The sequence below is a fragment of the Triticum aestivum genome, chromosome 1B (assembly GCF_018294505.1).
Source record: "Triticum aestivum cultivar Chinese Spring chromosome 1B, IWGSC CS RefSeq v2.1, whole genome shotgun sequence".
Classification (NCBI taxonomy): domain Eukaryota; kingdom Viridiplantae; phylum Streptophyta; class Magnoliopsida; order Poales; family Poaceae; genus Triticum; species Triticum aestivum.
In genome coordinates this window covers 184,479,799-184,551,887 of record NC_057795.1, presented here as the reverse complement: position 1 = coordinate 184,551,887, position 72,089 = coordinate 184,479,799, and the positions used below count along the sequence as shown (strand labels likewise).

Genomic DNA, 72,089 nt, shown 5'->3' with positions numbered 1-72,089 from the left:
ATATTGCCCAGAAGATGATACCATACAACTAAGAAATTTAATTATGTACAACAATATTTTCTAAAAGGTTCAAAGAAACGTTTAATTAGTAGATTGATCTGTTATCTTATTTGCTAGAATAGTTAGCTGCCATGTCGTGATCCATAAGAGGTACTAGCAGTAGGGAGAGTGTATGTTGGTGTACCTTTGAAACCGATCCCTAGACCATGCACAAATGCTTTGATTGACTTAATAACGAGGCTCCATATCTGAATCAACAGATTGACTAACACCATCGAAGCAACATGTGTCCACATAGTGATCTGAGTAGTTTGCTAGCTGCCGGCGGCGGGCTGGGGCAGTGCTCTGCGGTTGGAAGCGAGGCGGCTGGAGCAGCAAGCCACGAGCGGCGGCACGAACCCTAGATGACAACCGATGGTCCTCCCAAATTACTGAAAGAGCAAACGTGCATGTAGGCTTCCAGCCTTTCACAACCAATGGTCAAAGTGGGCTGGGCTTCGGTTTGTGTACTACACGGATTAGTATCAATTATGGGCTGACTTAATAATTAAGTTACCATTAGCTCTGGCCAATTAGCAGATGTATTAGCATAATACTACTAGTATGCCGCGTGGAACATTGAGGGGGGCCGATCGTTGGGGGGGGATCTAGCCCCTGCGCGCCCCTGTCTCCGCCCCTGTATAAGTTTATGAAAGCTCAAAAAGAAACTAAGTGGGTGTGCATCCAACTTGCTTGCTCATGAAGACCTAGGGCAATTTGAGGAAGCCCATCATTGGAATATACAAGCCAAGTTCTATAATGAAAAATTCCCACTAGTATATGACATCATAGGAGAATATCTATCATGAAGATCATGGTGCTACTTTGAAGCACAAGTGTGGAAAAAGGATAGTAACATTGCCCCATCTCTCTTTTCTCTCATTATTTTTTGTTTGGCTTCTTTGGCCTCTTTTATTTTTCCTCACATGGGTCAATGCTTTAATAATGAAGATCATCATACTTTTATTTACTTACAACTCAAGAAATACAACTCGATACTTAGAACAAAATATGACTCTATATGAATGCCTCCGACGGTGTACCGGGATGTGAATGACTCAAGAGTGCATGTATAAAAACTACGAGTGGTGGCTTTGCCACAAATACTATGTCAACCACATGATCATGCAAGGCAATATGACAATGATGAAGCGTGTCATAGTAAAATGGAATAGTGAAAGTTGCATGGCAATATATCTCGGAATGGCTATGGAAATGCCATAATAGGTAGGTATGGTGGCTGTTTTGAGGAAGGTATATGGTGGGTGTGTGGTACCGGCAAAAGTTGTGCGACACTAGAGAGACTAGCAATGGTGGAAGGGGGAGAGTGCGTATAATCCATGGACTCAACATTAGTCATAAAGAACTCACATACTTATTGCAAAAGTCTATTAGCTATCAAAACAAAGTACTACGCGCATGCTCCTAGGGGGATAGATTGTTAGGAAAAGACCATCGCTCGTCCCTGACCGCCATTCATAAGGAAGACAATCATTAAATAAATCATGCTCCAACTTCATTACATAAGGGTTCATCATATGTGCAGGCTATGGGAATCACAAACCTCAACACAAGTATTTCTACAATCCACAATTACTCACTAGCATGAATCTAATATCACCATCCTCATATCTCAAAACAATCATAAGGAATCAAATTTCTCATAGTATTCAATGCACTTTATATGAAAGATTTTATTATATCCCTCTTGGATGCCCATCATATTATGACTAAATTCATAACCTAAGCAAATTACCGTGTTGTTTAGAGAGACTCTCAAAATAATATAAGTGAAGCATGAGAGTTCATCAATTTCTTCAAAATAAAACCCACCGCCGTGCTCTCAAAAGATATAAGTGAAGCACTCACTAGAGCAAATGACAAACTACTCCAAAAGATATATGTGAAGATCAATGAGTAGTCGAATAATTATGTAACTATGTCAACACTCTCTAACATTTAAGAATTTCAGACCTTGGGATATTATTCAAACAACAAGCAAAACAAAATAAAATAAAATGATACTCCAAGCAAAACACATATCATGTGGTGAATAAAAATATAGCTCCAAGTAAGGTTACCGATGAACAAAGACGAAAGAGGGGATGCCATCCGGGGCATCCCCATGCTTAGATGCTTGGTTGTCCTTTAATGTTACCTTGCCTTGGGCATCCCCAAGCTTAGGCTCTTGCCACTCCTTATTCCGTAGTCCATCGAAACTTCATCCAAAACTTGAAAACTGCACAACACAAAACTCAACAGAAAACTCGTAAGCTCCGTTAGTATAACAAAGCAAAACACAAATTAGATACTATTGTGAACTCATTCTAAATTAATATTGGTGTTGTATCTACTGTATTTCAACTTATTCATGGTTCATACTCTCCAACACTACTTATAGATTCATCAAAATAAGCAAACAACACAATGAAAACAGAATCTGTCAAAAACAGAACAATTTGTAGTAATCTGGAAACTTCGTATACTTATGTAACTCCAAAAATTCTGAAAAATTAGGAAAACATAGGAAATTTGTATATCAATCATGTGTCAAAAATTCAAATCAAAATCACGTTCTAGTGAATTTTAAATATTCTTGGACTAAGAGCAAAAGTTTCTGTTTTTGCACAGAATCAAGTCAACTATCATCCGCACTATCCCAAAGGCTTTACTAGGCACTTTATTGAAAATAAGCTATAAAACATGATTACTACAGTAACTTAAACATGTGAACACACAAAAACAGTAGGTATAAGTGTTGGGTTGTCTCCCAACAAGTGCTTTTCTTTAATGCCCTTTTAGCTAGGCATGATGATTTCAATGATGCTCACATAAAAGATAAGAATTGAAACACAATGGGAGCATCATGAAGCATATGAATAACACATTTAAGTCTAACCCACTTCTTATGCATAAGGATTTTGTGAGCAAACAATTTATGGGAACAAGATTCAACTAGCATAGGAAGGTAAAACAACAAAACTTTAAGATTTTCAACACATCGAGAGGAAACTTGATATAATCGCAATATGTAAAATCATATGCTCACCTCTCATAGTATTTTTCAGTAGCATCATGAATGAATTCAACAATATAACTATCATATAAAGCATTCTTTTCATGAGCCACAAGCATAGAAATTTTACTACTCTCCACATAAGCAAAATTCTTCTCATTCGGAATAGTGGGAATATCATAAGAAACTTGAATACTATAAATTGTTTCCACATTAAATCAGTAATGTTCAGAAAAAGGGTAATCATTATTATGACAAGTTTTATAAATATAATAATCACTACTTTTTATAACATAAGTGTCATCACAATAATCATCATAAGTATCAACTTTGTTCTCATCAAAATTAATTGAAACCTCTTCCAAGATAGTGGAATCATTACTAAATAAAGTCATGACCTCTCCAAATCCACTTTCATAATTATTGCAATCATCATAAATAGGAGGCATGCTGACGGTGTCCTGGACTAGGGGGTACTCATCACGTCATCTCCCAATCTGTTAGATTGGGCCGAGGACCCCCATGACCGTATACTCATGGGCCAGTCTGGACAGCTGCCGCATACAAGGAAGAATCCACAAGACTTGGCGATCAAGACAAGGACTCCTCCCCCACCGGCGTATTCGGCTAGGACTCATGTTATCCTAGGCCTCTGGTGCATTATATAAACCAGGGCCAGGCTAGTCGATAGAGATATACAACAACAATCATACCATAGGCTAGCTTCTAGGGTTTAGCCTCCTTGATCTCGTGGTAGATCTACTCTTGTAATACCCATATCATCAATATTAATCAAGCAGGAGTAGGGTTTTACCTCCATCGAGAGGGCCCGAACCTGGGTAAACATTGTGTCCCTTGCCTCCTGTTACCATTGATCCTAAGACGCACTGCTTGGGACCCCCTACCCGAGATCCGCCGGTTTTGACACCGACATTGGTGCTTTCATTGAGAGTTCCGCGGTGTGATCGGCGAAAGGATCAATGGCTCGACTGCAGGTCAACTGCGACGTCGACTTCTTCGTCACCAGCTCGACTGGTCACTTTGGCTTGACCGAGGAATGCGCCTTACCTCCGATCGTCATGTTCGGATGAAGGCCTTCATCAACACCAACTCCGATCTCTATCAAGATCATGGAGAAGTCATCCACGGAGCTCGGGGGCTCAACGTCAACATTGCCCTCAGGCGACCGTGCCGTTTTTTTGGACAACAAACTTGTATCCGCCGCCACCGCCTCCTCGAGTGTGGCTTAAACGATTAGTTTGGTGGAATTATGCGGAATTAAGTCTACAACAACCCTGCAAAAATTTCATCGAGTTCCAATGGAGGAATCTCCGGCAATCTCCGATATACGGGAGCCCTGTTGAATCTGGACGAGAATCCGGACGAGTTTAGGGCATGGTATCCAGCATCTAGCTCGGATGTCCTTTGGAGGATCCAACCGTTGATTTGCCGCGGAATTCCCATATCTACCACCTGCCAAAAATTCGGCTCGATCCGACCGTCCAAACTCCGGGAAACTTCCGATTAGTGCATCACTTTTTGGATCTGTTTTCTGCGCGAGAACGAATCCGACCCGAATTCATCTTCTTTATGAACGGGATCTCGGACATCCTTTTTGAAGGAAGTTTTCGTATGGGGTGTTGTGTTTTATTCTCAAAAAGATCCTAGTAGTATTAAAAGTATTCTTGCAATACGAACTTCACCGTCGCGCCGGTGTCAAACCAGCCCGACAACATCACTCCACGGCGACCGACCTGCGTTAGACACGTCGTCGCTTTGTTGAGCCAAGCTCAATTTCTTTGGATCATCATCTCGGACGGCTGAACAATAGTTCGGCATCGCGAAGGATAAATCACATCACCACACGGTCACTTCATCAAGCCGGCATCGACCACGTCACGACCTGCATTGCTGGACCGGGGGCTTCATCATCTCTTCATCAACCTACTCCGGAGACTTCGGCGTCGCTAGCCGACCAGCTCCGTCACGTTAGCTGGACCGAGGGCTTTGCCTCGGTGAGCCAACCTTTGCCAGCATCGTCATGCTGTTGCTTTATCGCCCATCAGACGATAGGTGTGCGGATCGAGTCCCAATTTTGGGAATCACCTTTCTTCGGATTGCTATTACAAATAAGCCAGGTGCTATTAATCCTAGTATTTTTTGCTTGTTAAGGTTCATTTTTCCCAATGAATTATTACTCTGGTTTGTCCTTCATATGTACGCAGGTCTATCAAATGGTGACCGCATTAACGATGGTCGCATGGTGGTTCGGTCAGTTTCCGTACATAGTCTGGCGAACGCCGCATCCGGAACTCGAACCGACCTGTGAATTCAGGCCTTGCCATGCCTTTACCGCATCACGCCGCCGCCCTGCATCGACATTGACTTCTGCGCCAGGCCATATTTCTTTTATTACTCACTTTGCATAAATTATTTGTTATGCAATGAATTTTTATTTTTTTATTTTTATTACTATTATCTCCGGTTTGCACTATTTTTTGTGCACAGGAAAATGATCCAGCCGGACTATATCCTTTGGCGTCACCTCGGCTGGATGGGGGGTTTCGTCAACACTTCATTACCCCATGCTGGGGACTTCGGCATCACCCTGCCGTCCTGCATTGACCGTGCTATGTCACCACTTTGGAGTGCCGAGCTCTTTGCTCCGCCACCTCGGGACCGGCTCGGGGATGGAACCTTGTCCCGCATCAAGCTCGGACCGCGTCATCAATACCGAACACATTAACCAGCTAAGTTGTCTTCATGCTCAAAGTTTTAAATTTTTAACTTGTGTTCGGCTCAGCCAAGCATTATACTTTTTTAGTTGCTTGTAAAAATTTCCTTGTCCAAACTTTGTTTGTCACGCGCAAATTCAAATACCCCGTTTACTTGGGGGCTTCCTTCATGAAGCTTTTTCCTCTTGCATATGGTTATACTTGTACGGCTTCGTTCCTTGTTCATGTATTACGCCACAATATGCACCATATTGACTTAAGCGATTTGCAAGCTGGGTTGCCTGGCTCCTGTGCTTACCCCTACGTTCCCGATTGTTCGGCTAGGGAGTAAAGGGAGCACCTCTGCGATTGTCACGATCGGGTCACCCGAGCCGGACCTCAGACTGGGTGAAGCCGAAAGCTAGCGCTCTTATTGTTTTCAATCATGGTCGGCACACAACGGAACTCATGAGTACAAAAAATCCATTGCACAAGTCTCATATTAACAATGAGCATCGAAGAAAGGTATCGGTGGGGGCACTATTTTCTTCGAAGATGCTTCTTACACTTTATCAGTAATATAGCATAAGTTCCCTGAGCGCGCTTTGTCTGTTACAGCCTTATGACCTGATTGCCTGGTTATTGGAAACATCGTCGATATTCTCGACAGATGGAGTACATAACACTTTTCGGTCCTTGACCGAAGAGGGAGAAGCCGACGGTCGGTTAAGACGCGTTTAAAGTTCGGTTGAACATAGATATGATATAAGTACTTCAGTACATACAATCATTCTTTTACCCAAGTCACTTGGGGGCTCTTATGTTTATTTGAGCCGTTTTATAATAAGTGTTTTTCTTCTTAGTCGTTCCAGAGTTTTTATTATTATTTATCACTCCTTTTCTCGACACGAGTGTGCGCTCACTAGCCGGGGAGCCTAATTTCTCTCTCAAAACCGCTAGAGTTTAGTTTTCTAAACTGGCCTAATGAGAAGTACTTCACCTTCGGGATGGGAGACTGAAGCCGTAGGCTGACCCGCTTGAAGTCTTGAGATAGGGTGTGTCATGTTAAAACACGGCAGAAGCACTTTTTTTTTCTAAAGTCCAATTTTCAGATTGGCACCAAACACTTGATCTTGTTCGGACGTCATGTTTTTACTGACGTTTTTGGTTTTCCAAGCTTTTGGCACTTTTAAACTATTTGTGTGTTTTCAGCACAAGTCTCGCAGTGCAACGCCGGACACCTTTAGAGATTCGGCAAAAACATTCTCGGATATTGCTATATATGCATCGGTTTTGAATTGTGTCTTCGGTCAATAGTTGGGTTGCCCGGCTCCTGCGCTTGCCTCCTATGTTCCGCTTTGTTCGGCTAGGTGTGCAAAGGGAGAACCACTGCGATTGTGCTTCCAACTCACATGGTTAAGCACCTCAGTGGAGAAAGCCAAAAACTGACTGTCACAATAAGCGTAAACTGGTCGGTGATCCGATGACGGTGTTAAACGACGGGCCATTTATAACAATGGCTGAAGTGTTTACGGCTTGACCTCGACTGTCGCCGAACACTACCGGGGGCTATTAACTGGCCTCCCAAACTAAATCCTCGATATTTTGCTCTTACATTGGAGCTGAGGTTTCATGATCATGCTTAGCATGACAACCCAAAGAAAGGAACCGATAGCGGGACTATTTTCTTTGGAAGACATTTCTTCTGATAGACAGTAATATAACATGTCTCTCCGCATACCTTTGTTTATAAAACCGTATGGTCAGATTGCCTTGTTTGTTGTAAATCTTTGCCCTCATAAAGGCTTTATAAAGTAGGACAAACACTCCTTGGCTATTGGCCGAGGAGGTGGAAGCCGATGGTCGGTCAACAAAGTTTTGTACAATGCGGATCCGAGCATTAATGACGTAAAGTACTTGGATACATAGAGTCATTACACATAATTTGTGATTTTACTATGGATATCGATCCTTAATTCAGCCTCCCGTGCCCGCATTAAGGCTCGGAGGCTACTGGGCTTCGGGCTTATTATTTACAAATATTAAAGGGGCACATCGATCCCCTGATCTAGTGTTGCCACCCGACCAGTGTCTCGGGCGCTACTGCATTGCCTGTTCTATGCAGAAAATTTTAAGTGCAATACAGTGTCCGAGGAGATTTTGATCCTTAGGTTGGTCGGCCGCACCCAACCTGAGTCTCGAGGACTGAGCACGCCGCTTTTTGTGTCCCGAAGTATTCTGCTGAGCTAGGACTTGATCCTTAGACCGATTTTGCAAATCAACCTGAGTCTTAGTAGCTACGAGGATCAGCGGTCTTATGTCATCCTTCATGGGCATCTCGGGTTTTAGACCAGTACCCACCTTGAGGGCTACTGGCTATGTATCTCGGCAGAGAATAAATTGCACCAGTCAAAAAATATTGACAAAAATCGGCCCACATTCGGGGCGGTGCACCACCTCGGAAGCAGTCCGGCATAAAGCTTGGGCGCTAGTGGCTGGCTCCATAGAGGGCATTTCTGGCATTAAGCTCAGCTAAACTCCTTCAAACTTCTTTGAACCAAGGTGATTTATGACACCTCGGATACAGTCCGGCGTTGGAGCTCAGATACATAGTCCGGCGTTGGAGCTCGGATACAGTCCGGCGTTGGAGCTCGGATAAATAGTCCGGCGTTGGAGCTCGGATACATTCCGGCGTTAGAGCTAGGAAGCGGTCCAGCATTGGTGCTTGGCTGCAAAAGATACCTCGAATGCAGTCCGGCGTTGGAGCTCGGACGCAAGAGGATGTTGCCGCCCGGGAACAACTTCAAACCCGAGGTGTGGCATAAAAATAACAAGGCATTGATAAAGGTCGGAAACTTAAAGGGGCTCCTCGGATACCCGACGTGTAAAATCGTCGAATGTATTTCGGCGATGCTCAAGATAGAAGATGAGAAGATTTGTTGAACCGGTTTTCAAGATCGGCAACTGAAGATGAAGAACAGTTCGGAAGAATCGAGGAGCGTCCCTAACTTGAAGACCGGTTCAGGGGGCTACTGACGGTGTCCTGGACTAGGGGGTACTCATCACGTCATCTCCTGATCTGTTAGATTGGGCCGAGGACCCCCATGGCCGTATACTCATGGGCCAGTCCGGACAGCTGCCGCATACAAGGAAGAATCCACAAGACTTGGCGATCAAGACAAGGACTCCTCCCCCACCGGCATATTCGGCTAGGACTCATGTTATCCTAGGCCTCTGGTGCATTATATAAACCAGGGCCAGGCTAGTCAATAGAGATATACAACAACAATCATACCATAGGCTAGCTTCTAGGGTTTAGCCTCCTTGATCTCGTGGTAGATCTACTCTTGTAATACCCATATCATCAATATTAATCAAGCAGGAGTAGGGTTTTACCTCCATCGAGAGGGCCCGAACCTGGGTAAACATTGTGTCCCTTGCCTCCTGTTACCATTGATCCTAAGACGCACTACTTGGGACCCCCTACCCGAGATTCGCCAGTTTTGACACCGACACATGCTATTATCATAATAAATTTGCACATCAAAATTTGGGGGACTAAAAATATCATCTTCATTAAACATAGCATCCCCAAGCTTGGGACAAACATTAGTTGCGGCAAATAAATTCTCAAGCATGTCATTTTCATCAAACATAGCATCCACGAGCTTGTGCCTTTGCATATCATAAGCATAATCACTTTCATCATTAATAGTATGAATAGCACCAATAGTATAGCAATTATTATCATCACAACTTTCTAAGTTGGTGCCAAAAAGATTTTAAGGATTATAAAAAGTATTATTACTTTCCCAATCATAATCATTGCAATGAGTAATAGGCATAACAAAATCATCCTCAAGTGTATCATCTTCCACATTTATTTTTGATTCATTCTCATGAGGCATAACAATAATAGGAGCAACATCATTTGTGAGGGATGCTGTAGGACCTTGAGAAGAGGTGTCTAGAGCGGGGGGTGATTAGACACTAAGTGCCAAAGTTGCAGTTTTTAAGATTCCTTAAGTTTAAGTGGAGTTTAGGCACAAGTTTAACATTCACAATACATATCAAGCAAGCATGCAAAGAGTATATGAGCAGCGGAAAGTAAAGCATGCAACTTGCAAGAAAGTAAAAGGAAGGGTTTGGAGGATTCAAACACAATTGGAGACACGGATGTTTTTGGCGTGGTTCTGATAGGTGGTGCTATCGTACATCCACGTTGATGGAGACTTCAACCCACGAAGGGTAACGGTTAGGGCTAGAAAAAAAGCCTCGAAGCTCGTGAGCTAAACGAGTAGCTCGTGACTCGACTCGAATCGACTCGAACTCGAAGAATAACGAGTCGAGCCAAGCTTTAGTTTAAGATCGTTTATAGACCAAGTTAAACGAGCCAATCTCACGAGTACTCGTGTAACTCGTTAGGCTCGGTACAAAAGATCAGCCACTCCCAATACAAAAAAAGATCAGCCACTCAACACCCTATGTCCTAGGCGCACAACACAAGGCCTAGCAGTTGAAGGCCCAACCGCCTAGGAGACTCATGCGTTACAAGGAAATTACTATTGTTAGTGATATATATGTTTAATATATACATAATTATTTTTATAATATTTGAGGGTTTTATGTTCATATCTTTAACAAGCTAAACGAGCCAGCTCGCAAGTTATACGAGTCGAGCCCATCTTGGCTTTGAGCTCGTTATAATAACGAGTCAAGTCGAGCTAGCTCGTTAACGAAATGAGCTCTAGCGAGTCAAGCCGAGCTGGCTTGACTCGGCTCGAATTCCATCCCTAGTAACGGTTGCGCGAGTCCACGGAGGGCTCCACCCATGAAGGGTCCACGAAGAAGCAACCTTGTCTATCCCACCATGGCCGTCGCCCACGAAGGACTTGCCTCACTAGCGGTAGATCTTCACGAAGTAGGCGATCTCCTTGCCCTTACAAACTCCTTGGTTCAACTCCACAATCTTGTCGGAGGCTCCCAAGTGACACCTAGCCAATCTAGGAGACACCACTCTCCAAGAAGTAACAAATGGTGCGTCGATGATGAACTCCTTGCTCTTGTGCTTCAAATGATAGTCTCCCCAACACTCAACTCTCTCACATAGGTTTTGGATCTGGTGGAAAGAAGATTTGAGTGGAAAGCAACTTGGGAAGGCTAGAGATCAAGATTCATATGGTAGGAATGGAATATCTTGGCCTCAACACATTAGTAGGTAGTTCTCTCTTAGAAATGGTAAGTTGGAAGTGTAGGTTCGTTCTGATGGCTCTCTCCACAAATGAAGAGGAGGTGGAGGGGTATATATAGCCTCCACACAAAATCTAACCATTACACACAATCTACCAAACTCGGTGGGACCGAATCGTTAAACTCGGTCAGACCGATTTAGCAAACAATGTGACCGTTAGGGTTTTCGGTGGGACTGAAATGCATCTCGGTGAGACCGATTCGGTTAGGGTTAGGGCATAACGTAATCTCGGTAAGACCGATTACACAAACTCGGTGAGACCGATTTGGTAATAAGCTTTCCAGAGAGTTGGTCAGGCAAACTAGGTGGGACCGATTACTCAAACTCGGTGGGACCGATTTTGGTAATAAGTTATCCAGAGAGTTTGCATTGTAATCTCGGTAGTACCGATTGCTCAAACTCGGTGTGACCGATTTTGATAATGGACATACACAGAGAGATTACAATCCCATCTCGGTGAGACCGAGATCCCTATCGGTAAGACCGATTTGCTTAGGGTTTGTGGCAGTGGCTATGACTTTTGGAATCGGTGGCGCCGGATAGAAAGAATCGGTGTGACTGATTTTGGCTTTGTGTTTAGGTCATTTGTGGATGTGGGAAAGTAGTTGAGGGTTTTGGAGCATATCACAAAGCACATGAAGCAAGAGGCTCATTAAGCAACACCTCATCCCTCCTTGACAGTATTGGCTTTTCCTATAGACTCAATGTGATCTTGGATCACTAAAATATAAAATGAAGAGTCTTGAGCTTGAAGCTTGAGCCAATCCTTTGTCCTTAGCATCTTGAAGGAGTTCCCACATACTTTAGTCCATGCCACTCCATTGTTCAACTTATCTGAAACATACTGGATAAAAGTGTTAGTCCAACAAGAGATATGTTGACATTAATTACCAAAACCACCTAGGGAGCACTTGGGCTTTCAATCTCCCCCTTTTTGGTAATTGATGATAACATACATCAAAGCTTTAGATAAGGATATAAAGAATAGCACGTAAAGCTTTGGCAAGACATGTAACAAACATAGGCTCCCCCTACATGTATGCAATCATGTGAATATGGAATATAGAAGCATGTGAGAGCATAACCATGATAGAGTAGACAATGTGTTACATGTATCTTGGCCATATGCATCAGAGCAGAGAATATTAAAGAAAATACCTTCATGCCCATGAGTCCTTCTTGCAAACAGTATGTACATCAGCAAGAATTCCTCATGCACATGATTGTGATGCATATACTTACCTTGTAGTCTTGAGTTGGCTTGGGATGAAATGAACCTGCGCAAACAAGGTTAGATAACACAGATGCACCTAATAGCTAGAGCAAACAAAAGAAACCACAAGAATACCAAGATTGGGATGACATGTAGAAAGTGAGTACTAAGTACCACATTGGATTAGACATGTCCCCAAGAGTAAAGATACGCAATGAATTCAAATGATTTCTTTCCCTTAGATGTCTTGCTCCCCCTGAATCTAGCATGGGATACTGGGAGAAGATAGGGAATAGAAAATCAGAGCTAAAAGATATGAAAGATGATCAGAGCTAATGTATGCTAATGCAAATAAGCACAACAGATCATATGAACATGTCTCTCCCCTCAAGAAGACATGGTGGAATCTCTCCTCTTGAACACCAAGCATTTGGGATCCTTGAGAAATACTTCTCTACTTAAGTACTCTCTCCCCCTGAAGATCTCTCTTAAGTACTCTCTCTCTTCAAATGATAAGCTTTGATGTTCTCTCTCTCCCCCTTTGACATCAATTTCCAAGAAGGGTCTTCTGGAATCTGCCAAATGAGTTTGGTCCTTGAGACACAGAACAAAGCAATGATAAAATGTGATGCTTGTAAAGGACAAGATTCATTGAGTGGAGCTGGATCAGAAGAAACACAGAATTATGTGGCAAACTGTTTTTCCTGTTATAAAATTGGTGGCACCGAGTGGTATGCTTCGGTTGGACCGAGAGGATTCGGTTGGGCCAAAAATAACAAATCGGTGAAACCGAGTTCATCGCAGTGAAAACACTTGTCACCTCAACTCACTAGACTAGTAAGATCTCACAAAGATTTGCAAGGAATTTACTGAAAGATGTGCAATGAATTGGAATGCAGAAAATGCATAGCAAACAAAAAGAAATCTAGATGAAGTTTTTTTGAAAGGGGAAACAATTATGCACATGACAAATGCAAAAGCACAGAAAAGAACACAAGAGAACTTCATCTAGAGATGGTCAGCGACAGAGTCACCTATGTTAGAGTATATTGACTTAGGAGTCAAGTGAGATCACTTGATCATAGGTCATACTCATCGTTTAAGCTCAAAATGGGGTTGCCACTTTTCGGTTAAGCATCTTGATGTATTCTCATCTTGTCGAGTTGCTTTAGCTCATGACTTGGAGTAAAGCTTCTCTAAGATGGAATGACATACCTTGGTTGGTGGTGTAGTCCATGTAGTTGAACTTGTGTGGGTTGCTCAAGGTTGATATAGTTCATCAAGAATTGGAGCACCACTTGGAATTTGAGTCCATCTACCTACATGGGTTAGTTCTTGCAAGGAAAAGCACTTGTGTATCCAAAAATGACAATCATGAAGCTTAACATAGAATTTTGTCAAAGGATATGTTTGAGTGGTTTCGTCCTTCCTTGTATTCAACCACCATAGTGTAGAGTCTTGGTGATGTAGAGATTGCTCAAGATATGAGTAGAGTACAATCTCATGGAATGTTATTCCACCAAGTACCTACATGGTTTAGATAACATGCAAGATACAAATATATCCAAGACATAAGATTATCATCATCAGAAAAACATCAGGGATTAGTCGTATGCTCATGTCTTGCATGTATCCAATGAAGTTTCTATTCCAAGTTTGAAGCATCAATGATGTTCAATTCTCCTCTTAATCTGCAAAACACTTTCTCATCAAGAGGTTTAGTAAAGATATCCGCTAATTGCTTTTCGGTGCGAACATGCTTAAGATCAATGTCACCCTTAGCAACATGATCTCGAATGAAATGATGACGAACTTCAATATGCTTAGTTCGAGAATGTTGCACAGGATTATGACCAATTTTGATAGCACTTTCATTGTCACAAAGCAATGGAACATGTCTCACATATATCCCATAATCTTTAAGAGTTTGGGTCATCCAAAGTAATTGAGCACAACATGAACCAGCGGCAATATATTCAGCTTCGGCGGTGGATAAGGATACCGAGTTTTGTTTCTTGGAGGACCAAGATACAAGAGATCTACCAAGAAATTGACAAGTTCCCGAAGTGGACTTTCTATCAACCTTGTCTCCGGCATAGTCTGAGTCGGAATAGCCAACAAGATCGAAAGAGGCCCTCTTAGGATACCAAATGCCAAAATTTGGTGTATGGATTAAATATCTCACTATCCTTTTCACGGCCTTAAGATGACATCCCTTAGGAGCAGCTTGATATCATGCACATATGCATACACTTAGCATGATATCGGGACGTGAAGCACATAGATATAGCAATGAACTGATCATAGAGCGATAAACCTTTTGATCAACTGGTTCACTATCTTTGGTCAAGTCAAGATGTACACTAGTAGGCATGGGTGTAGACATACCTTTGCATTCTTGCATATTGAACTTCTTGAATAAGTCCTTGGTGTACTTTGTTTGAGAAACAAAGGTACCTTCCTTAGTTTGCTTGATTTGCAACCCAAGAAAGAATTTGAGTTCACTCATCATAGACATCTCAAACTTCTCCGACATTAGCTTCCCAAACTTTTCACTAAAATGAGGGTTAGTTGAACCAAATATAATATCGTCAACATAGATTTGGCACACAAATAGTTCTCCATTAACCCTTTTAGTAAAAAGAGTAGAATCAATTTTCCCAATTTCAAAGCCTTTTTCAATAAGGAACTTGGTCAAGCATTTATACCATGCTCTAGGAGCTTGTTTAAGACCATAAAGAGCTTTGTGAAGTTTGTAAACATGATTGGGTTTCTTAGGATTGACAAAGCCGGGAGGTTGCTTAACATAAACTTCCTCCTCTATTTCACCATTTAGAAAAGCACTTTTAATGTCCATTTGGTACAAGGTGATATCATGATGATTAGCATAGGCAAGTAAGATGCGAATGGACTCAAGTCTAGCAACAGGGGCGTAAGTCTCACCATAGTCCATACCTTCGACTTGTGTGTAGCCTTGGGCGACGAGACGTGCTTTGTTGCGAACTACTTGTCCATCTTCATCTCGCTTGTTGTGAAACACCCATTTGGTACCGATGACGTTGTGGTTATTGTCGGGCTTCTCAACCAATGTCCAAACTTGGTTCCTCTCAAAGTTGTGTAGCTCTTCATGCATAGCATTTATCCAATCCGGATCTTCCAATGCTTTTTCGACCTTCATAGGTTCAATGCTAGAGATGAAAGAATAGTTTTCACAAAAGTTAGCTAAGCGAGTTTTAGAGCAAGTGATTCTCCCGGTTTGAATGTCATTGTAGATTTGCTCGACGGGATGATCTTTAGCAATTCTTGCTCGAACTTGTGAGAGCTTTTGCTTGGGTCTTCGTTGAACATCTTCTTCATCTTGTTCTTCTTCTTCTTGGCCTTCTTCATTGTTGGCATTGTCGTTCTCTTGTCGTGGTGGAGAAGGAGGCTGTTGACGTTCATCTTGATGCACTTCCTTGTTTTCTTCATCTTGGTGTGTCCCGCTTGTGGATGCTTCCGTATCAACTCTTGGTCCACCTTGTTGTGAAGTTGAAGCTTCCACTTGGACGGACGAGGTACTCTCCTTCACCTCCGTTGGACGAACCTTGCCAATAGACAAGTCTTGGATTGCTTCCGTTGGATCTTTGTCACCTACATCATTTGGCAATTGCTCTACTTGTGAGCCGTTAGATTCATCAAACTTCACATCTACCGTCTCTTCAACCTCCTGGGTGAAATTGTTGTAGACACGGTAAGTGTGAGAGTTTGAGCCATAACCTAGTAGGAAACCTTCATGAGATTTAGGAGCAAATTAGAGCGACGATGCTTATCAAGAATGTAGCACTTTGAGCCGAATACTCGAAAGTATCCAACTTGGGGTTTGTTACCGGTGAGGAGCTCGTATGCCGTCTTGCCGAGTAGCTTGTGAAGATACAAGCGATTTTTTGCATGACAAGCTGTCTCAACCGCTTCTGCCCAAAAATGCTTCGGCATCTTGTACTCATCAAGCATCGTTCTCGCCATTTCGATGAGCGTCCGGTTCTTTCTCTCAACAACTCCGTTTTGTTGAGGTGTGTACGTAGCCGAGAACTCGTGTGAAATCCCTTCTTCGTCAAGAAAGGTGTCCACATTTGCGTTCTTGAACTCCGTTCCGTTGTCGCTGCGAACCTTCTTGATCTTCACTTCAAATTGATTTTGAGCCTTCCTTGCGAAGTTTTTGCAGATCTTTTGGACCTGCGATTTATCATCGAGAAAGAACACCCACGAAAATCTTGAAAAATCATCAACTATAACTAGACCAAAAGAATTTCCACCGAGACTCTTGTAAGAGTTGGGACCAAAGAGATCCATGTGAAGTAGCTCGAGTGGCCTCCTTGTGGTCATGATGTTCTTCATGGGATGCCTTCCTCCAACCTGTTTACCTGCCTGACAAGCGCTGCAAAGTCTATCCTTATCAAATATGACATCATTAACTCCAAGGATATGATTTCCTTTAATAAGCTTGTCAAGGTTTTGCATACCAACATGACCTAATCGTCTATGCCATAACCAGCCTTTTGAGGATCTAGCAATGAAGCAAGTTTTCGGTTGAGCCTTTTTAGTGAAATCAACAATGTATCGATCACCTCTACGCACACCGGTAAAGACCATTTTATGATTATCTCGACGAAACACTTGGCAGTCTACTTCAGTGAATAGAACATTGAAACCGAAATCAGCAAGTCTAGATACTGAAAGTAAGTTGTAACCAAGAGATTCAATGATCATGACATTTTGTATAGAGCTATCATGTGATATGGCCACCTTACCGAGGCTAACCACCTTACCCTTTGAGTTGTCACCGAAAGTGACATACTTTCCAGGACTATCATTATCAGCAAGCTCACGAAACATGTCTTTATCTCCGGTCATGTGATCGGTACATCCACTATCAAGAACCCATTCCTTTCCTCCTGACATAAATCCTTGAAGATTTGCCATAAGACCAAAATGTCTCATTGCATCATCAAGATCGAAGTCACTATCATCATCCTCGTCATAGTATCCATGTTCAACATCATCATGTGGTGGATCAAGTCCTAGAGAGGGTGATTCATTAGAGTGAGTTTGACAATGATCTTGCTTATGAATTTTTATAGCTTCGGAAATAATATCACTAATAATAACAACATTTCCTTTGGCACGCATAAGGTTTGTAAGCTCAAATAGACGATCACCAAACATAGGATCACTAGTATTCATCTTACTCAAGGCAATAGACTTATGGAGAATTTCATCAAGATTTTTCAAGGAATAATCTGGAAATCATTCCTCAAGAAATTTCCATATAGTGTAGGCACACTTGAAAGTAGGCAAGCATCCAATCAAGTTTCTAGGCAATCCTCTAAGGATAAGCTCGACAGTTCTAAGATTCCTAATCATGTCAATTGACTCATCATGGGTAGGATGCATAGGATCAACATAACGTGCACAAGGGCTAGCAATGTACTTGTTCAAATGATATTGATTGAAAATACCAAGCATCTCATTTTTCCACTCATGAAAATACTCTCCATCAAGAATAGGCACTCTATGTCTAAGACTCCCAATAGTAGACTCATCCATCTTCCTCCAATGGTGACTAAACCAAAGCAATGGAGATCAATGCTCTGATACCTCTTGTAGGACCTTGAGAAGAGGTGTCTAGAGGGGGGTGATTAGACACTAAGTGCCAAAGTTGCAGTTTTTAAGATTCCTTAAGTTTAAGTGGAGTTTAGGCACAAGTTTAACATTCACAATACATATCAAGCAAGCATGCAAAGAGTATATGAGCAGCGGAAAGTAAAGCATGCAACTTGCAAGAAAGTAAAAGGAAGGGTTTGGAGGATTCAAACGCAATTGGAGACATGGATGTTTTTGGCGTGGTTCTGATAGGTAGTGCTATCGTACATCCACGTTGATGGAGACTTCAACCCACGAAGGGTAACGGTTGCGCGAGTCCACGGAGGGCTCCACCCACGAAGGGTCCACGAAGAAGCAACCTTGTTTATCTCACCATGGCCGTCGCCCATGAAGGACTTGCCTCACTAGCGGTAGATCTTCACGAAGTAGGCGATCTCCTTGCCCTTACAAACTCCTTGGTTCAACTCCACAATCTTGTCGGAGGCTCCCAAGTGACACCTAGCCAATCTAGGAGACACCACTCTCCAAGAAGTAACAAATGGTGCGTCGATGATGAACTCCTTGCTCTTTTGCTTCAAATGATAGTCTCCCCAACACTCAACTCTCTCTCATAGGTTTTGGATCTGGTGGAAAGAAGATTTGAGTGGAAAGCAACTTGGGAAGGCTAGAGATCAAGATTCATATGGTAGGAATGGAATATCTTGGCCTCAACACATGAGTAGGTAGTTCTCTCTCAGAAATGGTAAGTTGGAAGTGTAGATTCATTCTGATGGCTCTCTCCACGAATGAAGAGGAGGTGGAGGGGTATATATAGCCTCCACACAAAATCTAACCGTTACACACAATCTACCAAACTCGGTGGGACCGAATCGTTAAACTCGGTCAGACCGATTTAGCAAATAATGTGACCGTTAGGGTTTTCGGTGGGACCGAAATGCATCTCGGTGAGACCGATTCGGTTAGGGTTAGGGCATAACGTAATCTCGGTAAGACCGATTACACAAACTCGGTGAGACCGATTTGGTAATAAGCTTTCCAGAGAGTTGGTCAGGCAAACTCGGTGGGACCGATTTTGGTAATAGGTTATCCAGAGAGTTTGCATTGTAATCTCAGTAGTACCGATTGCTCAAACTCGGTGTGACCGATTTTGATAATGGACATACACAGAGAGATTACAATCCCATCTCGGTGAGACCGAGATCCCTATCGATAAGACCGATTTGCTTAGGGTTTGTGGCAGTGGTTATGACTTTTGGAATCGGTGGCGCCGGATAGAAAGAATCGGTGTGACCGATTTTGGATTTGGGTTTAGGTCATTTGTGGATGTGGGAAAGTAGTTGAGGGTTTTGGAGCATATCACAAAGCACATGAAGCAAGAGGCTCATTAAGCAACACCTCATCCCTCCTTGATAGTATTGGCTTTTCCTATAGACTCAATGTGATCTTGGATCACTAAAATATAAAATGAAGAGTCTTGATCTTGAAGCTTGAGCCAATCCTTTGTCCTTAGCATCTTGAAGGAGTTCCCACATACTTTAGTCCATGCCACTCCATTGTTGAACTTATCTGAAACATACTGGATAAAAGTGTTAGTCCAACAAGAGATATGTTGACATTAATTACCAAAACCACCTAGGGAGCACTTGTGCTTTCAGATGCCTTTTTACCTTTGCTTCTCCGTCTTTTCTTTTTATTCTCCACATCATGTGTAGGTGTAATCACCTTTTTGGAGCTCCTTATTGATGAGATTGGTTGAATAAAAATCTCCTCCTCGTTACTTGATTCATCATAAGAAATAATAGGAGGATATTGGGAAACCTCTTCCCCTTCATTAGTATTCTCTTTATCTTATACTTGTTTTCTTGTCTTTAAGTAATTGGCAATATAAGGATTCTCAATGCAATTTACGACACAATACATATAAATTTCCTCTATATAAAAATCAAGAAATCTCTTAAGGTTATATTCTAGAATATCCTTAGTTATACGTTTCATTTATTCATAACCCAGAAGCAAGCTAAGTTCATTATGATGCGCAAGGGAAATCAAGTCATCAAAATTTTTGGACACGATTCGATCATGAAACAATTTGCATTGGAGATTTAAATGACCATGTTCATTGCAAAGTTCACGAGGACGACGAGAAAATTTAAATCTTTCAGCACAAACATATAGCCTCTCTTGCAACCATTTAGTTTCTAAATACTTATGCATCTTGCAAAATCTATCTTCCCTTTTTGGTATGTAATTGCAAACTCTATGCACTCCACAAAAATTGACATGCTTATAAGAAACATTTTTATCATGACTAGTGCAATCATCATTAGTACTATGGATATTCAAAGAATTCACTCTAACAACATTGCAATCGTGCTCATCATTCAAGGATTTAGGGATAAACATTTTATTGACTTCTTCTTCTAACACTTGAGCACAATTTTCCTTTCCATCGTTTTCACGAAAGACATTAAAAAGATGAAGCAAATGAGGCAACCTAAATTCCATTTTTTGTAATTTTCTTTTATAGGCTAAACTAGTGATAAAACAATAAACTAAAAGATTCAATTGCAAGATCTAAAGATATACCTTCAAGCACTAACCTCCCCCGCAATGGCGCCAGAAAAGAGCTTGATTTCTACTACGCAACCTTCTTCTTGTAGACTCATGTTGGGCCTCCAAGCGCAGAGTTTTGCAGGACGGTAGCAAATTTCTCTCAAGTGGATGACCTAAGGTTTATCAATCCGTGGGAGGTGTAGGATGAAGAAGGTCTCTCTCAAACAACCCTGCAACCAAATAACAAAGAGTCTCTTGTGTCCCCAACACACCCAATACAATGGTAAAATATATAGGTGCACTAGTTCGACAAAGATATGGTGATACAAGTGTAATATGGATAGTAGATATAGGTTTTTGTAATATGAAAATATAAAAACAGAAAGGTAACTAGTAACAAAAGTGAGCAAAAACGGTATTGCAATGCTTGGAAACAAGACCTAGGGTTCATACTTTCACTAGTGCAATTTCTCTCAACAATGATAATTGGATCATATAACAATCCCTCAATGTGCAACGAAGAATCACTCCAAAGTTCCTATCGCGGAGAACATAAGATGAAATTGCTTGTAGGGTACGAAACCACCTCAAAGTTATTCTTTCCTATCAATCCATTGAGCTATTCCTATAAGTGTCACAAACAACCCTAGAGTTCGTAGTAAAATAACACCATATGACACACATCAATCAACCCTAATGTCACCTAGATACTCCAATGTCACCACAAGTATCCGTGGGTCAATTATACGATATGCATCACACAATCTTAGATTCATAATATTCAATCCAACACAAAGAACTTGAAGAGTATCCCAAGATTTCTATCGGAGAAAGGAATATGAAAATGCGTACCAACCCCTATGCACAGATTACCTCAATGTCACCACGGGAATCCGCAAGTTGATAACCAAGACACACATCAAGTGGATCAACAGAACATCCCATTGTCACCACAGATATCCCATTGCAAGACATACATCAAGTGCTCTCACATCCAAAGATTCAATCCGACATAACAAACCTCAAAGGAAAAGACTCAATTCACCACAAGGTAGAGAGGGGAGAAACACCATATGATTCAACTATAGTAACAAAGCTCACGGTACATCAAGATCGTGCCAAATCAAGAACACGAGAGAGAGATCAAACACATAGCTACCGGTACATACCCTCAGCCCCGAGGGTGAACTACTCCCTCCTCGTCATGGAGAGCGTCGGATGATGAAGATGGCCACCGATGATGGTTTCCCCCTCCGGCAAGTTGCCGGAACGGGCTCCCGATTGGTTTTTCATGGCTACAGAGGCTTGCGGCGGTGGAACTCCTGATCCAGGTTTCTTTCTGGGGTTTTCTCTATTTACAAGAATTTTTGGCGTCGAGGACAAGTCAGGGGGGTCCACGAGGTGATGACAAGGCAGGGGGCAGGGGTGCCCTCCACCCTTGTGGATGCCTCGTGGCTCCTCTGGTCCATCTCCAATACTCTATGGGCTTCTTCTGGTCCATAAAAAATCGTCGTAAAGTTTCAGCTCGTTTGGACTTCATCTGATATTCCTTTTCCGTAAAACACAAAAACAAGGAAAAAACAAAAAATGGGGCACTGGGCTCTGGGTTAATAGGTTAGTCCCAAAAATAATATAAAATAGCACATGAATGCATATGAAACATCCAAAATATATAATATAATAGCATGGAACAATAAAAAATTATAGATACGTTGGAGACGTATCACAGCCAAACCCTGCCACGTCGTTGCTGCTTTCCTTCTAAGCTGCCACCCGCAAACCCTACCATGTTATCGCCGTCACCACCGCTTCTGCCCCAAGCTGCCGCCGTCCCCATCCATCATCATGGCTGGATCCTCCCCATCCTTCTCCAATGTAAGCTCCACCACTATCCTCGCCTTCACCTCCAAACGCCTCAACAATCTTCCCATCAAGGATCATGTCCCCATTGTTCTCGAGCTCGAGTCCCCTTCCTACAACGCATTGCACACCTACTTCGAGTTGCTCTTTCGCTCCTACAGCCTCATCGATCATGTTGATGGGAGCATCGACATCTTTGACATGAAAGATGACAACAAGTGGTTGGTCGTCAACACAACCATCGTCAAGTGGTTGTTCCTCATGATCACGCGAGGGCTCTTCGACATGGTGAACCTCCGCGACCCCTCCGTGCATGTAATATGGATGCGGCCATGCGACCTCTTCCTCGACAACCAGCTCCGATGCCCTGTGTTTCTCCAAGGCGAGTTCTTCACACTGCAGCAAAACGATATCACGATCGATGAGTACTACACGAAGCTGAAGGTGCTATCTAATGAGCTTCGTAGCGTCAGCATGGTGACCGATGACTCTGTCCTCCTCACCAACCTCCTCCGCGGCCTCGTCACCAACCTATCCCTCATCACGCCCTCCTTCACCAAGGCAGTCACCTACCTGCGGATGGAGGAGAAATGCCTCCACCAGTCGGCCAGGCAGGTGACCCTCCACGTTGGCACCACTATCCGCTTTGTCACGCCCCCGCCGGCTCCCCGCGCGCCTCCTCCAACCCCGCCCACCGCTCCTGATCACGATTGCCAGATGAAACAAAATGGAGGGCATGACGGGCGAGCCTGCAACCCGAGCTCCATGCCGCGCTAGGCCGCTGCATCTGCCACGGCGCCTCCGCCTCCCTGGTTCACTGGTTACAACCCATGGACTGGTGTGGTCCATGCGTACTTCATGCTGGTCCCACGTGCCCCTGCTCCGAGCCTCCTTGGCCCATCAGGCCCTCCCGACCGTGCCCGCCCTCGGCTCTCCCACGTATGGTGGTCCCAGCTCTGGTGGCTCTCTGGCAAATGGCTGTCCCTTGGTCTATGGCGGTCCCGCGACCTCTCCATATGGTGCCGCCTCTGGTGGTTCCCCCTACGACCTGGTGCTCCTCGCCGCCCTCCATGCTGCCCCTTCCTCGAGCAACTACAATAGCGCCAGGTAATGGTACATGGACACGGGAGCTAGCTCTCATATGGCATCTCACCCCGATATCATCTCTCATGCCTCTCCCTATCCTTTCTTCTCTCACGCCATTGTCGGTGATGGCACCACTCTTCCCATCATCCACCACGACGCCTCCTCCCTTCCCCTCCCATTGTGGTCATTACCTCTTAACAAGTGCTTGTTTCTCTGTCCTTGATCAAAAACTTATGTTTTGTTCATACTCTTACTCGTAAACACCCTATTAGAGTTGAGTTTGACAAACTTGGTTTTTTCTGTTAAGGATGCTCACTCCCAGAAGGTTCTGCACTGATGTGATTCCCCCGACGATGTTTATCCATGCGGTCCAATGGCGAGCAGCGGTCCAGTCACCCTCCACGCTGACATATCCCTTTGGCATGCCCACCTTGGTCACCCCGGCACCAACGCTCTTCATAAAATTTTGCACACTTTCCCTTTTTCATGTAATAAATCAGAGGCTCATACTCGTCATGCCTGTCGCATAGGAAAACATGTTCGTTTGCCATTTTCATCATTGTCATCAATTGCCACTTCTCCATTTGATGTTATTCATTGTGATGTTTGGACGTCTCCGATGCCTAGCAATTTGGGTCTTTCATATTACCTTGTGATTTTTGATGATTTCTCTCACTTTCACTTGGACTTTTCTGTTATGTCATAATCAGACGTCACTTCGACACTCCATGCATTTCATGCTTATGTTGCCACCCACTTTCATCGCACCATTGCCCATATCCAAATGGACACAGAAAAGAGTTTGATAATCTCGTTATTCGCAACCTTTTATTCACTCATGGCACAATTTTTCGTCTCACCTGTCCTTACACACCACAACAAAATGGACGTACCAAATGTGTTCTTCGCACGCTTAATGAGAGTGTTCATGCGTTGCTTTTCCATGCACTTATGCCTGTCCGGTTTTGGCCAGATGCTCTTGGCATCTCTACTCTCCTTCTCAACATTCGGCCTTGCAAACTGCGGTGGAACTACACACCTCGTCATCTTCTCTTTGGGTCTCCTCCGTCTTATGACGATCTTCATGTTTTCGGTGGCCCATGTTACCCTAACATCACAGCCACCCCACCACATAAACTTGCGCCTCGGTCTTTGATACGTCTCCAACGTATCTATAATTTTTGATTGCTCCATGCTACTTTATCTACTATTTTGGACTATATTGGGCTTTATTTTCCACTTCTATATTACTTTTGGGACTAACCTATTAACCGGAGGCCCAGCCCAGAATTGCTGTTTTTTGCCTTTTTTAGTATTTCGAAGAAACAGAATATCAAACGGAGTCCAAACGGAATGAAACCTTTGGGATCGTGATTTTCCAACCGAACGTGATCCAGGAGCTTGGACCCTACTCCAAGTAGTGCCCGAGGAGGTCACGAGGGTGGAGGGCGCGCCCCCCTACCTCGTGGGCCCCTCGGAGCTCCACCGACATACTCCTTCCTCCTATATATACCTAAGTATCCCCGAACAATCAGAACAGGAGCCAAAAACCTAATTCCACCGCCGCAACCTTCTGTATCCACGAGATCCCATCGTGGGGCCTGTTCCAGAGCTCCGCCGGAGGGGGCATCCACCATGGAGGGCTTCTAAATCATCACCATAGCCCCTCCGATGAAGTGTGAGTAGTTTACTTCAGACCTTCGGGTCCATAGCTAGTAGCTAGATGGCTTCTTCTCTCTTTTTGGATCTCAATACAATGTTCTCCCCCTCTCTCGTGGAGATTTGTTCGATGTAATCTTCTTTTTGCGGTGTGTTTGTTGAGAACGATGAATTGTGGGTTTATGATCCAGTATTATCTATGGAAAATATTTGATTCTTCTCTGAATTCTTTTATGTATGATTGAGTTATCTTTGCAAGTCTCTTCGAATTATCCTTTTTGGTTTGGCCAACTAGATTGGTAGTTCTTGCAACGGGAGAAGTGCTTAGCTTTGGGTTCAATCTTGCGGTGTCCTTACCCAGTGACAGAAGGAGCAGCAAGGCACGCATTGTATTGTTGCCATCGAGGATAACAAGATGGGTTTTTTATCATATTGCATGAATTTATCCCTCTACATCATGTCATCTTGCTTACAGCGTTACTCTGTTTTTAACTTAATACTCTAGATGCATGCTGGATAGCGGTCGATGAGTGGAGTAATAGTAGTAGATGCAGAATCATTTCGATCTACTTGTTTTGGACGTGATGCCTATATACATGATCATTGCCTAGATATACTCATAACTATGCTCAATTCTGTCAATTGCTCAACAGTAATTTGTTCACCCACCGTAGAATACTTATGCTCTTGAGAGAAGCCACTAGTGAAACCTATGGCCCCCGGGTCTATTCTCATCATATCAATCTATATCACTTTATTTACTTGCTTTGTTTTTACTTTGCCTTTATTTTTACTTTGCATCTACCTATCAAAAATACCAAAAATATTATCTCTATCAGATCTCACTCTCGTAAGTGACCGTGAAGGGATTGACAACCCCTAAGCATTGGTTGCGAGTTGCTATCGTTTTGTGTAGGTACGAGGGACTTGTGCGTGGTCTCCTACTGGATTGCTACCTTGGTTCTCAAAAACCGAGGGAAATACTTACGCTACTTTACTGCATCATCCTCTCCTCTTCGGTGAAATCCAACGCAGTGCTCAAGAGGTAGCAAGAAGAATTTATGGCGCCGTTGCCGGGGAGGCTCACACAAGCAAGTCAACAATACCAAGTACCCATTGCAATCCCTATCTCTCGCATTACATTATTTGCCATTTGCCTCTCGTTTTCCTCTCCCCCACTTCACCCTTGCCGTTTTATTTGCCCTCTCTTTCCCAATCTCCTCCTCTCTTTCCCGTTTGCCTTTTTCCCTTTGCCTTTCTGTTTGCTTGCGTGTCTTGGATTACTTGTTGCCATGGCGCAAGACAATACCAAACTGTGTGATTTCTCGAATACCAATAATAATGATTTCCTTAGTACTCCGATTGCTCCTCTTAATAATGATGAGTCTTGTGTAATCAATACCGCTTTGTTGAATCTTGTTATGAAAGATCAATTCGCCGGCCTTCCTAGTGAAGATGCCGCTACTCATCTAAACAATTTTGTTGATTTGTGTGATATGCAAAAGAAGAAAGATATGGATAACAATATTGTCAAATTGAAGTTATTTCCGTTTTCACTTAGAGATCGTGCTAAAGTTTGGTTTTCATCTTTGCCTAAAAATAGTATTGATTCTTGGAACAAGTGCAAAGATGCTTTTATCTCTAAGTATTTTCCTCCCGCTAAGATTATCACTCTTAGGAACGACATCATGAATTTTAAACAACTTGATCATGAGCATGTAGCCCAATCTTGGGAAAGAATGAAATTAATGCTTCGCAATTGCCCTACTCATGGTTTGAATTTATGGATGATCATACAAAAATTTTATGCCGGATTGAATTTTTCTTCTAGAAATCTTTTAGATTCGACCACGGGAGGCACTTTTATGGAAATTACGTTAGGGGATGCTACCAAATTGCTTGATAATATTATGGCTAATTATTCTCAATGGCACACCGAAAGATCTTCTAGTAAAAAAAGTGCATGCTATAGAAGAAATCAATGTTTTGAGTGAAAAGATGGATGAACTTATGAAGATATTTGCTCCTAAAAATACTCCTCTTGATCCCAATGATATGCCTTTATCTACTTTGCTTGAGAATAATAATGAATCTATGGATGTGAATTTTGTTGGTAGGAATAGTTTTGGAAACAACGCTTATAGAGGGAATTTTAATCCTAGGCCTTATCCTAGTAATCCTTCTAATAATTATGGAAATTCCTACAATAACTCTTATGGAAATTTTAATAAGACACCCTTTGAATTTGAGAGTAGTGTTAAAGAGTTTATGAATTCACAAAAGAATTTTGATGCTTTGCTTGAAGAGAAATTGCTTCAAGTTGATGATTTGGCTAGGAACGTTGATAGAATTTCTCTTGAAATTGATTCTTTAAAGCTTAGATCTATTCCTCCTAAGCATTATATCAACGAGTCTCTCAAATCCATGAGAATTTCCATTGATGAGTGCAAGGAAAGAACCGCTAGGATGCGTGCTTCCAAAGATGCCTTTATTAAAGCGTGTTCTTCCAATTCCTATGAAAATCAAGATGAAGATCTAAAAGTTATTGATGTGTCCCCCATTAAATCTTTGTTTTGCAATATGAATCTTGATGAATCTGAAGATTATCTTCCTTTACCTAGAAGGCGTTCTAAGAATTCAGAGTTTCTAGACCTTGATGATGAAATTGATGAAAGTGGGATTGAAATAAATAAAAACCGTGATGTTGCTAAACCCACTATTTTGGATCTCAAGGAATTTAATTATGAAAATTGTTCTTTGATTGGTTGTATTTCCTTGTTGCAATCCGTGCTAGAATCTCCTCATGCTTATAGTCAAAATAAGGCCTTTACTGAACATATTGTTGATGCTTTGATGCAATCTTATGAAGAAAAACTTGAGTTGAAAGTTTCTATCCCTAGAAAACTCTATGATGAATGGGAACCTACTATTAAAATTAAAATTAAAGATTTTGAGTTTCATGCTTTGTGTGATTTGGGTGCTTGTGTCTCTACTATCCCCAAAACTTTATGTGATTTGCTAGATTTCCGTGATTTTGATGATTGCTCTCTAAACTTGCATCTTGCGGATTCCACTATTAAAAAACCTATGGGAAGAATTAATGATGTTCTTATTGTTGCAAATAGGAATTATGTGCCCGTAGATTTTATCGTTCTTGATATAGATTGCAATCCTTCATGTCCTATTATTCTTGGTAGACCTTTCCTTAGAACGATTGGTGCAATTATTGATATGAAGGAAGGGAATATTAGATTCCAATTTCCCTTAAATAAGGGTATGGAACACTTCCCTAGAAAGAAAATAAAATTACCATATGAATCTATCATGAGAGCCACTTATGGATTGCCTACCAAAGATGGCAATACCTAGATCTATCCTTGCTTTCATGCCTAGCTAGGGGCGTTAAACGATAGTGCTTGTTGGGAGGCAACCCAATTTTATTTTGTGTTTTTTGTTTTTTATTCTGTTTAGGAATAAATAATCCATCTACCTTCTGTTTGGATGTGGTTTTATATTTTAATTAGTGTTTGTGCCAAGTAGAACCTATAAGATAACCTACGATGATAGTTGATTTGATTCTGCTAAAAAACAGAAACTTTGCGCGCACGAATTTAGTTATGATAAATCACAGGAACCTGATTTTGTGTTGATTATTTTTGCCGCTGATCAATAAACAAATTGTCCAGGAATTTCTATTTTGGTAGATTTTTTAGAGTTCCAGAAGTTTTCGTTAGTTACAGATTGCTACAGACTGTTCTGTTTTTGACAGATTCTATTTTTCGTGTGTTGTTTGCTTATTTTGATGAATCTATGGCTAGTAAATTAGTTTATAAACCATAGAGAAGTTGGAATACACTAGGTTTAACACCAACATAAATAAATAATGAGTTCATTACAGTACCTTGAAGTAGTCTTTTGTTTTCTTTCTCTAACGGAGCTCACGAGATTTCTGTTGAGTTTTGTGTTGTGAAGTTTTCAAGTTTTGGGTGAATTCTTTTGATGGATTATCGAACAAGGAGTGGCAAGAGCCTAAGCTTGGTGATGCCCATGGCACCCCCAAGATAATCCAAGGACACCAAAAAGTCAAAGCTTGGGGATGCCCCGGAAGGCATCCCCTCTTTCGTCCACTTCCATCGGTAATTTACTTGGAGCTATATTTTTATTCACCAACATGATATGTGTTTTGCTTGGAGAGTCTTGTATTATTTGTGTCTTTGATTGTTAGTTTACCACAATCATCCTTGCTGTACACATCTTTTGAGAGAGCCATACATGATTTGGAATTTGTTAGAATACTCTATGTGCTTCACTTATATCTTTTGAGCTTGATAGTTTTGCTCATAGTACTTCACTTATATCTTTTGAGCGTGATAATATTTGCTCTAGTGCTTCACTTAGATCTTTCAGAGCACGGTGGTGGATTTGTTTTAAAGAAAATATTGATCTCTCATGCTTCACTTAGATTATTTTGAGAGTCTTTAATAGCATGGTAATTTGCTTAATGTTAATATAATTGGTGTTCAAGATATGTGAAACTTTCTTTTGACTGAGTTGAATACTAAGATAAGTTTGATGCTTGATAATTGTTTTGAGATATGGAGGTGATAATATCAAAGTCGTGCTAGTTGGGTGATTATGAGTTTGAGAAATACTTGTGTTGAAGTTTGCAAATCCCGTAGCATGCACGTATGGTTAAAGTTGTGTAACAAATTTGAAATATGAAGTGTACCTGGCTTGTGCATCCTTATGAGTGGCGGTCGGGGACGAGCGATGGTCTTTTCCTACCAATCTATCCCCCTAGGAGCATGCGTGTAGTACTTGAATTTTTGATGACTTCTAAAATTTTGCAATAAGTATATGAGTTCTTTTGACTAATGTTGAGTCCATGTATTATACGCACTCTCACCTTTCCGCCTTTGCTAGCCTCTTCGGTATCGTGCATTGCCCTTTCTCACCTTGAGAGTTGGCGCAAACTTCGTCGGTGCATCCAAACCCCGTGATATGATATACTCTATCACACATAAACCTCCTTATATCTTCCTCAAAACAGCCACCATACCTACCTATCATGGCATTTCCATAGCCATTCCGAGATATATTGCCATGCAACTTCCATCATCATCATCATGACATACATTACTTTTGTCATATTGCCATTGCATGATCATGTAGTTGACATCGTATTTGTGGCAAAGCCACCATGCATTATTTTCCATACATGTCACTCTTGATTCATTGCACCATCCCGGTACACCACCGGAGGCATTCATATAGAGTCATATCTTGTTCTAAGTTTCGAGTTGTAATCCTTATGTTGTAATCAACAGAAGTGTGATGATCATCATTATTAGAGCATTGCCCAAATAAAAAAGGGAGAAAGGCCAAAAGAAAAAAAAAGGCCCAAAAAAACAAAAAAATAAAATAAAAAAGGGCAATGCTACTATCTCTTTTTCCACACTTGTGCTTCAAAGTAGCACCTTGTTCTTCATGTAGTGGGTCTCATATATTGTGTTTCAAAGTAGCACCTTGTTCCTCATGTAGTGAGTCTCATAAGTTGTCTTTTCATACTAGTGGGAATTTTTCATTATAGAACTTGGCTTGTATATTCCGACGATGGGCTTCCTCAAATGCCCTAGGTCTTCGTGAGCAAGCGGTTGGATGCACACCCACTAGTTTTCTTTTGTCTTGAATCTTTCGGATCTAAATATTCATATCACAATTAAGAAGATTTACATTGAAATTATGCCAAAGTATCACTCCGCATCAAAAATTCCTTTTTATCATTTACCTACTCGAGGACGAGCAGGAATTAAGCTTGGGGATGCCTGATACGTCTCCAACGTATCTATAATTTTTGATTGCTCCATGCTACTTTATCTACTATTTTGGACTATATTGGGCTTTATTTTCTACTTTTATATTACTTTTGGGACTAACCTATTAACCGGAGGCCCAGCCCAGAATTGCTGTTTTTTGCCTTTTTCAATATTTCAAAGAAACAGAATATCAAACGAAGTCCAAACGGAATGAAACCTTCGGGATCGTGATTTTCCAACCGAACATGATCCAGGTGACTTGGACCCTACTCCAAGTAGTACCTGAGGAGGTCACGAGGGTGGAGGGCGTGCCCCCTACCTTGTGGGCCCCTCGGAGCTCCACCGACATACTCCTTCCTCCTATATATACCTACGTATCCCCGAACGATCAGAACAGGAGCCAAAAACCTAATTCCACCGCCGCAACCTTCTGTATCCATGAGATCCCATCTTGAGGCCTGTTCCGGAGCTCCGCCGGAGGGGGCATCCACCATGGAGGGCTTCTACATCATCACCATAGCCCCTCCGATGAAGTGTGAGTAGTTTACTTCAGACCTTCGGGTCCATAGCTAGTAGCTAGATGGCTTCTTCTCTCTTTTTGGATCTCAATACAATGTTCTCCCCTCTCTCATGGAGATCTATTCGATGTAATCTTCTTTTTGCGGTGTGTTTGTTGAGACTGATGAATTGTGGGTTTATGATCCAGTATTATCTATGGAAAATATTTGATTCTTCTCTGAATTCTTTTATGTATGATTGAGTTATCTTTGCAAGTCTCTTCGAATTATCCTTTTTGGTTTGGCCAACTATATTGGTAGTTCTTGCAATGGGAGAAGTGCTTAGCTTTGGGTTCAATCTTGCGGTGTCCTTACCCAATGACAGAAGGGGCAGCAAGGCACGTATTGTATTGTTGACATCGAGGATAACAAGATGGGTTTTTTATCATATTGCATGAATTTATCCCTCTACATCATGTCATCTTGCTTACGGCGTTACTCTATTTTTAACTTAATACTCTAGATGCATGCTGGATAGCGATCGATGAGTGGAGTAATAGTAGTAGATGCAGAATCGTTTCGATCTACTTGTTTTGGACGTGATGCCTATATACATGATCATTGCCTAGATATACTCATAACTATGCTCAATTCTGTCAATTGCTCAATAGTAATTTGTTCACCCACCGTAGAATACTTATGCTCTTGAGAGAAGCCACTAGTGAAACCTATGGCCCCCGGGTCTATTCTCATCATATCAATCTATATCACTTTATTTACTTGCTTTGTTTTTACTTTGCCTTTATTTTTACTTTGCATCTACCTATCAAAAATACCAAAAATATTATCTCTATCAGATCTCACTCTCGTAAGTGACCGTGAAGGGATTGACAACCCCTAAGCGTTGGTTGTGAGTTGCTATCGTTTTGTGTAGGTACGAGGGACTTGTGTGTGGTCTCCTACTGGATTGATACCTTGGTTCTCAAAAAACTGAGGGAAATACTTACGCTACTTTACTGCATCATCCTCTCCTCTTCGGGGAAATCCAACGCAGTGCTCAAGAGGTAGCAGTCTCTTGCCTATGTCTTTCTTGGGAATCAACCTAACACCAAATGTTTCCACTGCTATGACCCGGTGTCCCATGGCGTGTTCGTCCCGCGACATGTTTAGTTTGATGAGATTTTTCCCCTTTCAGCAGGCACCTACGGGTTCAACCCCGTCTCTGGGTGCTCCATCTCACCAGCCTCGTAGAACCCTTGAACTCCATCTGCCATGGCGCTTGGTTGCGTCTGCAATCATCTTGGACTCCTTGTCCTCAGTTGGGACAACGCCGACCTTAATGTTTGCACCCCCGTTAGTGCCCCCTCGTCGCCTACGGCCGGACCCTCGTGCGCCTCCTCGGCGGAGTCCTTGGGCGCTTCTTCAGCCGGGCCATCAGTGCCTATTTCTCCGCCACCCGAGGCCTTGCCCGGGGCCCCATCACCACCCTCTGAGCCACCGATTATTGTGGCTCCTCGTGGCCGTGGCCCTCACCCGCCTCCTTTGCCGCCTCATCATTCCATGGTGACACATGCCAAGGATGGGCTCCGTCAGCCGAACCCGCGCTACCACAACCTCAGCATCATGACCATCTCTCTGGTCCTGCACTTGGCGCGTTCTGTGTTGAGTAATCCACATTGGACTGCTGCTATGCGCGCCGAGTACGATGCTCTTGGCACCAACCGAACCTGGACCTTGGTTCGTCGTCCTCCAGGCGAGAACGTCATCTTCGGCAAGTGGGTTTTTCCACTTAAGCTTCTTCTGGATGCCTCCCTCGACAAGTACAAGGCTCGCTAGGTTGTACGTGGATCCGCACAGTGTGCCGGTGTTGACTTCTCAGAGACTTTCTCTCCTGTTGTCAAACCCGCCACAATCTGTGTTGTCCTATAGCTCGCCGCCTGTCAACGATGGCCTGTACATGAACTTGACATCAACAACGCTTTCTTGTACAACCATCTCCAGTAGTGTGTTCTCTATTAGTAGTCGGCCAGTTTCATCGACCCACAACGACCGGATGACGTCTGCCTATTGTCACGGTCCTTATGCGGCCTCAAACAAGCTCCTCACACATGGTACCAGTGCATCGGGGCATTCCTTGTCGCTATTGGGTTTCGCAACACCACATCTGACATGTCGTTATTCGTGCTCCATTGGGCTGATCATGTCGCCATGCTCCTACTGTATGTTGATGACATTGTCATTACTACATGCAGAGAGTACCTTCTTCGCGACATCATTGTTGTCTTGGCTATAACACCCTGGATTTGCCTTCTCTCTTTCTCCGGACTTTCATTTGCATTTGCTTTGGATTTGGAGTTTTGAGTCAATTCAAATGGACTTGAACACTTGGGCCTACCCTTGATTTTCACCCAAGTGACCCATCCACCTCTAACTCACCTTTCCTTCTCTGAAAAACTCCAACAAAACCTCAAGGAATATTTTTCATAAAAGAAAAATATTCATTTTCTTCCCTGGAAATCACTTCAGAGAAGTATGCTCCAAAGCAACCCCTAGATTTCTTGCTCCAAAAATCCTGAATAAATTTAGAAATATTCTTTGAACCCTAGGGCACCTTCCTGAGCAAAAATATTGCATAACCTTTTGGAATATTTTTGCTACAGAAAATCGTTTCTGTTTCGAACAGAATGATCACTTTGCACAACAAGTATATTTTTGCTTGATCTTTTGGGGCTGATCTTTTCTAAGATTGATTACCCTCCTAAGAGATTGCTAAACCCCAAAGCACAACCTTTAGTTGTCACTAAATTTTTCTCAGTGAAGCTTACAAGTTTCTGTCCAGAAACTTGCCATGAAGAAAGCCACTCCCACAGTTCACTTGTGACCTAGCCAACCGTGCAAAATAATCAAAACCACTCAGGACTACCTGCTAAACATGGTGTTTGCGCTTAGATCAGCCTGATGCCAAAGTTCACGTGGTGACCACGTTCGTCCAAGGGGGTTGGCATGCGGCCTACGCGCTCTGTGGTGCGCCAGCTCCTCTGTTTCGCGTGTGGTCGCTGCCCAGGCTGCCGCACCTTGCCAAATCGCGCCCCCATCCAAGTTTACATCTCATTAACTCTGCCCTGGCGCTCGCCGATGTCGGGCTCGTCGCAGCAAGCACGGGCATGGCGCGGCCAAGGCAACAATGCGCCCATGCCCCTGTGCTCGTCGTGTACCGCGCTCCTATGCTCGTCGTAGCTCGTCTACAGCCCCGTGTGATCTTCGACATCTTCTCCCCCTCTCACTGACGCCATTTGTCACCGGGCGACACTCTAGAGAGCTCCGGCGAGCTCTCAATCCCCGCCTCGGCCTCGCCTATAAATAGAGCTCGCCCGAGCTCGTTTCTCTCCGCACACACACTCAGCACACCTCCACACCACCGTAGGAAGCCGCAGCCTGGCCGGGCAGGGCTCTGGCTGCTGTCCCCGCCCTGAGCTTGCCGGCGATCCCCGTCCTCTGCCCCTCCCTCTCCAGAGCCGCTCGAGCTCCACTGACCACTCCAGCATGTTCGTGGTGGTCCACTGGTGCGTGCTGGTGCCGTTGGAGCTGCTGGACTGGCCCTGCTTCACCGGAACCACCATCTCCGACGAGCTCCACCCGCCGTTGCCGCTGGAGAGCTCCATTCCGACCCTGTCCGACCACCCCTAGCCACGCTACGGGTACGGGCAGGTGCGCCTTGATCTCCTCTACAACCCTATCTTCCAAGCTCTCGTTGGTGGGCACTCCTCGCCGGAGAAAGCACCGTTGCCGCACCGCCCGAATCTACTTCTCTCCCCCTCCCCCTCCGGCCTGACCGTTGGGGCCTGCTGTCAGCCACTCAAGCCGCGGCTGAAGCAGTATGAGTGGTGGCGCCCAGCCGGTTTACGCCTTCAACGTCACCCCCCTCTGGTTTTTCTTTTAATTCAAATTTAGTTCAAATTTGAATAGAACTTTGAATAGCTGTAACTTTTATTCTACAAGTCCAAATGAGTTGATTCTTTTTGCATTCTGTTCTTAGTGGAAAATCCTAGCAGCACACCCAAGATGGGATTTCTCTTTGCTACCTAGAATTTCTGGTAATTTTCAGAAGTGATCTTGATATTTTCTTTTTGTCATTTGATTTATTTTCAGAAGGTGAAGCTTGTCTTGAAGGCATCCAGGAGGAGTGTGAAGCTCCTCTGCACTAAGGCAACCACAACAACATGGTCATGGTGTCTTTGCAATATCCATGGTTTTCTACTTGAATTTATATGATATTCATTGCATGTACTATTAAAATAAATAATGATTGTGTTATTTAGTTTTTCATGATCAAAATGCTTAGTTAACATAAATGAATGCTTGAACTTGTGAGATATAGCTTCAGTAGTTGAACTAAGTAAGTTTGTCATGGCTATAATAATATGATCATTGGTATTATTTTTCCTATATGCATAATGAGTTTTATTTGATAAATGCCAACTAAAGTGATAAGTATAATTAACCAGTAAGTAAGAACCAGAAATGTTGAAAGTTGAGGTTGTGCAAATAGAACTTTGAATAAGGTTGATCTATTGTTTCTAAGTGAAATGTGATGCATGGTTTATGGTTGCATGTGCATGGCATAGAGTGACTCAAACATTTTTATTTTCAAGTTAAACCTGATGATAATTGAACTTGAACATAAAGTTGGTCGGGTCATGGTGCCTTTGAATCGGGCTGACAAGTGCAACCACATTTGCCTTAGTATGGGGAGGCCGTTAGTCGTCCCGTTGTCATGCCTGTTGTCGGTACCTCCAACAAGGGAAGGTTATGGGCGTGCATTACCCTGGCCCGGTAAGCAGACATAACCTTGTGGATCTCTTGTTGTTATGGTACCTTGTCCCCGTCTGGGACTGTTTATTTGCCACGACAGTGGTTGTTTTGCCTTTGGTAGGCTCGGTCACCCAATGTCTAATCCCAGTGGGGAGTTGGTCGGAGTGGCCGTAAGAGTGTCATGGCAACGGGAGAGTTCTGTCGGAATGTCGTTGGTCCACCCGAATGGGAGTGCGAGGCCATGGGTTCCGTGGTGTGGGTAAAGTGTGCTACCTCTGCAGAGTGTATTAATCTATCGATAGTCGCGCCCGCAGATAAGGGCCCAGTTCGTAAGTAAGTCACACCATGGATCAAATTTCATAAATAAATCTTGCACACTAAGTTATTTGCATTGCACTGGTTGAATCATGATGATGTCAGTGAGACTGACTGTTGTGGTGTCACTTGTGATCTGGGAGTGATCACTGTTTGGTTACGAGGTAACCCGTTGAACCAAGTATGGTTCCGTTCATGATCCGCCGTGATCACTATTCGGTTGCGAGGCAACCTGTTGGTAAGAGAGAGTCCGAGTGACTGAATGCACAAGTTTGGTTTCACTGCATGAGTAGCATGTTGATGTTTGCATTTAACTTGATTAAATGTCATGATATTGTTTGTCATTATGGTTCTATTTGCTGTGAGCTTGCAAGTACATTCAATGTACTGACCTGGCGTGTTATGCCAGATTTCAGGAAAGTCTAACTGGATCGGAGTGCTGCCGTGTCTAGACCGTGTCCACATCGGTGTCCCTGTGCTATGGAGTCCCGCTACGTCGTTGTTCCGCTGCCGTGTAGATGCCGTGCTCGAGGCCCCTTTATGTTCACTAAATAATGTACATATTTTTCAGCCACACCGAGTGTGCTGCTTGGCCTCGCTACTTGATGTAATATCACACTATGCTTCCGCTAGTTTCAATAAAGCGGTGATTTCTGTACCAAGATGTTGTGCATTGCCAGAAGACATGATCTCTCGGTTGGCAATGCAAGGTAAACCGGTCGCTCTGAGACGGGGTGCCACATTGGCTCCGAGTTTCAGTTGAAGGATCTAGGCATGTTGCACTTCTTCTTCGGCATTAATGTGTGACGCGATGCCTCTGGGTTCTGCTACCTCTTGAGCTTGCTTTGGTTTTCCCTTGAAGAGGAAAGGGTGATGCAACAAAGCAGCGTAAGTATTTCCCTTAGTTTGGAGAACCAAGGTATGAATCCAGTAGGAGATGATGCACAAGTCACTGAATACCTGCACAAACAATCAACAACTTGCACCCAACGTGATAAAGGGGTTGTCAATCCCTTCATGGTCACTTGCAAAAGTGAGATCTGATAGAGATAGATAAATGGTAAAGTAAATATTTTTGGTATTTTTGGTTTATGGAACGAAAACTAAAGATTGCAAAATAGTAGATCAGAAACTAGCAAGATGTAACCGAGATTCAATATAATGGAAAAGAGACCCGGGGGGCATAGGTTTCACTAGTGGCTTCTCTCAAGATAGCAAATATTATGGTGGGTGAACAAATTACTGCCAAGCAATTAATAGAAAAGCACATAGTTATGACGACATCTAAGGCAATGATCATGAGCATAGGCATCACGTCTGTGTCAAGTAGACCGACTCTTGCCTGCATCTACTACTATTACTCCACACATCGACCGCTATCCAGCATGCATCTAGAGTATTAAGTTCATAAAGAATGGAGTAACGCATTAAGAAAGATGACATGATGTAGAGGAATTAACTCAAGCAATATGATGAAAACCCCATCTTTTTATCCTCGATGGCAACAATACAATACGTGCCTTGCCGCCTCTACTATCACTGGGAAAGGACACCGCAAGATTGAACTCAAAGCTAAGCACTTCTCCATTGCAAGAAAGATCAATCTAGTAGGCCAAACTAAACTAATAATTCGAAGAGACTTGCAAAGATATCAAATCATGCATATAAGAATTAGGAGAAGAACCAAATAATATTCATAGATTATCTTGATCATAAATCCACAATTCATCGAATCTCGGCAAACACACTGCAAAAGAATATTACATCGAATAGATCTCCAAGAACATCGAGGAGAACATGGTATTGAGAATCAAAGAGAGAGAAGAAGCCATCTAGCTAATAGCTATCGACCCGAAGGTCTGTGGTAAACTACTCACGCTTCATCGGAGAGGTAATGGTGTTGATGTAGAAGCCCTCCATGATCGTATCCCCCTTTGGCAGGATGCCGAAAAAGGTCCCTAGATGGGATCTCACGGGTACAAAAGGATGCGGTGGTGGAAAAGTGGTTTTGTGGCTCTCATGGATGTTTTCATGGTATAAGAGTATATATAGGCGAAGGAACTAGGTCAGGGAAGCCACGAGGGGCCCACAAGGGTGGGGGGTGTGCCCTACCCTGCTGGGCACGCCCTCCTGCCTCATGGCTTCCTCATTGCGTCTCCGACTTCATCTCCAAGTCTTCTGGTTTGCTTTCGGTCCAAGAAAGATCATCGCGAAGGTTTCATTCTGTTTGGACTCCGTTTGGTATTCCTTTTCCGCGAAACTCTAAAATAGGCAAAAAGACAGAAACTGGCACTGGGCCCTTGGTTAATAGGTTAGTCCCAAAAATAATATAAAATAGCATAAAAATGCCTATTAAACATCCAAAACAGATAATATAATAGCATGGAACAATAAAAAATTATAGATACATTGGAGACGTATCACGTTCTTCCTCCATCAAGGGCAATATGCCCTTGATCCGTTGGACTGTGCTGGCATGACCGACTGCAAGCTGACTGCCACGCCTGCTAAGGCCAAGTCGAAGCTTTCTGCCGCACCATTGTTGGTGCACTTTAGTACCTCACACTCACCAGACCAGATATTTAGTTTGTGGTACAGCAAGTTTGTTTGCATATGCACTTGCCACGTGACGCTCACTAGTATTCTATGGTATATTCACGGCATGCCGACCTATGGTCTTGGTCTTCGTGCCTCTGCCTCCACTGAGCTTCTTGCTTACATGAATGCGGATTGGGTTGGCTATCCTGACACATGATGTACCACGTCTGGGTACTGTGTCTTCTTCGGTGACTCTCTTGTCTCGTGGTCCACTAAGCGGCAGCCCACTGTCTCCCATTCGAGTGCCAAGGTTGAGAACCGTGTTGTTGCCAACATCGTTGCTGAGACTTGTTGGCTGTGTCACCTTCTTGGTGAACTTCAGGTCTTACTTTCAAAGGCTACAGTGGTTTTTTGTGATAATGTGCCGGTCACCTATCTCGCGGCCAATCCAGTGCAACACAAGCGCATCAAACATATTGAGCTGGATGTTCACTTTGTGCCCGAGAAGGTTCAGTTGGGTCAGCTTCGTGTCCTTCATGTACCGACTACCCAACAGTTCGTCGACATCATGACCAAGGGGTTGCCAACCACTACATTCTAGGAGTTTTGCTCCAGTCTGCATCGCTGAACTGCAGGGGGTGTTGAATGTGACATATCTATACTTATCTCTCCCATTGATCCTCATATGATATCTAGCCTTCTATAGATTAACTACTAGATATATTGTAGGGTTAGTTGGCTTGCCACGCAAGACATCACCTGTATTTATTGTAATAGACTCCGATGAATACAATTGAGTTGGATCCTATAATCTACTACAAAAATTACTAGCACATATGTCGGTGCGTTGCAACGTAAGAGATAATTGACATGTCCACTGAAATATATGTTAGCACAGCCGAAAAAACATCCGAATTGTACCTGGCCATGGCAGAGAGGCACACACTAAGGTCTAACAGAACTTCATATAAGTAATACATTAAGAAGCATGGTAACATACAATACTTTTTGTACAATTTCTGTACGACGATTCTGATCCCAATAAAATGATTCTATTAAATATGTTTTAGGCCATCTCTGGATACGCTTGAAGATTAATAAAAAAATTGTCTACGTCTGAGCGAAACGACCCTAGTTCATCGCATACAAATCGACACTTTTATTTCTATTGCATATAACGGTTGCACTACGTACCAACGCATATATGTGTGCCTCTCCCACGTCCCTCAGTACTGATTTCCTTTTATTATTGCATTACATTCATGCCACGCCCTTGATATTATACCAATTTCTTTGTGTTATTCCCTCCTTCATATTTTTTTTGAATCTCCCGTTCTTTTTTATTTCTACTGATCACGCCCTTTTTTCTCTCATTTCTTTATTACTCCTATATACCCATTGAAATTGATCATTCATCCCTTCGATGCATATAGGCTCTCGTAACATATTTCATATATATATATATATATATATATAGGGCTGGGCTATTCTGTTACCCATAACAGAATATTATTCTGTTACCCTCGGCTTTATATAAGAGCGATCCGACTAATCTATAAACTAAACACAGGAAAGTCCCAACTGAACATCTGACCCGAAGCCAAACCCTGTCGTCCCTAACCATTCCCCCTGATCTGATCCCGCGCCGCCGCGGCCTTCCCCTCCACCAGCGTGCCGCCGCGGCCTCCCCCTTCACCAGGGCGCCGCCCCGGCCTCCCCCTCCACCGTCGCGGCCGCCCCTGCCACCTCCCGCCGTGGCCGCCGCCCCAGCTCCAGCCGCGACCGCCGCCCCCACGTCCACCCGGGCCACTGCCCTACGCGCCAACGACCCCTCCCCCCGCCGCCGCGCCACGGGTCCACTTCGCCACGAGCTCCAGCGTCGACCATCCCGCCGCAGCTCGTGATCCTCTCTTCCATCAGCTCCACTTCACTGGAACCGTAAGTCCACAGGAGTATGCGTAGCAGGTTCACCAGATCCTCCTAACATCTTCTTCCTTCTCCAAAAATATTTTCTTTTATGTTCAATTCTTCGTCATATGTTCATTTCCTATTACCTGAGTGCCTTTCGCTTGAATTCTTGCTGATGCTGGCTGTAGCTTGAAACGGCTTCTCCTGCGTGCCTACGTGTGTGATTTTCTTCAGTCCAAAAGGGAGAAATATTGTCAGTTCATGAATAAAGAATTTTTGTACTAAACTTAACATTAGTTTGGTGTGCACTCGGTTGTCAGTCCTTGAAAAAGCGCAGAATAGTTGGTGCCTGTGAAAAAATATCGTCAGTACAAGTTTCAATTTCTGTAAGTTTAGATATATCACCTGAATAAGTAATGATTTGCGGCGAGTTTCTTTGATGTCAATTCTGATCCAAGAGCTGGTAGTGCCTCGTCTCTTCACCACATAGATTGCAGCTTTCTATAGGCGGAGTCCAATTGTGCAGCCGGCAAATGCTCTGTGCATTACGCTCTAGTATTTTACCCACTTGAATTATAGTCCCTAGAGTCCTTATGTGATCACCAGACTAGCACATTATACAGGGCACTGCGTATTCACTGCTTTTTCTCTTTTCAGCATTGTACTCCTTGCATTTTAATTGGCACATCATTTTCCATATCTAGGATGATACATCAACTTAGTGGTTATGCATACACCCACTATCGGCAAACTTGTGAATCGACCACCCGGGCCATACGTTGAAATCAGTGTTTATTTGTAATAATTAGTTTATGTCCATTCAGATTTTGTAGTCAACATTATGAATTTCTAAAGCATGAAAATGCATCACCCCCTGAGTAATTAATTTAAGTAAACTGGAGAGTCCATTGAGTGGTTTTTAATTTTGGCAAACACGATGCCCCTGCAATTGTTTGACCATATTCAGGTTCTTCTCTCCATTATGGCCCCCTCTTCATATCAGCAAGCATCTCCTCTTGCAGCAGGCATCTCCTTGCCCACCACATTGGCTGGAGCATGCCTGTTCTTAACTTTGTTTGATTTTGTCATGATTTATATAAAAGCCAGTAGCTGTGCTAGTACTTAACTACTTATGTTACAACAGGCCATTGACAAAAAAGCTACAAAAATCACTTTTTCTTATTGCAAAAATTTGTGAATTTGCTCAGTTCAACATGTACTGTATCATCAAACAACTCATATGCATTTTGATATGCATAAACCTATACAATTTCGTGTGTCAGTTCAGCTAAGATCAACCTATATGCAAAATTTTCAGTAAATGTTTAGCAGGATCTCTATGCTATTGGTTTCTTCAGTTTACTTGCAAGTTCTAGTAAAAAAAGTTGCATACACATCCTAGCCACTGCTCACCTCTGCCGCGCCCACCTGTATTCCTCCGGCGGAGCAGATGGCGCGGATCAGGAGGTGTGTGAGAAATGGTGGCGCTGGCGTGGTGGGGCCGCGAGGCTCGCCGTGGTGGAGCTCATCCGCCTCTAGCTGTCGATGGCAGTTGTGGGAAGCCCTGGTCGCCGTCGGGTGGCACCGTCTGCACGGCCTCTAGCAGTTCGACAAGTGCGCCTCCCTTAGTTCTAGGATGACGAGCTAGGCAGCCGCCCTCTTTGTGACCTGCTAATTTCCCCCTTGCACTAGCGGCCTGATGATGCGGGAGCCGCCCTCTTCACTCCAGCGGGCTTCTCGTACCGCCTATGCTGCTAGTAATGTTGCAGGTTGATCCTCTTGGATTTCTATTTGTTTCTTAGTTCTGGTGAAGTAGGTGAACTGATTTTGGGGCCACTTCTCTTACTTTGTGCAGTGACAGAGAACTTGGTGCTGAGGAATGGAGCGCAAGTACGGATGGTGCTTCCGTAATCTTAGGCGAGCTTGCGAATCTGTAGCACCCTGGTGATTTTAGTTGTGCTATTAGTCATGGAGTGAACATGGACAGATGAATGTGTTGCTAAACAGGGCTTCTGAATTTGCATTATCACCATGCTTTTTCCATTCGTATTCAGGTTGCAAAAATGTTCTTGTATGAGTACAAGCTAGTCGATCGATCTATCCAGTGGATTCAGTCCAGATGCTAGCTTATTCTTGGGAAGTCTTGATTTGGAGAAAAAATCATGTTGACTAGCTGTTCTTATGCCTCAAAGCAGAGACTTTATTTTACATTTTGATATCTAATGTTGGTTTATAATTCTCTGAATTTATTTATCCATTATGCTCTATTACTAGAACATCCTTTACTTGTTTTCTGCCGCGCGCTGTCCTAGCCTCCCTCCGCCGCCGCGCACCGCCATCCCTGCCCCGCGCCGCCACCCCGATCCCCTCCGCCGTGCGCCGCCACTCCAAGCCCCGCCGCCCTGCGCCTGTCACCCCCCGCCTTGCGCAGCATCCTACCGCCCGGACCTTCCGCCGGCCGAATCCAACCTCGCCTCCGAGCTTCCTCTTCTTCCTCGCCGAGACACGCGACAGCCACCCCAGTTCGGGCGTAGTAAGTACCTCAGTATGAGTTAAAAACGGTGGTTCGTTCGGAATAAAAGAAATGGCAGAAATTCAAATTGTAAAAATTCAAGCAAAAACAGAAACCCCATGAAAATCCTGCTCAGTAAGTACCTCAGTACAAGTCGTAAAACGAGAGAAGTTCAAAACATCATTGTCAAAAATATGTTGAGTTCAAAAAAAAGAAACAAAACAAAACATTTTCTTTTTGAACAAAATATCATTCAGTTCGATGATAGAAACCATGCAAGTACAAGGGCGACGATACAATAAACTGTTGAAAATTTACGAGCAAAAATATTACCCAAAAACAGAGCAAAAGCTAGTTAGTGAAAACATGCTTAGTACAAACCCATGCAAACATCAGTACAAGTACTCGTTTTTCAGAATAATTCAAAATTACTCTAACAAAATAGCTCAGTACAAACACACACATATATCAGTACGAGTACTCTGTTTTTCAGACGGGAAAACAGCAGGATCCATCTTGCCGTATTCCAAATTATTCTTAAACGGTTGCAAGGTAGAGAAAACGTCCAACATGACTAAGTTTTACATTTTTGATAGCTATCCAATGTTATATTATTTGCCCCATTTCGACAAACTTTTAAAAAAACCGTGTTCAAAACCAATTTTAATCGTATTTGAATTCGTATTTAAATCGTAAGGCATTAGAAAAAACTTTCTATACACAAAAGTTGCGCATTTTCCATAACTTTCCAATGCCGTATCATTTGCATCAATCCGACAAAATCGTTTGCAAAAAACAGTGAAAAAACATTTCGCCCAGAATTTTACCTTTTTCAAATTACTTTTAAATCATATAGAATTTGAAAAAATAGTAGATATATGGAAGATGCGGATTTTCACAAGCTTTCCAACGCCATCTCATTTACTCAATTCTGACAAACCGTTTGAAAATTAAGTCAAAAATACGATTCACGTTTTTGGTTTTGAAAAAAAGGTTTTTTCAAAACTGCTCTTAAATCATATTTTTTTTGCAAAAACAAATTATAAGATTGTAATGTGGATGTCAAGAGGTTTCCAACGATATATTACACGCCCCATTTCGACAAAAAATTTTTGAAGTAAAGAAGACCATTTTTAACAGCAACAGAAAGCATGAGTTCAACCGCTCGAATTTCATCACTTCAACCACTTGAATTCATTAGTTCAAGTAGGGTAACAGAATAATATTCTGTTATGCGTAACAGAATAGCCCAGATGTCTCTCTCTCTCTCTCTCTCTCTCTCTATATATATATATATATATATATATATATATATATATATATATATAGAAGTTATATTGTGTGTTAGCATTTTCCAAAATACACCATAACAATTAATTATGCTAATTAAGTTTATGCCCTAAACAGAATTTTAAAGTGGTTAACAGAGACAAATGATAGCATGATACGTCTCCAACGTATCTATAATTTTTTATTGTTTCATGCTATTATATTGTCAATCTTGGATGCTTTATATGCTATTCTATATTATTTTTGGGACTAACCTATTAACCCAGAGCCCAGTGCCAATTCCTGTTTTCTGGTTGTCTTTGGCTTTTCAGAAAATCAATACTAAACAAAGTCCAAACAGGATGAAACTTTACGGTGATTTTTTTGGACTAGAAGGGACCCTAGAACGTTCGGGAGGAGGCTAGAAGACATACGAGAGAGCCACGAGCTCACAGGCCGCCTCCAGGGGGTAGGCACGCCCCGAGCTCGTGACTCACACGCAACTCTGTTTGACCTAATTCAACCTCTATAACTTCCCAAATATTCCCAAACCAACACAGAGCCACCTGAAACACTTTTTCTGCCGCTGCAAGCTTTTGTTCTTCCATGATCCCATCTGGAGGCCTTTTTCGGTACTCTGTTGGAGGGGGGATCAATCATGGAGGGCTTCTACATCATCCTTGCTGCTTTCCGATGGTGCGTGAGTAGTTTGTCATAGACCTACGGGCTAGTAGCTAGATGGCTTCTTCTCTCCCTTTGATCTTCAATACCATGTTCTCCTCGATCCTCTTGGAGTTCTATCCGATGTAATCTTCTTTTGCGGTGTGTTTGTTGGGATATGATGAATTGTGGGTTTAAGAACAGATTATTCATTGAAAGTAATTGAGTATTTTCTGAACTTTATTATGCATGATTGTTATAGCTTTGTGTTTCTCTTCGATCTATCCGTTTGGTTTGGCCAACTAGACTGATTTATCTTTAGTGGGAGAGGTGCTTTGTGATGGGTTCAATCTTGCGGTGTCCTCACCTAGTGACAAAAAGCATAGAGAGGCACGTATTGTATTGCTGCCATTAAGGATAAAATGATGGGGTTTATTCATATTGATTGGGTTTACTTTGTCTACATCATGTCATCTTGCTTAAGCGTTACTCTGTTTGTCATGAACTTAATATCATAGATGCATGTTGGATAGCGGTCGATTGGTGGAATAATAGTAGTAGATGCAGGTAGGATTCGGTCTACTTGTCTCGGATGTGATTCCTATATACATGATCATTTCCATGAATACGTCATAACTATGTTCTATCAATTGCCCAATAGTAATGTGTTTGCCCACCATATGCTATGTGTTTGAGAGAGAAGACTCTAGTGAGAACTATGGCCACCGGGTCTACCTTTATCATATTATAAAAACCCAAAAATACTTTGCTAAATTTATTTACTTTATTTTATTTCACTTATCTTTTTATCTATCTATCAACATCATAATTAATCCTTGCAAGTAACGAGTTCAAGGGGATTGAAAACCCTCTTGCCCGCGTTAGGTACAGAAGACGGGAATTTGCATGGTTCTCCTATTGGTTCGATAACCTTGGTTCTCACTAAGGGAAATACTTATCTCTATTGTACTGCTTCACCCCTCCTCTTCGGGGGAAAACCCAACGCAGTTTATAAGTAGCAGGAAGAATTTTTGGCACCGTTGTCGGGGAGACATGATATGTCTCAAACTTATCTATAATTTTTTATTATTCCATGCTATTATAGAATCAATCTTGGATGTTTTGTATGCCACTACAAGCAATTATATATCAGTTTTGGGGACTAACCTATTAACTTAGTGCCCAGTGCCAGTTGCTATTTTTTTGCCTGTTTTTGGTTTTCCAGAATATCAGTACCAAACGAAGTCCAAATGCCACGAATTTTTTAGGAGATTTTTTCTGGACAAAAGAGATCATGGAAGCTTCGGGAGAGGGCCAGAAGATGAAGGAGGGGCCCACGAGGCACCAGGGCATGCCCAGGGTGGGTAGGCGCGCCCTGGTGGCTCATATGGCCCATGTTCATCTGCCTGACCTAATTCTGCCTCTATAAATTCTCTAAAATCGGGAAACCAACAGAGAGCCACCCAATATACTTTTTCCGCCACTGCAAGCTTTTGTTCTCGAGAGATCCCATCTGGAGGCCTTTTCCGGCACTCCACCGGAGGAGGATTTGATCATGGAGGGGCTCTACATCAACCTTTCCGCTGTTCCGATGATGCGTGAGTAGTTTACCACAGACCTACAGGTCCATAGTTAGTAGCTAGTTGGCTCTCTCTCTCTTTGATCTTCAATACAATGTTCTCCTCGATATTCTTGGAGTTCTATCTGATGTAATGACTTTTTCTGGTGTGTTTGTTGGGATCTGATGAATTGTGAGTTTATGATCAGATTTATCCATGAATATTATTTGAGTCTTCTCTGAACTCTTTTATGCATGATTGTTATAGCTTCATATTTTTCTTCGATCTACTGATTTGTTTTGGTCAACTAGATTGATTTTTCTTGCAATGGGAGAGGTGCTTTCGTGATGGGTTTGATCTTGCGGTGCTCAATCCCAGTGACAGAAAGGGACATGACATGTATTTGTATCATTGCCATTAAGGATAAAAAGATGGGGTTTATTCATGCATGAGTTTACTTTGTCTACATCATGTGATCTTGCTTAAGGCGTTACTCCGTTCTTTATGAACTTAATACTCTAGATGCATGCTAGATAGTGGTCGATGTGTGGAGTAATAGTAGTAGATGCAGGTAGGAGTTGGTCTACTTGTCTTGGACGTGATGCCTATATACATGATCATTGCACTGGATGTCGTCATGGCTATTTGCTTTTCTATGAATTGCCAACAGTAATTTGTTTACCCATGATTGCTTGTAATCTGTGTTGGTATTTCCCCGAAGAGGAGAGGTTGATGCAGCACAACAGAGGTAAGTATTTCCCTCAGTTATGAAACCAAGGTTATAATCTAGTAGGAGAACCAAGCTACAGTATGTAAACAACACCTGCACACGAACAACAAATACTTGCAACCCAACACATAAGAGGGGTTGTCAATCCCTCAACAGTATTGAGATAGATTAAATTGTGTATGTTTTGATAAATATATCTAACAAAAATACAAAATAAAATAAATAAATAAAAATTACAACAAGGTATTTTGGATTTAATATATGATAGGAAATAGACCTGGGGGCCATAGTTTTCACCAGAGTCTTCTCTTGAGAAAATATCATACGATGTGCGAAAAAATTACTGTTGGGAAATTGATAGAAAAGCAAATAACTATGACGATATCTAAGGCAATGATCATGTATATATGCATCACGTCCATGATTAGTAGACCTAAACGATTCTGCATCTACTACTATTACTCCACATGTCGATCGCTATCCAGCATGCATCTAGTGTATCCATTTCATGGAAAATGGAGTAATGTAATAAGAACGATGACATGATGTAGACAAGATAAACTCACGTGTGAATAAACCCCATCTTGTTACCCTTAATAGCAATGATACATGCGTGTCATGTCTCTTTCTGTCACTAAGATTGAGCACGGTAAGATCAAACCCATCAGAAAGCACCTCTTCCCATGGCAAGATAAACCAATCTAGTTGGCCAAACCAAACCAATAAATTGGAGAAGAAATACGAGGCTATAACAATCATGCGTAAAAGAGTTCAGCAAAGATTCAAATGATATTCATGGATAGAACTGATCATAGACTCACAATTCATCGGATCCTAACAAACACACCGCAAAAAAGAGTTACATCAAATAGATCTCCAAGAACATCGAGGAGAACATTGTATTGAAGATCAAAAAGAGAGAAGAAGCCATCTAGCTACTAACTACGAACCCATAGGCCTGTAGTAAACTACTCATGCATCATCGGAGGGGTAGCAAGGGTGATGACAAGCCCCTCCGTGATTGTTGCCCCCTCCGGCAGAGTGCCAAAAAAGGCCTATAGATTGGATCTCGTGGTTCTGGAACTTGCGGCGGTGGAAAAAGTATTTCGTCGAATCCGCTAGGGTTGGGATTTTGGAGTATTTATAAAGGTGAAGGTAGGTCAAGGGGGTGCCCGTGGGCCCCACTACCGGCCAGGGCATGCAGGAGGCCCCTTGCGTGCCCTGGTGCCTAGTGGGCCCCACGAGTGTCCCCTCGTGCCCTCCAGAAGCTTCCCGGTTGTCTTCCTGCCAGAAAAAAATCTCCAAAAAGTTTTGTGGCATTTGGACTTCCTTTGGTATTGATGTTATGCAAAGTAAAAAACAAGCAAAAACAGCAACTAGCACTGGGCACTATGTCAATAGGTTATTCCCAAAAAATGATATAAAGTTGGTATTAAATGTATGTAAAACATTCAAGATTGATCATATAACAACATGGAAAAATAAAAAAATTATAGATACGTTGGAGACGTATCTGCATCCCCAAGCTTAATTCCTGCTCGTCCTCGAGTAGGTAAATGATAAAAACAGAATTTTTGATGTGGAGTGTTGCCTAACATGCTCATCACATATTCTTTCCTTTTGTAGCATGGACATTTGGACTTCAGATGATTCAAAGCAATAGTCTACAATTGATATGAGGACATCAATACTCAAGCATATCAACAAGCAACCATGTCTTTCAAAATATCAACACTAAAGAAAGCTATCCCTAGCCCATTATGCTCAATCATTGATCTATTCATGATAATAGTGTTCCCTAGTTGGTTCTTTATAAGAGAAGATGGAGACTCAATAAAATAAAGTTGCATAAAAGTAAATAGATAGGACCTTTGCAGAGGGAAGCAGAGATTTGTAGAGGTGCCAGAGCTCAAAGCTTAAATTGGGAGATAAAATTGTTTTGAGAGGCATGCTTTTCCTGTCAATGAAAATGACCGAGAATTTCCAATATCTTCCATGCTAGATAAACCATAAGCGGTTCTAAACATAAAATAGAGCTTATTCCCTTTCCACCATTCTTTCACAAGCCATGGCTAGCTGATACGTCTCCAACGTATCTATAATTTTTGATTGTTCCACGCTATTATATTATCTATTTTGGATTTTATATGCAGTAATATGCTATTTTATATTATTTTTTGGGACTAACCTATTAACTTAGAGCCTGGTGCCAGTTTCTGTTTTTTCCTTGTTTCTATCAAACGGAGTCCAAACGGAATAGAACTTTACGATGATTTTTCTTGGACCAGATGCCACCAGGGAACTTGGAGGCCAAGTCAAAAGAGTCTCGAGGGCTCCACAAGCCCTCAGGGCGTGCCCTAGGGGGGTGCCCATGGCTTGTGGGCCCCATGGTAGTCCACCGACCTCCCTCTCAGCTCTTTAAATCCTCAAATATTCCAAAACCACCAAAAGTGTCCACCAAAATACTTTTCTGCCGCCGTAACCTTCTGTTCCCATGAGATCCCATCTTGGGGCCTTTTCCGACACACTGCTGGAGGGGGATTCGATCACGGGGGCATCTACATCAACTATATTACCCTTCTGATGAAGCGTGAGTAGTTTAGCACATACCTACGTGTCCATAGCTAGTAGCTAGATGGCTTCTTATCTCTCTTTGATCTTCAATACAATGTTCTCCTCAATGTTCTTGGAGATCTATCCAATGTAATGTTCTTTTGCGGTGAGTTTGTCGAAATCCAATGAATTGTGGATTTATGATCAGCTTATCTATGGATATTATTTGAATTTTCTCTGAGTTCTTATATGCATGATTTGATATCTTTGTACTTCTATTCGAATTATCGGTTTGGTTTGGCCAACTAGACCGGTTTTTCTTGCAATGGGAGAGGTGCTTAATTTTGGGTTCAATCTTGCGTGATTTCACCTAGTGACAAAGTATGGGTAGCAAGACACATATTGTATTGTTGCCATCAAGGTAAAAAGATGGGGTTTTCATCATATTGCTTGAGTTTATCCCTCTACATCATGTCATCTTACTTAAGGGGTTACTCCATTCTTCATGAACTTAATACTCTAGATGCATGCTGGATAGCTGTCGATGTGTGGTGTAATAGTAGTAGATGTAGGTAGGAGTCGGTCTACTTGACATGGATGTGATGCCTATGTGCATAATCATTGCGTTGGATATCGTCATAACTTTGCACTTCTCTATCAATTGATCGACAGTAATTTGTTCACCCATCGTGTTATTTTCCTTCAAGAGAGAAGCGTCTAGTGAAACCTATGCCCCTCGGGTCTATTTTCCATCATATATTTTCAGATCTATAAACCAAAAAAACCCAAAAATACCTTGTTGCAATTTATTTACTTTTTTTGTTCCACGTTTCAGTAATCTTTTCTATCTATCTCTATCAGGTCTAACCTTTGCAAGTGATCGTGAAGGGAGACTTTCTTGTATGATTGTTTGTGCAGGTGCATAGATTGGAGACTTGCTTGTATCTCCTACTAGATTGATACCTTGGTTCTCAACTGAGGGAAAACTTATCTCTACATTGTTGCATCACCCTTTCCTCTTCAAGGGAAAAACCAACGCAAGCTCGAGAAGTAGTAGGAAGAATTTCTGGCGCCGTTGCCGGGGAGATCTACATCAAGCCTACCAAGTATTCATCATAAACTCTCATCTCTTGCATTATATTATCTGCCATTTGCCTCTCATTTTCATCTCCCCCACTTCTAAAACGTTTTTAGAAAAACACAAAAATATTTGCCTTTTTATTTGCCTTCTTTCTGTTTGCCTTAATGTGTAGCGACCCGATCCCATTGGATCGAAGTCTCTGTGCTTAAGTGTCATCCCTGGATTGGTATGCTGACACACGCAGTACTTGAGGAATTATAATAGAGTTCAATCACACTTTATTACATCGAGGTCCTCAAAAAGAGTATTTATTACAATAATATGGCTGAAGGCCATCTTAAAAAATAACTACGGAAGCTTCAAAGGTAAATGAGTCCATCAACTCCACGACAAAGCTGAGTGCAGAACAACGACCTATCGCACCTTACTTCGTGTGAAAGATCTGCAACATGAGACGTTGCAGCCACAAAGGGTGAATACATTGAATGTATTGGCAAGTCACACCCAAAGTATGAAAACAGGCCTATCATCTACCTGCAAGGATATAACATGTGGAAAGCTCTAAGGTTTATTTTGCATAAAGCCAATTTTTCTTACTTCTACTCACTAGCCAAATTTTATTTATTTCATTTTTATGAACCTATTGTTAAATTGGACCGCCTCCAATTTAACCCACCTATGAGAGCCTCGGAGGATCATAGGTTCCCAAATTGTTATTTCCATGAGAGCCCCCGGGAATCATCGTTTAAATAAACCCACATCAGAATAATTTATTTGGGATGAGAAAATCTTCCAAAGGTTTCAAGTCCAGTTGCTCAAAGTTGTCTGTAACTGGGGACACAACTATTCATGAATAGTTTGTACACTCTGTAGAGGTTTGCGCACTTTTCCCCAGAAGATTCGATCCCTCCCTTCAAGTCCTTGATAACCCACAAGTATAGGGGATCGCAACAGTTTTCGAGGGTAGAGCATTCAACCCAAATTTATTGATTCGACACAAGGGGAACTAAAGAATATTCTCAAGTATTAGCAGTTGAGTTGTCAATTCAACCACACCTGGATAACTTAGTATCCGCAGCAAAGTATTTAGTAGCAAAGTAGTATGGAAGTAACGGTAACAGTGGTAAAAGTAACGATAGCAGTTTTGTAGTAATTGTAACAGCAGCAACGGTAAAGTAAATAAGCAAAGCACAATATCTGAAAAGCTCATAGGCATTGGATCAGTGATGGATAATTATGTCGGATGTGATTCCTCATGTAATAGTTTAACATAGGGTGACACAGAACTAGCTCCAGTTCATCAATGTAATGTAGGCATGTATTCTGAATATAGTCATACATGCTTATGGAAAAGAACTTGCATGACATCTTTTGTCCTACCCTCCCGTGGCAGCGGGGTCCTAATGGAAACTAAGGGATATTAAGGCCTCCTTTTAATAGAGTACCGGACCAAAGCATTAACACGTAGTGAATACATGAACTCCTCAAACTACGGCCATCAATGAGAAGTATCCCAATTATTGTCACTTCGGGGTTGTCAGATCATAACACATAATAGGTGACTATAGACTTGCAAGATAGGATCAAGAACTCACATATATTCATGAAAACATAATAGGTTCAGATCTGAAATCATGGCACTCGGGCCCTAGTGACAAGCATTAAGCATAGCAAAGTCATAGCAACATCAATCTCAGAACATAGTGGATAATAGGGATCAAACCCTAACAAAACTAACTTGATTACATGGTAAATCTCTTCCAACTTATCACCGTCCAGCAAGCCTACAATGGAATTACTCACGCACGGCGGTGAGCATCATGAAATTGGTGATGGAGGATGGTTGATGATGATGACAGCGACGAATCCCCCTCTCCGGAGCCCCAAACAGACTCTAGATCAGCCCTCCCGAGAGAGATTAGGGCTTGGAGGCGGCTCCATATCGTAAAATGCGATGAAACTTTCTCTCTGATTTTTTTTCTCCGTGAAAGAGAATATATGGAGTTGGAGTTGAGGTCGGTGGACGTCCAGGGGGCCCACGAGGCAGGGGGCACGCCCAGGGGGAGGGCGCCGCCCCCACCCTCGTGGATAGGGTGTGGGCCCCCTGGCACTATTTCTTTTGCCAGTATTTTTTATTAAATCTGAAAAGTTGCTCCGTGGATTTTCAGGTCATTCTGAGAACTTTTATTTTTGCACAAAAATAACACCATGGCAGTTCTGTTGAAAACAGCGTCAGTCCGGGTTAGTTTCATTCAAATCATGCAAGTTGCAGTCCAAAACAAGGGCAAAAGTGTTTGGAAAAGTAGATATGACGGAGACGTATCAACTCCCCCAAGCTTAAATCTTTGCTTGTCGTCAAGCAATTCAGTTGACAAACTGAAAGTGATAAAGAAAAACTTTTACAAACTCTATTTGCTCTTGTTGTTGTAAATATGTAAAGCCAGTATTCAAGTTTTCAGCAAAGATTATGAACTAACCATATTCACAATAACACTTAGGTCTCATATTTACTCATGTCAATGGCATAATCAACTAGCGAGCAATAATAATAAATCTCGGATGACAACACTTTCTCAAAACAATCATAATATGATATAACAAGATGGTATCTTGCTAGCCCTTTCTGAGGCCGCAAAACATAAATGCAGAGCAGCTTTAAGATCAAGGACTGACTAGACATTGTAATTCATGGTAAAAGAGATCCAGTCAAGTCACACCCAATATAAACTAATAGTAATGCATGCAAATGACAGCGGTGCTCTCCAGCGGGTGCTTTTTAATAAGAGGGTGATGACTCAACATAAAAGTAAATAGATAGGCCCTTCACAGACGGAAGCAGGGATTTGTAGAGGTGCCAGAGCTTGATTTTAAAATAGAGATGAATAACATTTTGAGCGGTATACTTTCACTGTCAACGCAACAACTATGAGATCTCGATATCTTCCATGCTACACACATTATAGGCGGTTCCCAAATGGAATGGTGAAGTTTATACTCCCCCACCACCAACAAGCATCAATCCATGGCTTGCCCGAAACAACGGGTCCCTCCAACTAGCAACAATCCTGGGGGAGTTTTGTTTAACTATTTTGATTTGATTTGACCTTTTTGATCATGGGACTGGGCATCCCGGTTACCAGCCATTTTCTCGTGAATGAGGAGCAGAGTCCACTCCTCTTGAGAATAACCCACCTAGCATGGAAGATACAGACAACCCTAGTTGATACATGAGCTGCTCGAGCATACAGAACATAATTTCATTTGAAGGTTTGGAGTTTGGCACATACAAATTTACTTGGAACGGCAGGTAAATACCGCATATAGGAAGGTATGGTGGACTCATATGGAATAACTTTGGGGTTTAAGGAGTTTGGATGCACAAGCAGTATTCCCGCTTAGTACAGGTGAAGGCTAGCAAAAGTCTGGGAAGCGACCAACTGAGAGAGCGACAACAGTCATGAACATGCAATAAAATTAATCAACACTGAGTGCAAGCGTGAGTAGGATATAATCCACCATGAACATAAATATCGTGAAGGCTATGTTGATTTTGTTTCAACTACATGCATAAACATGTGCCAAGTCGAGTCACTCAATTCATTCAAAGGAGGATACCACCCTATCATACCACATCACAACCATTTTAATAGCATGTTGGCGCGCAAGGTAAACCATTATAAACTCATAGCTAATTAAGCATGGCATAAGCAACTATAATCTCTAATTGTCATTGCAAACATGTTTATTCATAATAGGCTGAATCAGGAACGGCGAACTCATCATATTTACAAAAAAAAGAGAGGTCGAGTTCATACCAGCTTCTCTCATCTCATCCAATCCATCATATATTGTCATTATTGCCTTTCACTTGCACGACCGAATGGTGTGTATAATAATAATAGTGCACATGCATTGGACTAAGCTGGAATCTACAAGCCTTCAATTCAAGGGAGAAGACAAGGTAATATGGGCTCTTGGTTAAATCAACAATCATGCATATAAGAGACACACTAAACATTTTCATTATGGTCTTCTCCTCTCGACCCCCAAAAGAAAGAAAAGAAATAAAACTATTTACACGGGAAAGCTCCCAACAAGCAAAAGAAGAACAAGAAATCTTTTTGGGTTTTCTTTTAATTGCTACTACAAGCATAGAAATTAAACTAACTATTTTTGTGGTTTTTCTTAAGGTTTATCAAACACACAAGAAGAAAACTAGAAAAAGAAATTAAACTTGCATGGATAGTACAATGAAAAAGTATGAGCACCGGCAACTAGAATAGTGTGTGTGAACATGAATGTAATGTCGGTGAGAAATACGTACTCCCCCAAGCTTAGGCTTTTGGCCTAAGTTGGTCTATGCCCAAGGACCGCGGCTACTCTCCCCGGTGTATTAAGGAGTGTCATCGTACTGCCACTGGCTGGCGATCTCCTCTGGATCCCACCGATAAGATGATGGTCGATAAGGGTCAAGTGGTGGTTCCCGCTCAGGCTCTGGAGCCGATGTCTGGCCTCGGTGCGTGTAAATAGCCACCGGCAAGACGAGGTAATGGCCTGCAGTTAAATCAAACAAAGAGGGCGCATGCAAGATAATAATCTCATTGTGTTTCTAATTAAATCTCAGGCTATACAGAAGCATCTTATCATCATTGTTAACAATAAACTCATGTGCTACCATGCTCTTGTAATCTAAAAAGGTAGGGGACAACAATTTTTCCTCTTTCTCATAATGCCTAATAGGTATCTCGAAGTGTTTAGCAAGGCGTGAGGCATAGATACCTCTAAAGATGGAGCCCTTCGTACGGTTCAGGCTTAATTGTTTAGCAATAAAAGCACCCATACTAAAAGAGTTATCACAAAATAAGGCATGTAATAGAATAATAATATCAGGAACACTGAGGTTTCCACAATTTCCGCGACCAATTAAGCATCGACTAGCAAATATGGCAAAGTAGCGTAAAACAGGAAAAATGTATGCTAGTTATTCTTGCATCGGAAACCTTCCTCGATTCTCCTACAGTAATAGTATCAATAAAACCATCCACACCTTTATGATGTGGTTCATCTAAGCTGCCCTCAAAGGGTATTCTGCAAACCGCGCAAAAATTACGTAATAACATCTCCCTAGCCTCATCATATAAATGAAAAGCTACTAAAGGAGGTGAGTTCTTAGGATAATAGTAGAAGATTTGCACGAAAGTATTGGTGAGTAAGAGATACTGTTCGATCCGGTCGTGGAGGAAGTCGGTGAGGCCCGCATTATCAGCCAAAGAATAAAAGTCTTCATAAATCCCGGCTGCTCTCAAGAAATCATCAGAAGGCCATTCACACGGCCGTACTTCCGCTACGCGAGGAAGATTATACTTGGCCTTTTCTTTCTCCTTAGCTTGTTTATCCTTGGAGCTTTGGCTAGAAAAGCCCCTCAAAAATCTCTTCATCATTTTCTGAAATTTTCTGAAATTTTTAGTAACTCAAAATAAAAGTGAATCAAACTCAATAAAACTGATAGCAACTACTCCCACAAGTGCCTAGAGCCTATATCATGCATTAGAATTACTTGGGACCTCATAAATTTGACATGCAAGCTCAAGAACAGGGTCACCTAGGCAGAAAAAATTAGCAATGAATAAAGCACTAGAACAAAAACTAATTGGACCATTAGAGGAGTCACATACCAAGGAACAATCTCCCAAAGCAGTTTTATGAATGGAGCTTTGAGCAAGGAGATTGAAAATCGCAGCAAAATGAGCTAGAACTCATGCTTGAGCTGGATGGGGATTTTTTTGGGAGGAAGATGGAGTGTGTGGGTGCAGGAATAAGTGGAGGGGGGCCACCGTGGGCCCATGAGGTAGGGGGCACGCCCTGTAAGGGTGGGCGTGCCTTGGACCCTTGTGGCCATGTGCTTGCCCCCCCTGCTATGTTCTCAGTGCCAAATATTCTCAAATATTTCAGAAAAAATCATACTAAATTTGCAGGGCATTTGTAGAAATTTTATTTTCAGGTATTTTTTATTGCATGGATAATTTAGAAAACAGACAGAAAAATACTATTTTGCTTTATTTATTCTAAATAACAGAAAGTAAAAGGAGGGTATAGAAGGTTGTGCCTTCTAATTTCATCCATCTCATGCTCATGAAAAGGAATCCACTAACAAGGTTGATCAAGTCTTGTTAACAAACTCATTCTGAATAACATGGAATCGGAGAAATTTCGAATAACACTAGGTTACCTCAACGGGGATATGCACATCCCCAGTAATAAGAATATCATATTTCTTCTTGACAGTAGGAAGAGGAAATTCAAAACCTCCAATAATAATAGTTGGAATTTTTCTAATAGAATTGATGCTATGAACTTGAGGTTGTTTCCTCGGAAAGTGTACCATATGCTCATTACCATTAACATGAAATGTGACATTGCCTTTGTTGCAATCAATAACAACCCATGCAGTATTCAAAAAGGGTCTACCAAGGATAATCGACATACTATCATCCTCGGGAATATCAAGAATAACAAAGTCCGTTAAAATAGTAACGTTTGCAACCACAACAGGCACATCCTCACAAATGCCGACAGGTATAGCAGTTAATTTATCAGCCATTTGCAAAGATATTTCAGTAGGTGTCAACTTATTCAATTCAAGTCTACGATATAAAGAGAGAGGCATAACACTAACACCGGCTCCAAGATCACATAAAGCAGTTTTTAACATAGTTTCTTTTAATGGAGTATGGTATAGTTGGTACTCCTGGATCTCCAAGTTTATTTGGTATTCCACCCTTAAAAGTATAATTAGCAAGCATGGTGGAAATTTCAACTTTCGGTATCTTTCTTTTATTTGTAATAATATCCTTCATATATTTAGCATGAGGGTTTACTTTAAGCATATCAGTTAAGCGCATACGTCAGAAGATAGGTCTAATCATTTTAGCAAAGCGCCCAAAATCCTCGTTATCCTTTTTCTTGGATGGTTTAGGACGAAAAGGCATGTGTTTCTGAACCCATGGTTCTCTTTCTTTACCGTGCTTCCTAGCAACAAAGTCTCTCTTATCATAACATTGATTCTTTGGTTGTGGGTTATCAAGATCAACAGTAGGTTCAATCTCTACATCATTATTATTGCTAGGTTGAGCATCAACATGAACATTATCATTAACATTATCACTAGGTTCATGTTCATCACCAAATTGTGTTTCAGCATCAGAAATAGAAATATCATTGGGATTCTCAGGTGTGTCTACAACAGGTTCACTAGAAGCATGCAAAGTCCTATCATTTTTCTTCTTCTTCTTTTTAGAAGGATTAGGAGCATCTAAATTATTTCTCTGAGAATCTTGCTCAATTCTCTTAGGGTGGCCTTCAGGATACAAAGGTTCCTGAGTCATTTTACCAGTTCTAGTAGCCACTCTAACAGCAAAATCATGTTTATTATTTAAATCATCGAGCAAATCACCTTGAGCTTTAAGTACTTGTTCTGCTTGAGTGGTAACCAGAGAAGCATATTTACTAATGAGTTTAAGTTCACCTTTAACTCTCAAGCGTCCAGTCATGTAAGCATTACTCTTTAATTCTCTACCAACATAAGCATTGAAATTTTCTTGTCTAGCCATAAAGTCAACAAATTCATCCAAACATTGGCTAGGAAACTTCGTAGATGGGATTTCAACTTTATCATATCTATGGAGATAATTTACCTTTACTACCTGTGTCGGGTTATCAAGACCATGCGTTTCTTCAATAGGTGGTATATTAAGACCATGTATTTCTTCAATAGGAGGTAAATTCTTAACATCTTCAGCTTTAATACCTTTTTCTTTCATAGATTTCTTTGCCTCTTGCATATCTTCAGGACTGAGAAATAGAACACTCCTCTTCTTCGGAGTTGGTTTAGGAGTTGGCTCAGGAAGTGGCTCAAGAATTGGTTCAGGAATTGGCTCAGGAAGAGTCCAATTGTTTTCATTAGTCAACATATTATTCAATAGCAATTCAACTTGATCGACTGTTCTTTCCCTGAAAACACAACCAACACAACTATCCAAGTGGTCCTTGGAAGCATCAGTTAGTCCATTATAAAAGATATAAAGTATTTCATTTTTCTTAAGAGGATGATTAGGCAAAGCATTAAGTAATCGGAGAAGCCTCCCCCAAGCTTGTGGGAGACTCTCTTCTTCAATTTGCACAAAATTATATATTTCCCTTAAGGCAGCTTGTTTCTTATGAGCAGGGAAATATTTAGCAGAGAAGTAATAAATCATATCTTGGGGACTACGCACACAACCAGGATCAAGGGAATTAAACCAAGTTTTAGCATCACCCTTTAATGAGAATGGAAATATCTTAAGGATATAATAATAGCGAGATTTCTCATCATTAGTAAACAGGGTGGCTACATCATTTAACTTAGTAAGATGTGCCACAACAATTTCAGATTCATTGCCATAAAAAGGATCAGATTCAACCAAAGTAATTATCTCAGGATCGACAGAGAACTCATAATCCTTATCTGTCATGCAATTGTCACGTCAGATGTCCTCGTGAAAGGACTTAGTCGCGGGGCCAACGCATCTATATGGTAGCTTGAGAGGGGTTGGGCGAAATCGAGAGACGCTAGGTGGATCATCACACAAGACAAGGATTTAGACAGCTTCGGGCCCCGGGAAACATCATCCGGAATAGCCCTACATGCTGTTTGAGGCTAGGTCTCATTATGCTCATCGAGAGTCGCCGCATAAGTCGGCTCCCCCTTTGTGTCTAGCCCTAGATATTGTTTCTTGTTCCTTGTCCCTCTTTGCGGTGCCCTGCCCCTCCTTATATAAGTTAGAGGGGCGGGTTACATGTGGAGTCCAAATAGGATTAGGACTAGCCTATCTTCTACTACAAGCCGGATACAAGTCCGGGTCTTGATTCCTTGTAAGGAAGATATTCCTCACGCCTTTCCTCTTAAGCCGGCCTACCATAACGTAAGCCGGCCTTCTGGGCCTTGAGCCTCCCGAGCCCTCGGGTCTTGTTGCTCCTCTGATCCGCTTGCCAGGTCACCCATAATTCGCCAGGATCGGGCGAGTCACTTAGTGTGTCGTCCAGTCAGGGCGGGTCATTAGTGAGTCGCCAAGTCCGGCCGGGTTATACTTCCGGTCGGGTTACACCGCGGGGTATATCGCCGACATTAGCCCTCAAGTTTAGCTTGGATTTATCCATGGTAAACTTATGCTGCAAAATAAACACAAGAACAAATTTGACAAGTTGTGCTCCGGGTTAATAATTCTTGTAAACAGGCACCTGAACATCCTTAAGTCCTTGTCATTTCCTTCTTCTAGAAAATCCGGGTCAATAGACCAGCTTCACAACCAATTTGCTTGTAGAAGAAATATTGTAAACAAATAATCCATTTAAATCGGCTTCCAAAGCGCCGGCTTAAAAAATATAGGTCTTGAAATACTCATCTGATTTTCAACCGGCTTAAAGATGTAGATCTTGCCGAGTTATAATTTCCAAAATCTCCGGGTTATAAAAGACTGATGATGTCGAGTCATAATTGTTGTTGACACCGGGTCATGCAATTGATCTTCCTGATTTACTCAAAGCTGAGAATTTGAAGATGTTCCTTCTTTATATGTATAATACCTGTAGCCCCCAAGTCTTAAGAGGAGAACATAGTGAGAACTTAAGACTTGCTTCAATATAAGTGTTGCAACCTTGAAGAAATCCGGGTTATTCATCTCAATCATTCGTCATAAAACTGAATATTCCACATATGTAGCCCCCAAGTGCCGGGTTGTCATGCTTGCAGAAACCTGGGACTTGTAATTGTCGTATGCTCATGAAAACTTCAACCAGTGTAGCCCCCAAGGGCCGGGTCATTATGCAATAATGAGCAGGGACTTTGTAAATATAACTATGTAAACTTGAACAGCGACGTGCAACCCCCAAGGGCCGGCTTAGTAAGATAATACTGAGCTGGGACTTTGTATATAATTTTATTGATAATAACATCATATAATATAATCTCCACCATGGGGCTAGAACCCACGTCCACAAGGTTAAGAGCTTTGTGCTTTACCAACTGAGTAGTAGACCCTTGAATATAATGGATTAAGACTTGTGTACCTTGAATTATTGACATGAGCAATGGGTAGCCCCCAAGGGCCGGATCATTACAATGTGATGAGTCGGGTCTTCAATAAGTTGAGCAAAAAATGCCTTTGCATTAGCCCCCAAGTGCCATGGTGCATGCTGGCAGTGACATGGAACTTGTATATTCGATGTAATCTTGATTTGAACAATGTAGCCCCCAAGTGCCGGGTCGTAAGCCTGCAGCGACTCGGGACTATTCCTTCCATTGTAGAATAAATCATATCCATTAATAAAATAATAGCCATTGCGCCAAAGCGACTTTGAATACCTCATCTGTTGATAAATAAATCCAGAGTTTGAATACCCGACGCCTCTTGGCCGATTTTAATACACCTCCATTGTAAGCCGGAATTTTTATAACCGGGGGCTTATAGCCTTTGAGAAAAATCCAGAACGGATAATCATTTTGAAGCATCAACTTTGGTAATGAGCTTGAACTTAATCATTTATATGTCATATTTCTGCAAATCCTGCAAAGAGTTTAAACAACATATGCCCTGGCAACTTAACGTCAAAAGCCAGGGCGGGTAACCACCCAAATGTAGTCTTATCCTGCACACAAGTAGATCACAAGATCCCTATGATCCTTTGAATGATACCGCCGGCTTATGTGACCCAGGCAGTGAAGTTGATAACTCAACTCTGTAAGAGCCAACACATATGATATTTGTGACAACTCAAATACTTGCGATTGTATAAAAACAGATAAAAATTTTGAGGCTTCTGATTCGAATACGATCAGTAAACCGTTCCAAAGGGGTTAAGCTAAGATTCGAATACGATCATATAGCCCCCAGTGGCATTGGCGATGCCAATCAAAGTGGGTATCGACAGCTATGTTCTCTTTGGTTCGAATACGACCCGTGTTTGAACAGGAAGCCCCCAAGTGACCTTAAGAGTTGTTTAGCGACGCTGATTCGGATACGATCCACGTCGATTCCCAAAGGGGTTGAGCTATGATTCGGATACGATCAAGAAGCCCCCAAGTAGGTTCAGCAGTTTGCTAATCAAAAGGGTATCGACAACTATGTTCTCTTTGGTTCGAATACGACCTATGTTTGAACAGGAAGCCCCCAAGTGACCATATAAGTTTTGGCATTGCGCCGATCAAGAGGGTACTGATAGGTATGCCCGATGAGCAGGAAGCCCCCAGGTGACCATAATAAGATAAGCCGAAAGGCATGATACCTATGTTTGAACCGCGCATCATGGCAGCAAGTTCTTTTTGGCACCCTTTACTCTTTCTGAGAACTCGAACTTGCGAGAGATTAATTCTTTTTGAACCGTAAGTTTAAACCGGATTTGAAAGCTTCAAAACTTTGAGAGAGATAAATTTACCTTGAGCCGGATTTGAACCAAATATTAAGAGTGTCAGTTCTTTGTGGGAGAGAGATGTCTCTTGAACCGGATTTTAAACCAGAGTCCTTCTTTTTAAGCCGGAAATTTTCTGACGGCCTTTAAATTTTTCACCAATATAGCGGTAGCCCCTGGAACCGGGTATCCTTCCCTCCAATGACCTGGAGTTGTTGAATCCATTGGAACCGGCTAATTTTGCCGAGTCATACCATTATAGCCCCCGAGTCTCAAGACGACTCGAGGAGTTGGCTTGAGATTCTCCATATTTGACCATAGCAGAAGGTATACATCATTGGCGTTGATAGCGCGATGTGAATCCACAGAAGGTTGAGGTGACTGCGGCGGGTTATAAATGATCCCGTATGAGCCGTGTCAGCAACTCGGCCAATGGTTCCTTCCAACTGGCTGTTTGAAGTTAACCAAACTGTAGTGGCGATGACTTGTGCGTCTGCCCATTGAGTCATTCGGTGCAGACAGCGGCTGATAACACATGATAATTTGCCTCCAATTTGTTGGAAGAAAACCGGGCTTCCCAAATAGTGACTTGCTCATACTAAGTAAACAGCTCATGCAAACAGGTGCGGCCCGGTGTGTTGGTGTAGACCAGGCCGCGAGAGGACGGTAAAGACGACCGTGACATCAGAGGCGGCATAGACAGATGAACCGGCCGTGGCGTTGTAAGACGGTGCGGATGGGCAAGTTGTCCTCCTTGTGGTAAGCCGGTGCGGACGCGAGAGACGGCCACGGTGTTGTAAGCTGGTGCGGGAGTCCGTTGAGTAACGACGACCACCTGTGCCAAAAGATGTTGGCGTGCCTCCATCTCCGTAGTATAATATCACTTTTTGTCATAAATAATTGCCCTGCATAAACAATATTGCAGACCAAGGCAAAGATAAATCTGTTCTTTGACAAAAACAACATGTGCTAATAAAATAAACTTAGATGGATATCACCTATTTTGTTCGGATGATGGATGATCCATTCAACGTAGCGGGGGCGGCTCACATATGTCCATTGGACAGCTTGTGTGAGCAGACATGGCTGTGATTTGTTGATATATATGTTGGAGTCAACCTGCGACATTTAGAAGACGAAGCGGATGCGTGAGTCGGCCGTGACATTGTAAGCCGTATGGACAAACGAGTCGGTCGTGCGCGCGGATGGTTGAGTCGGCGCGGGCACGGTTAGATGAACCGACTGCAGGTGTGGTCCCGGTGAGTTGATGTAACCCGGACCACGGGGGCAGCGGCTCATACACATGGCCTTCGAGTAGCAAGGCACAAACGAAACGCCGGTGCAAAAAGTTGCTAACACGTGCTGCGCACCCGTGGTATAACACCAGCTTTGTAATAAATAACTTTGTCCTGCAGATGACAACACTGTATGGCAGAGTTGTTGTTTCACAAAAAAATAAACAAGCACTGATAAAAGACAAATTGAAAGGATATCACCTGGTGCATTGGTACGACAGATGATCCGTACGCAATGTCCGTAGATAACTTCTGTTCTTCTTAATAGCGCAGGATTAATCCGTCTGTCCTCCCACCAAGCAGATACCCCAAGGTGGAGGTGGCAGGCCGGCAAGTTGTTGTGGGGTCGTCTGGATTTTTATCCAGCCCGTAGTGACTTGGCAGAGGCTGCGGCCACACGGCCGTAGTAGTAAGACCCGCCAGCGGAGACGGATGCCCGCGAGTGACTCGGCAATGGAGCAGAATCCGGGTCGTGTCCCCTCTCCCTTTTTCAAATAAAAAAGCATGGCTGAGCAAGCCGGCTTAGATCGGTTTCCTCTGTATGACCACTTTTTGCAGGTGGTAATATGCTTTGGCAGACGCATCAGTTGATGGTAAAAGCAAAAGCTAATACCTTCCCACGCCATAGTGGCTATTGGAGTAGTACTAGTTGATGAATTGATTTTGGTCTTCACGCACAAAGCAGCAGCGGCAGATTGATTTTTGCCTCGGGACTTGAGACGTATGAATCAGTAGTTGCAACCCGGCGGAACAGCAAGGACAGCTGCAGTTTCTAGGGATTTCCACCGGGTATCACGGTGGAACAGCAAGGACGAGCGCGGCTGTGGCAACTTAGCAGAATTTATGGTCAGCCGGATCGCTTGAACTCCAGTTAGCCTCGGGGCAGTAACGTGGCAGATAAAGCACCTCGTGAAGAAGATGTCATCTTGGACTCGACGGATTGAGACGACATGACGGTGACGCAAACAGCCTCAAATTTTGTTTAACCTCACATATCATAATCCGGCCTGACAAACTTGAACTGATGCCAATCCTTTCAAACCGGCTCCTTTTCATCCAGAAAATTGCAAGCTCTTCGATCCCTAGGAAAGATCCCTCCAAGAACTCAACACCACCCTGCGCAGGCCCCACGGTGGGCGCCAACTGTCGTGGAATTGTCACGTCAGATGTCCTCGTGAAAGGACTTAGTCGCAAGGCCAACGCATCTATATGGTAGCTTGAGAGGGGTTGGGCGAAATCGAGAGATGCTAGGCGGATCATCACACAAGACGAGGATTTAGACAGCTTTGGGCCCCGGGAAACATCATCTGGAATAGCCCTACATGCTGTTTGAGGCTAGGTCTCATTATGCTCATCGAGAGTCGCCGCATAAGCCGGCTCCCCCTTTGTGTCTAACCCTAGATATTGTTTCTTGTTCCTTGTCCCTCTTTGGGGTGCCCTGCCCCTCCTTATATAAGTTAGAGGGGCGGGTTACATGTGGAGTCCAAATAGGATTAGGACTAGCCTATCTTCTACTACAAGCCGGATACAAGTCCGGGTCTTGATTCCTTGTAAGGAAGATATTCCTCACGCCTTTCCTCTTAAGCCGGCCTACCATAACGTAAGCCGGCCTTCTGGGCCTTGAGCCTCGTGAGCCCCCGGGTCTTGTCACTCCTCTGATCCGCTTGCCAGGTCACCCATAAGCCGCCAGGAACGGGCGGGTCACTTAGTGTGTCGTCCAGTCAGGGCGGGTCATTAGTGAGTCGCCAAGTCCGGCCGGGTTATACTTCCGGCCGGGTTACACCATGGGGTATATCCCCGACATTAGCCCCCAAGTTTAGCTTGGATTTATCCATGGTAAACTTATGCTACAAAATAAACACAAGAACAAATTTGACAGGTTGTGCTCCGGGTTAATAATTCTTGTAAACCGGCACCTGAACATCCTTAAGTCCTTGTCATTTCCTTCTTCTAGAAAATCCGGGTCAATAGACCAGCTTCACAACGAATTTGCTTGTAGAAGAAATATTGTAAACAAATAATCCATTTAAATCGGCTTCCAAAGCGCCAGCTTGAAAAATATAGGTCTTGAAATACTCATCTGATTTTCAACCGGCTTAAAGATGTAGATCTTGCCGAGTTATAATTTCCAAAATCTCCGGGTTATAAAAGACTAATGATGTCGAGTCATAATTGTTGTTGACACCGGGTCATGTAATTGATCTTCCTGATTTACTTAAAGCTGAGAATTTGAAGATGTTCCTTATTTATATGTATAATACCTGTAGCCCCCAAGTCTTAAGAGGAGAACATAGTGAGAACTTACGACTTGCTTCAATATAAGTGTTGCAACCTTGAAGAAATCCGGGTTATTCATCTCAATCATTCATCATAAAACTGAATATTCCACTATCTTCAAATTTAGGGGGAGAACCTTCATCATCACTATCTTCAATAATTTCATTCTCTCTAACCCTAGCAAGTTGTTCATCAAGAAATTCACCTAATGGCAAAGTAGTATCAAGCATAGAAGTAGTTTCATCATAAGTATGATGCATAGTAGAAGTGGCATCATCAATAACATGCGACATATCAGAATTCATAGCAGTAGTAGGTTTAGGTGTCGCAAGCTTACTCAATACAGAAGGAGAATCTAGTGCAGAGCTAGATTGCGGTTCCTTACCTCCCCTCGTTGTTGAGGGAAAAATCTTAGTTCTTTCGTCTTTCAACTTCCTCATAGTGATCAACAGATATAAATCCCAAGTGACTCGAACAATAGAGCTATGTTCCCCGGCAATGGCGCCAGAAAATAGTCTTGATAACCCACAAGTATAGGGGATCACAACAGTTTTTGAGGGTAGAGTATTCAACCCAAATTTATTGATTCGACACAAGGGGAGCCAAAGAATATTCTCAAGTATTAGTAGTTGAGTTGTCAATTCAATCACACCTGGATAACTTAGTATCTGCAACAAAGTATTTAGTAGCAAAGTAGTATGGAAGTAACAGTAATAGTGGTAAAAGTAACGATAGCAGTTTTGTAGTAATTGTAACAGCAGCAATGGTAAAGTAAATAAGCAAAGCACAATATGTGAAAAGCTCGTAGGCATTGGATCATTGATGGATAATTATGTTGGATGCGATTCCTCATGTAATAGTTATAACATAGGGTGAGACAGAACTAGCTCCAGTTCATCAATGTAATGTAGGCATGTATTCCGAACATAGTCATACGTGCTTATGGAAATGAACTTGCATGACATCTTTTGTCCTACCCTCCCGTGGCAGCGGGGTCCTAATGGAAACTAAGGGATATTAAGGCCTCTTTTTAATAGAGTACCGGACCAAAGCATTAACACATAGTGAATACATGAACTCCTCAAACTACGGTCATCACCGAGAAGTATCCCGATTATTGTCACTTCGGGGTTGTCGGATCATAACACATAATAGGTGACTATAGACTTGCAAGATAGGATCAAGAACTCACATATATTCATGAAAACATAATAGGTTCAGATCTGAAATCATGGCACTCGGGCCCTAGTGACATACATTAAGCATAGCAAAGTCATAGCAACATAATTCTCAGAACATAGTGGATACCAGGGATCAAACCCTAACAAAACTAACTTGATTACTTGGTAAATCTCGTCCAACCCATCACCGTCCAACAAGTCTACGATGGAGTTACTCACGCACGGCAGTGAGCATCATGAAATTGGTGACGGAGGATGGTTGATGATGACGGCGGCGACGAATCCCCCTCTCCGGAGCTCCGAACAGACTCTAGATCAGCCCTCCCGAGAGAGATTAGGGCTTGGCGGAGGCTCCATATCGTAAAACGCGATGAAACTTTCTCTCTGACTTTTTTCTTCGCGAAAGAGAATATATGGAGTTGGAGTTGAGGTTGGTGGACGTCCAGGGGGCCCACGAGGCAGGGGGCGCGCCTAGTCGGTGGACGTCCAGGGGGCCCACGAGGCAGGGGGCGCGCCCAGGGGGAGGGGGCACGCCCCGACCCTCGTGGACAGGGTGTGGGCCCCCTGGCACTATTTCTTTCGCCAGTATTTTTTATTAAATCTGAAAAGTTACTTCATGGATTTTCAGGTCATTCTGAGAACTTTTATTTCTGCACAAACATAACACCATGACAGTTTTGTTGAAAACAACGTCAGTCCGGGTTAGTTTCATTCAAATCATGCAAGTTAGAGTCCAAAAACAAGGGCAAAAGTGTTTCGAAAAGTAGATACGAGGGAGACGTATCAGTCCTCGCACTTCCAGTGCTTGAGAACGGGATGAACGAAACATGGTGTAAGTGCATCTAGTGCCACCCCTAGTTGGTTTTGGAGTATTGACGACAAACTTGGTTGAGGGACTAATGTGTTTGTGAGAATTGCAAGATAACACAGGTAGTAGTCCCATATTGATTCAGTTTACCTACCAGAGATGACCCCTAAAAATGTGTGAAGACAATGAAGTCAATGGTGGTCTGTGAAGATATTCACATTGAAGACTATGACAAGAGAAGACATCGCATGAAGACTATGGAGTGCGAAGACATAGTTGTTTTGTAGTTTCCTTTTCTTCTTTCTTGAGTCATAGGAACCACCGTACTGTAAAGTGGGGTCCAAGTGAACAAAGTCAGAGTGACTAAAGTGATGCTCAACCAAATCCTATGTCTTCGAGCGAAGACTATGAGAGCAAATCTTATCCAGAGCTGGATGAGTCAGCTTTACTTGTAGCCCAAGTCTAGCTGCCGCGTGTGTTTGAAATCTGACCATTGGACACGTGTCAGTTCCTTAGTGACCCAGGGTCATTTTGGACAAATCAGGTCGGGTTGCCTCCTGGCTATAAATAGCTCACCTCCTACACCATCAATTTGGTGGCTGCTCAGAGTTAGTGCACGACTTCTGTCATTTGAGAGCAACCCAGCTCCGAAGCCTTTGAGAGAGTAATCCTTGCGAGGACAAAGCCCAAAACACCCAGAGCCAAAGAGTGTTAGGCATCACTAAAGTCTTTCTGTCAGCATGATCTGAAGACTTATTCCACTTGAGGACTGTGAATCCTCCAGCCGGTTAGGCATCGCATTTTGAGCATCCAAGAGTCATTGTGGATTGTCGGTGAACGAAGTCTGTGTAGGTTTGGAAGTCTCCCTTGAAGACTTATCAAAGTGATTGGGCTAGGACTAAGTGTTCTTAGCTCAAGGGGAATAAGGTGAAGACACGGTCTTCTGAGTTGAATATCAGCCTCCCTAACCAGACGTACAGTTGTCACAGCAACTGGAACTGGTCCAACAAATCCCTGTCCTCTCTGAGCAACTGGTGTAAGATCGTGGATGTCGCCTAGAGGGGGGGGGGGCGAATAGGCGTTTTAAATAATTATGGTTTATGATTGAACAAATGTGGAATAAACCTAGCGGTTAATTTGTCAAGCACAAAAACTACAACAACTAGGCTCACCTATGTGCACCAACAACTTATACTAAGCAATATAAGCAACTAAGTGATAGCAAGATATATGACAAGAAACAATATGGCTATCACAAAGTAAAGTGCATAAGTAAAGGGCTCGGGTAAGAGATAACCGAGGCACACAGAGACGATGATGTATCCCGAAGTTCACACCCTTGCGGATGCTAATCTCCATTTGGAGCAGTGTGGAGGCACAATGCTCCCCAAGAAGCCACTAGGGCCACCGTAATCTCCTCACGCCCTCGTACAATGCAAGATGTCGTGATTCCACTAAGGGACCCTTGAGGGCGGTCACCGTACCCGTACACTTTGGCAACCCTTGGGGGCGGTCACCGAACCCGTACACTTTGGCAACCCTTGGGAGGATGGTTCCAAACAAACCAAGCTCTCCACAAAGTTTCATGATGGCACAAGGTACCAAAAAGAAGACGGCTTGTCTTCCACACACACACACACTTGATAAGGATCACAAGATGAGCGTTTTATAGAAAATAGGATAGCTCCCCCACGAGTTGTGCATTAGAGAGAATTTGCATTTGAATACAAAAGGCACAAGGTGGGATCACCACTTTCACTATATCTAGAAAACACTAGACAAGAACAAGAAATAAACAAGATCCACAAGTGGTATGGAAGACAATGGGGGTTGACACAAACCTTGGCAAGAGAAAAGGCAAATAAAAACAAAATCCAATGTAAAGATGATCAATAAAATCTACCACACATAAGTGACTACCAATTATCAAAAGACAAGAGGTAGATGGAAAGAATTCCCGGTGGTAGATAGCAAGGATATCCAACATCATCTTCACACCATACACAAGCAAATTGCAACTTGTAGAGCTAACATGCCACCTAGGAACACGATAATTTACAATATCAATTCTGTTGACAATATCTCAAATGTGCACATTTTCTAGGCTTGTAATATGCACATAGCATATTACCCCCCCCCATAATGTGATACCAATAAGAACTTAACAAGAGGCAATAAGAGGATCCAACAAGAGATAATCAATGGGATTTTTAGAATTTGAATTTCTCATGAGAGATATACCACCTAGGGACTAGATAATCTTGTAATATCAATACTAGATGGTATTCCTCATGTACAGTCATTTATAGGATTGTGAGGTGCACAAAGCATATCACTCCCCCATAAATAGATATTCCATTAATCTCTCACAAGAGCCAACTAGGATACAAACAAGAAGCATAAAGTCTCAACGCACGACACACACTTACATGATGTGCAAACCAACACACACATACTTCATTGCTCAAGATAAGCAAGTTGGAAGCAAAACATATACAAACACAAGCAAGGAACAAAACCAAAGCATGCAAGGGGGCAAGTAACTTTCAACGCAAACAATTTAAGTACTAGAAACTGCAAGGAGGCACATTGGATATAAGATAGAAACTTGATAATCCAATTGATTGGCTTGAGACAATAAGAATGATGAAGTCCCCTTAATTCTTCCTAATGTAGCCAAGTATCCAATGCCCTCCATCAACACCTATTGATCAAGTTTGAGCTTGGTGGTCCCCAACCAAGTTGGGTCCTAAGAGGTTAGTCACAATAGTCTTGGCTACCCAAATGGTTCTTTTCTTGACACCACTTTGAGTACCAACAAACTTGGCAAACACATTGCCAACCTTATCCTTCCCAAGAGAATAGATACCATCAATAATAACTGGGTTGGATAAGTTACCACTAGTGCATGAAGAAGCGACGTGACCTTTCACATGACATAAGCGACGTGACCGCATGTCCTTTCAATCTCCCCCATTTTGGTAATTGATGACAATCACTTTCAAGAGAGTTTATATAAGGAATTATGCTTCCCTAGAAATGCAACACCCAATAGTGCATGCGTATGAGATGCACATGCTAAGGAACACAACCAAAGCAAGAGGAGATAACTCTCTAAACTTCTCCATAAAACTCTCTGAAACTTCTCCCCCATTGGCATCGATTTCCAAAATGGGCGCAAGCTAAGAAGGCCAATATAAATTGTGGTCCTCCATAAATTGTGTATTTCTCGACAAGAGAGTGGAATGCAATACACATATCCAACAGTAAATACTTGGAGGAACACAAACTATATTGACGCAAAAAGATTGCTAAAGAAAGATATGCCACGAAGACATAACAAAGAGAGACACAAGCAATCAAAAGATACCAATTGAAGCAAGCAATCAAAGGATATCAATTGAACCAACCAGACCAATGATCCTACGAGCCACATGAAAAAGATATTATGATATGAGCAAAGGAGTGTTCTAAAGAAACTAGAGAAGCTCCCCATGATTTGTGCACAAATAAGAATATTTGTATTGGATACAGAGTGCACAAAATAGGATCATAGCTCCCCCAAAATCAATAGAAACTTACAACAATTGTAAGTGAGCATATAGGTAACAAAGCCTAGCACTTGCAACAGACAAAAGATTGAGCAATCATGAAAAAGAGGCAACTAAGAATAGGCTCAACCAAAATGATGTGTGTGAGTCATGACAAAGCACTTGAGAAGACTAATATAAGGATGAGCATAAAGCATCAACATAGCCTTAGGTAAATGAAATACATGGTGCATGACATGTCGTCCCCACACACA

At 42.4% G+C, this 72,089-nt stretch overlaps 1 long non-coding RNA gene across 2 annotated transcripts; it reads left to right on the top strand.

The window, feature by feature from the left end:
* The first annotated feature begins 40,584 nt into the window (after window positions 1-40,584).
* Window positions 40,585-43,153, top strand: LOC123114852 (uncharacterized). 2 transcript variants are annotated; one of them, XR_006456570.1, is made up of 2 exons: window positions 40,585-40,947; window positions 42,773-43,153. It is a non-coding gene; the product is annotated as an uncharacterized lncRNA (long non-coding RNA). The 2 variants fall into 2 exon arrangements; XR_006456571.1 differs by having other exon boundaries at window positions 40,585-42,686.
* The last annotated feature ends 28,936 nt before the right edge of the window (window positions 43,154-72,089 follow it).